Below are 72,089 nucleotides of genomic sequence, written 5' to 3'. Positions count from 1 at the left end.
TCTTTGACCCACCCGATGATGTCACTGCAAGGCATTTGACCTAATATCACAGGAAATTACATAACATGACTTTTGGACCCAATGAAATTAAAGTAAGCGATATTGCATGATCTTTGATTTGGTTCTATCACAAGAATTTATACATCTAACGTTTGGTTACTTACATCACATACAGAGGCTGGAAAGTCTCTAGATACAAAAGAAGTACCCTTTAAACAGACATACTTCAAGTCCTAATAAAAATGCAGCAAAATACATTGTTTCAGGTATTATCTGCAAAGTTAGAATGAGAGGTACTTTCAGTATTTCTGCATGAGACAGATTTAATTGAGGCTTTCGCATTCCTGTCATTGTTCGATCATATCCCATGGGGTAATGTAAACCCCTTTGTAAATTTATGGGGAAAAGTCTGCACCTATAATATTAGCCAGTAATGAGCAGGATGTGCTCAATGATGGTGAGTGAATATACTTACCCTTACTGTATGTGGAGTGCTCAAACTTTCTGGCCCTCCACTTTTTCGGTCCTGACAAAGGCCACAAGACCCATATGGGCAATTCACGCCCAGAATATGATGACCCGACCACTAGGTGATCTGGACCAGTAACTTATCCACTTAACACTGACTCTTCTTTTAACCGTATCTATATCCTGATTCTCTTTATTCAATAAACTTTTCATTACAGGATAGGAAATAATTTTAGCCACTCTACTGTCAACACCCGGACAGCCTCCTTCCTGGTGGAGGACGGTTGGTCACTTGGAGAATGGAACACTCAAGTGACAGACCCAATGATGACACTGTCCACCAAACCATAGGAGCAGAGATAATATACACCACAAACTGTGATAGTGTGGTTGAGGGTCTCCAAGACAATATCACAGAGACTCAGACACATCGACACAAGTGATTAATTCTCCCTCTTTTGATTAATAGATTATTGCCTCCAGAAGCTGAATGAATCTCTGCTTCTTTCTTCCTCCATTCCTATTTTGAGTATCTTCAGATACACAATTAAGATAATGTAGCATTGATTAAGAATCTATCAAATAGTGTAAGACAATGGAAATGTGCTAGTCAAGTTGAAAGCAGCCATTAGCAATATCAAATAACTTACAACATGAGAAGGTTGATGGGCCTATAATGTTCAAAACAAGTTCAATTTATCATTATTTTAGAAGCTAAGAGTACCATGTAATTAAATCTCAATCTTGGAACATAGATAACAGTTATATTTAATGCAAGTCAAGGGTCTTCCTGCGACATTCCTTTCCATGACATGCTATACATACTTCTAAACCTGTGGAGCCATTGAACCTTTCCAGGTTTACTATCATTCATTTCTTCTACAGAAAACATGCACATCACTGATACAGCACTTTTGTTTATCAATAAAATACTTATTCTGCATTAACATACCTTACCAGCAGCACACCACTTATTTAACAGCCAAAATGCCCAACGGCATGAATGCTTGCTTTAGAAATGCAGATGTTACAGTCCGCATTTATAAATGACTCCATTGATCACTGCTCCTAAAGCAAAACTTTCCACATTTTCGAAATCCCTCACACACGCATACAGAAACAATGAATCATATGTGTCTAAATCAGTTTATAGCAAATGTTACATAAGGCAAAGGAGACCTCAAGGTGTAGGATTCACATGTCATCCATACTGGTAGGCGCTTTTTAAGCCTGACCCCTGCAGTAGCGGTCGCTCCTCCCTGGTATCTCCTCTTGGTATCGTAGCGCTTTGCTCCCCACTGCTGCCAAAAACAATTCTGACCAGCCTGACTCACATTTAATTGTTGCCTGCTCAGTTTTGTAGCGCTTAATTGCCTGCTCAGTTTTGTAGCGCTTAATTTTGCTCAAGCGCTCGCATTGCCTATAATAATATTTGTGCTTAATTGTGAATTGTGCCTGTGTACTATCATAGCGCTCCACTGCTCGCATTGCCCGCATAGCTTCCTTAGTTTAATTTGTGCCTGATTGTGCCCATAGCTGCATTTTCACATTGTGCCCCAGTCTCGTCCTGTTTGCCTTGTTTTCGCTGCCATTTGGTGGTTGTGCCTCCAGCCCGTCCCCCCACCTCACACCCGCCTCCCAGCTGCTCCTCCCTCCCTCCGCCCCCTCCAATATCCATTTATGACAGATGGACCTACGCGCAGCGGACGCGCCCCATGCGCGCCGAAGGCGTGCCAAAGGTAAGCCCGTCTACGCCCGTCCGCGCCTGGACGCGCCCAGCGCCAGACCCCACAGTGCAAAACCCACTCCTCCCGCATAACATTTGACGCCGCTACCCTCTTTGCCCTTAACCACGGACGCACACCACAATGCTGCGAAGCTGCCCCAGGACACACCCATGGTCCTTTCGCCTGCCACTCCTGCAAGTTCGCCTGCACCAGGACCCACACCAAATCCACTACCTCAAAACACAGCTCCAACTCCAACCACCTGAAGTGCATCCTGCTGAACACCCGCTCGGTCCACAGAACTCTGGGACCTACTCGACACTGCATCGCCGGACGTCGCCTTCCTTACAGAAACCTGGATGAACGCTTCATCAGTGCCCGACATCGCCATAGCCATCCCGGATGCTTACAAGATCATCCGAAAAGACCACACCAACCAAACAGGAGGAGGCCTCGCCATCGTCCATAAGAACACCATCCGAATCACGACCTGCTCCGACGATAACCTAGCGACGGCCGAACACCTTCATTTCCAGATCCACACCGACCCCAGGACCACACTTAGAGGCACCCTCATCTACAGACCACCAGGAACCCACACACAATTCAACGAAGACATCACCAACTTCATCAGCCCACATGCCCTCACCTCCGAGAACTACATTCTACTGGGAGACCTCAACTTCCACCTGGAAAAGAAAAACGACAGCAACACCACCACCCTTCTGGACAACCTGACCAATCTCGGACTCAAACAACTTGTTGACACCCCCACACACGCTCGACCCTATATTCACCTCCAGCAAACACATCTCCTTCGATCACACCACAGTTCTCCATTGGACAGACCACAACTGTGTTCACTTCAGCTACAAAAAGACCACGACCCACAACCCCCCACAACCTATTCCTCGAAGAGACGGGAACAAAATCACCACCGACCAACTCTTCACATCGCTAAACCAAAACCCTCCTGCCATATCATCGGACCCAAACCAAGCTGCCACCAAACTCACACAATGGATCACCCACAGCGCTGACGTATTAGCACCCTTGAAAAACCATCAGGTCAAACAAGGTAGCAAAAAGGCCCCCTGGTTCAACGATGACCTTAAGAAATCCAAGAAGTTATGTCGTACCCTCAAGAAAACCTGGAGAAAAAACCCAACCTCTGACAACCTGACCACCTTCAAGGACGCCACCCGCAAACACCACCAATTGATCCGATCCACCAAAAAATCAGCATTCAAGGATCGACTCGACAACAACACCCAAAACAGCAAGGAACTATTCAAAATCGTCAAAGAATTTACCAACCCCACCGCCGGCACCAACGACATCACTCCCTCCCAAGACCTCTGCGACTCTTTATCCTCTTTCTTCCACAACAAAATTGCCGACATACATAACAGCTTTTAAAACCAGTCCGATGAACAGCCCACTCACCCCACCTCCGAACCAAAACAGCACTCTCACAACCTTTTCGCCTGGAACCCAATCACCACTGAAGACACCATCCGCCTGATGAACTCCACTCACTCAGGATCGCCAACCGACCCATGTCCCCACCACATCTTTAACAAAGCAGACTCCATCATCGCACCCCATCTCCGTGATGTCATCAACTGTTCCTTCAACTCCGCTACCTTCCCGGAAAGCTGGAAACATGCCGAACTCAGCACCCTTCTGAAGAAACCCACAGCAGACCCCTCTGAACTTAAGAACTACCGCCCCATCTCACTCCTCCCATTCCCTGCCAAAGTAATTGAGAAAGCCGTCAATAGTCAGCTCGCCGCCTTCCTTGAATCCAACAATTCCCTCGACCCTTCACAGTCCGGCCTCCGAGCCAAACACAGCACCGAAACCGCCCTCATCGCAGCTACAGACGACATCCGAACGCTACTGGACAACGGAGAAACAGTTGCCCTCATCCTACTTGACCTCTCCGCCGCCTTCGACACAGTATGTCATAGCACACTCATACAACGCCTCAACAACGTCGGAATACAAGGAAAAGCTTTGGATTGGATCATCTTGTTCCTCGCCGGAAGAACCCAGAGAGTCCACCTCCCCCCATTCAAATCAGAGGCCACCGAAGTCATCTGTGGTGTACCACAAGGATCTTCACTCAGCCCCACCCTCTTCAACGTATACATGAGTCCCCTCGCATCCATCGCGCGCCAACACAACCTCAACATCATCTCCTACGCAGATGACACCCAGCTGATCCTCTCCCTCACCAAAGACCCAAACACCGCCAAAACCAATCTACACGAAGGAATGAAAGAAGTAGCCGAATGGATGAAGAACAGCCGTTTAAAACTTAACTCGGACAAAACGGAAGTCCTCATCTTAGGATCATCCCCCTCTGCCTGGGACGACTCATGGTGGCCACCGGCCCTGGGTACAGCACCCATACCTACAGATCACGCACGTAACCTGGGCTTCATCCTAGACTCCTCCCTCTCGATGACCAAACAAGTCAACGCCGTCTAATCTTCATGCTTCAACATCCTACGCATGCTCAAAAAAATCTTCCGCTGGATCCCAACCGAAACAAGAAAGACAGTCACCCACGCACTGGTCACCAGCGACTGGATTATGGAAATACCCTTTACGCCGGGACCACAGCCAAACTACAGAAAAAACTCCAACGCATCCAAAACGCTTCAGCCAGACTCCTACTGGACATTCCCCGTCATGCTCACATTTCCGGTCACCTGAAGGATCTCCACTGGCTCCCCGTCAACAAGAGAATAACGTTCCGTCTCCTCACCCACGCACACAAGGCTCTTTACGACCTAGGACCCGAATGCCTCAACACACGACTGTCCTTCTACACACCCACCCGCCAACTACGATCATCCAATCAAGCCCTCGCCGCAATTCCGCGCATCCACAGATCCACCATGGGAGGAAGATCCTTCTCCTACTTAGCGGCCAAAACCAGGAATTCTCTCCCCACTCACCTCCGACTTACACAGAACCACCTCTCCTTCAGAAAGCAACTAAAAACCTGGCTATTCGATAAGTAATGCACCCACCGTCCCTCAAGCGCCTTGAGACCCTCTGGGTGAGTAGTGCGCTATACAAATTCCTGAACTTGAACTTGAACTTGAGAAGCACAAACTCAGGATTCAGAACTTAACAAAAGTGTTTGGGTTGAATCTCATAATAAGAATTTATTTCTAACCAAACAAACCTTTCTTAGCAACATCAGGATAGAAAGACTGAAGACAAACACATACATTTCTAACCTGTACCATGCAGCTTGCATGTAGCTTTTTAGATGGCAGTTCAAAGCTCACTGTGCTAGATTATGAATGTAATCTATGAACTGCACAGTAACAATAGAATCTCTGTGACAAAAACAGTAACCCGCTGGGCTATCCACATAAAATATTGTTCTTTAAAATGCATGATACATGCTCTTTGCAGCAGGCAAATTAATCCTCTGCGCTACCTTAAATAAGTGAAAACTGCCCCTAGACAAAACTCCCATCTGAAGCAGTTACATTATTAAATCATCAGTTACCTTGACACTTTTATTTTTGCCTGAAACTGCTGAATATACAAGGAACTTTGTAGTGCTTTTAAAACTGCTGCACTGTTACAAAATCAGCCGCACAAAACCTGCCCCCCCCCCACTCACACTTCCACCCTCCTGGGCAAATACCTGCCAGTCGCCCAATTCCCAGTACAGACATTTTAGCCTTGGTGATGTTCAAAACATACAATATCTTGTTGGCCAGTCCACCAGCACTGACTGGTGTGCGCATGCTGTGGCTACACAGATGCAGTCTTTGACATAGAACAATGCCAATTAATGTGTTATCCACATTACCTAAATGATGGCTAGATCACTAGAAGGGTTGAACCTGAAATTTCTGCCCTTTAACATAATTTCTGAGGTTTTGCAGCAGGGCATTTGAAAATGTTGTGTCGACTACAAAAAACTATGATCTTATCTTACTTTACTTGTTGCTACTGTTAAAGGTTTGCCCAAGGCCTGCAGATCACAGGAGTAACAATGACCGGCACCACCACAAGGAGAGTAAAAGAGTTGAGATTTTAGTCAAGCTGATGTGACGAATCAGTCAGTCTCACTCTCACACTACCTGCCCCGAGGCCCACCCGAGATACTACAATCCAACTCAGTCAGAGATTGACAGTTAAGTGAAGCAAGCCACCCATGGCCCGGTCAGGACTGGAAGTCTGTTCATGAATTTGCTTTAAAATCAGTCATTCACTCTAGAGATTAGTAACATCCAGCACCCATGCCACAAAGCAGGCATGAGTCTGATTTCAAGGCCATGCTGAATGTCACTCGTTCTTTTGCAGAAGGCATAATCACCTTCTGCACTACCTTAGATAAGTGAAAACTGGCACTAGATAAAACTCCCTTCTCTCTCCATGGGTACATAATTAAATCAGTAGAGCTAACTTGACACTTTTATCATTGCCCAAAAACTGCTGAATATGCAAGGAACTTTGTAGTCCTTTTAAACCTGATGCACTACTACAAAACCGTTCTCATTAACAAAATCTGCCCCCACCCTTCCAGTCACCCAGGGAAACGCCCGCCCGATGCCCGATACAGCCATTCTGGCCTTGGTGGTGTTCTAAACGGACAATGTCTTGTTGCCTAGAGCACCAGCAATCATTTACCTGTGTGTGCATTCAGTGGCTACATAGATGCAGTGTTTAATATAAAACAACGGCAATTAATGAACAAAGAAGAGCTGCTGGCTCGAGTACTGAAGCCCTGCTGCAGACTCATAGTGTGCTGTTTCGTCCTGCAACTGTGAGACCTCCAAGAACCCCAGAGACCCTCCAGACTTTGACAAATCACCAAAGAACTCTCTTGGAGAAGAAGTACTACTCTCCTGCAGTCCACAGGCAACAACCCCTAGAATCTGGTTTCTCAACTTGCTGCTCCCTGGTGACTCTGACACAGTACCCAAACCATAAGTGTTACAACAGCTGAGGAGGATCAAGTCTGTCTCCCATCTACGTTTGGAAACACTAGGATCTGTCAAAGCCCTGCCAAACCAATACCTGGGGTACCTGACCTCTGCAGCATTCACCGAGATGAAGAGTCAAATCCAGAAATAAGCATCCATCATAGGACATCTAGACCCATGAAACTCACTTTGTGAGTGGCCCAGTTACCCAAGAATCTCCTCTCCAAGCTACCTGCTCTTGACCATGAGAACATCTTGACGTGCGCCGCCCAGCTGACCTATCTGCTCTGCACCCAGCATACCCGGCCTGGGTACCAATAAACCAGCTGTGCTTCCATGGTCCTGAAACCCTTATTCAAACACAAGAAGATAATGGACACTCCCCCCTGTCACAAACCTTGGTTGAATCCATCATCGTTCTTTAACTTATTTTGCCACCCCAGTTCACACTCAGCCATATGCAAATCAGTCTTACGGCCTGCACCCTTCAAGTGGGACCACTCAGACTTACCTTTAAGTCCAGTGAGTTTTTTGGTGGCATCCTTCTTCGTAGAGCACCAGCTACCATCAATCTCAGAACCCTGCTCCAGGCCAAATCCAGGATGGTCCTGAGAATCCGCTTTTGGGACATTGGGCCTCGCCTTGCTACTTACCTAAATCCCAAAGGTGAACCTTGAAATCCAACGGTATGATTTTATATGCATTTTTATATTTTCTCCCTTTGACTTCAATGGTGTGTAATTGTGCACAAATTCTTTTGCAAACTTGAAAAATTCATTTCTCAGAAAGTACTTACAGTAGAACAAAGTTCTTGGTCTGAAAATGTACATACAAATCGGTGTTATATTTACAAATCAGTCTCTGATTTATTCTTGAGTGTGTGTATAATTTATTGCCTCTGTGAGTATAACAAATGCTTAGCACTACCCTCTGATAAGCCTAACCTCTCACCCACACTACCACAAATAGAGCATTAGTATTATCTACTTTTGCCTCTGTAAACCAGTCTGGGTCTCACTGGACTTTATGCACAGTGTTCTTTATTTTAGTGCACTATATAGTGAGCCAGTTTTCTACATTGTCGCTTGTGGCTAGTGGTGCTTTCTGTTTCCACTGCGAGGGCAGAATGGGAATAAACTCACAAATATGTCTCCCAGAGGGACAGGAAAACTACCTGAGCCCTACAAGTATGGTTCAGCCTGATTTAAGATGGGCTGGCACCCACAGCATTCCAGTTGTTATTGTTTTTCCAAATGTCTACTGTGCTTTTTGCCTGCCCTCTAGGGTACGGGTATGCTTGGGGTAAATACCTCAATCCACTCCTCAAAGTGGGCAGAAAGACTATGTAGGCACTGTGTTGAGGGTGGGAGTGTAGGCCCAGATCAGGGGATGCCCCATTGGAAAGTACCTTGGTAGTCTAATGTGCTGGATTACTATTCAAAGACCGCTCTATTAAGGTGATCCATGAGAAGGAATCCACTCAGGTGAGATACACTCGAAATCAGAAAGTCTCGTCTTTCTAAACAGTACTTCTCCCTTTCAGATTGGTTCTTTGCAGGCAAATCTGGGCCCTGAAGCAATGATCATACTGAAACAAGTCTGAGCTCATTGCTCTGGCTGCTTAAGTTTTACAGTTAATGGCATCAATGCATATGGCGTGCTGATTATCATTAAGATAATCAGGTTGCAGGTACACTGTTTTCCTGGCAGCCCTAGGTTGGTCTTCAAAGGAAAACTTTTCTGACACCATAAAGATTCCCTGTGTGGAGTGCTTTATCTTGACCTTCTCATCAACAGCACACAATGGGTTCTGCTCATGTTTCCTGGAAACACATAACATTAAATCATAATGTGAAATCTTTAGCACCCTACTTTTTTTTAAATGCTTTCTAAGCCTGCCACACGCCACAAAAGTACTTTGAATGTAGCTAAGTATCATTGCTGCAGTATCAAAGAAATGATCTAGCAAGGCTTCTTTGAAGAACTGTGTTAGGCCACTAAGGCTAGCATTTCTCAAATCTAGGGATATCACTTAAAAATCACATGATTCAGACCTTAGTAACCCAGTCTTTTTCACACAAAAGAGAAAACTATTTTACATTTCATTGCTGACTCATTCAGACTTTGGCAAAATGCTGGGAATCCAACCAACAAACAAGATTGACATTCAAACTTCAAGTGAGGGGCTGGATTTTCTAACTACCACTACATAATTAGATGGTGGGTATGCTGTGGCCCATGGGTACTCTCCCAACCTTCAAATAAACTTAGAAAAAAAGAATATTTTTCTTTTTAAATAAACCCAGTTTCCTTTGTAGAAAATTGGCTGTATTTTTAAAAAAACGTTACTTTACATTAACTTAATCACAAACATAGTGGCCTGCTGACACCAGGAGGCCACCATCCCTGATCTCTGACATCTACCCCAGCCCTAACATCTAATCATAGTGAGTCACAATTTGCGAACTGCCTTTTGAATATTGATGAGGTAGGTCCGACCCACTACTATTCAGTATTTTGTGAACTGACCTATTAGTACATAGGTCAGTTTGGAAATTTGTATCCATTTGGAAAACGTTAGTGTACAATTTGCCACCATTGTATTCAAATGGACATTTTGTAAATCTAGCCCCTAGTCTCAAGCTCAGCTATAGTTAACGGAAAGTAGAAAAACATAATAACTCCAGTGAAGGATACAAAGTATCATGATCTATTCATTGATAAACAAACTCTCTTCATCACTATTATCCCACAGATAGTACATCATGGCTCATTTGAAAATACTCTTTTCCCTCTGAAATTACATTGCTCCAGAATGTATTTGTTTCTGCAAAATAAAAAGGCTGAGGAGAGAGTACATGTGATGTTGTGATGGAGCAATGGATTCTACAATCCTTGACATTTAAAACGACAACCACATTAGGGTCTGTGCAAACAGCATTGCAGTCTCATTGTCTACTCATTTGATCCAAATATCATATTAGGAGTGTAATAGATCCCTTAAGAAATGTTTCCTAGTCAAAATGATGCTTAGGTGTGTGGAATCAATGATGCAAACACTTCCACATAAATTTAGGGGTTAATGTATGAAAATTATTTGTGGTTGCACGTCTTCTGAATGAATTTTAGTGATGGTGAAACACTTTTTCCTAATCCTTTCTAAATTCAAGGGGTATAGGAAATAGGTATTTCTCTCAGTTGCACAGAATGTCAGAATATAAGGGCTAAGGACCTGATTACTATCTTGGGGGACAGGGTTACTCCATCACAAACATGACAGATATCCCGTCTGTCAAATTACAATGGCATAATATCCTATGGAACTTGCAATATGGCGGACAGGATATCCATCACATTTGTGATGGAGTATCCCACCCGCCAAGATTGTAATCAGGCCCTGAGTCTCGCTACAACTTTAGTGACTATCGACCGAATCTTGGATAGCTCACATTGCCTCACCTGCATTCCTCCTGCAGTGTAATAGGTGATTTCAGCAACAACAAACATTACCCATTAGTCACCAAGGGAACTCTGGAAACAGCTCCTCCTCTTTAGTTACTTATGCACTCACTCATGCATGCCCATAGTAAACACAAAAATGAATTGAAGGAAGTTTACAATACATTTATAGAAACTATCATAGTCTATTATAAAGCAAATGTGCTGCCATCATTAGGCATCATTAGGCAGATCTAACTAAACAAGGTAATTGGCATTGCCAACAGACAGTATAGGACAAACATCCCAACCATGGCAATATATATTTGTCTATTTCGACAACTTTCTACGTGAGCAAAGGGATGTATTTGTAATCTCTGGGATTGGCCTATGACCTCATACCTAGTATATATAGCTAGGTGGTACGCGTCATGCATGTAAACGTATTTTATGCAGGGCTGCATGTCAGCCACTGCAGTCATTCTGGAAAAGTCTAATATGCTTCCAAGGGGACGGGACACAGTTTATATGATAAAACTATTGTGCTGGAGATGCAGATGTGGGACAGTGTTATGTCTACATGTTAGAAACTGTTGCTGAGATAGAAAATAAAACAGTACGCTATGTTGTTATGTACTGCCAAGAACCTTGTAGAAAATCTGTAGACTTAATCCCAATAAGAGTCCCTGGAAAACAAACAACCTGTAGCATATTCCCAAAATGCTATTGCACAAACAAATGTGTTATATGTGGCTTTGAAGAGTGAGTAGAGGCAGCCTAAAATGTCTAAAATGCAAAGCTACGGGAGAACCAAAGTGGGTTGAGAAAGAGAAATCACTACATCACCAGTTTGTGGGACTCAATTGCAGTGGAAAGAAAAAATAAATTGTTACCCCTGCAAGGTGAGGTGGTAACTGACTTCTAAAGGGGAAGCTGTTTCTGTGTGACAACTTTCAGAGTGGGCTTCATGTGGCATTCCTTTAGTATAAGCAGGCAGTGGTCTAGAGAACCATGGAATTCACCATCTGATATGATCTCAAAGGTTTTTGGAAACACTTTTTACATCACGTGGCACATGTTTTAATTACAGTATTTACATAGATATAGACCATGAGGGGGGCTCAAGGCAATCAAACATTTTTTAGAATGCAAACCAGAAAAATGTTATGAGCACAACAAGGTCATACTAAAATGCATTGAATGGTGTCTAAATAACAATTTTTTCATGTTTGGCTAACAGATGTATAAACAACTCTGTGGAGTGTCAATGGGATCCTGCTTCTCCCCCAGTTATGCCTGTTTAACAGTAGGCTGGTTGGAGGAGCAGATCCACAAACAGGTACACTATGAACAATACAAAACACATGTCAGGCATTGGCTCAGGTTCATCGATGATGTTTTATTGTATGGTATGGTAATGAAGAAAGTGCTAATGTTTTTATCAACAATCTCAAAGATAATATGGCCAATTTGAAATGTACTTCGCACATTAGTGACAGGGAGGTGGATTTCTTAGATGTGAACATCTATGTAGAGGCAGGGGAAATCAACAGCACAATACACAGAAAAGCAACAGCAGGCAATTCAACGCTTCATGCGTCAAGTGCCCACCCCAACACCTAATCAAAAGCATACCATATGGTGAACTACTGAGAATAAAGCGAATAGGTAGCACCACAGACCAACAGGAGGTATGCACATGGGAGGCACTCGAAAGATTCTGACAGAGAGGTTACAGCTTATCTACCCTCAACCAAGCCCTGACCAAAGTCACTATGAGGCCAAGAGAAACACTTTTAGAACCCACCAATACCACTGCAGATGACATCGCTGAAACCAACACACCTATGCTCATCCTTACTTTTAACAAACAGCATCGCCAAATTCGATCTATTATCAATCGTAATTGGCCGATAGTGCTGACGGATGCAGTCCTAGCCCCTGACCTACCCAGCATCCCAACCATCACATTCCGTAGAGGAATGTCAATAAGTTCTCAAATTGTGCGCAGCAATCCAGAAACCTTAAAAAGTAAAAAAAACTACCTGGCTACAGCCCAGGCAAGGTTTCTATAAAGGCTTTCTTGCAGGGCTTGTAAATTTGGCATTTCCACCACCAAATACAAAACCTCCTTCAGCCCTAAAGAGATCAAAATCCAAGGCAATTTTACATGCACTTGTGGCCTCAGATATGTAGGCAGTACCAAACTACAGGTGCATGTCAGAATCCTGCAACATCTCAGGGAAATAGTTAACAAAGATACAGCGTACTCGGTTGCCAGGCACTTTAAAGCAGTGCATGGCAACAATCTCAAAAGTCTCCATTATATAGTGATTGCAGCCATCCCAGAAAGTCCTAGAGGAGGCAATAGGGAAAAGGCTTTACGACAACTAGAGTCCAAAACCATTCTGGAACTTGACAGCAAGCACCCAAAAGGGCTGAATAACACAGAGGACCTTTGCAACATTTTATAAAGCCATTATCAAGTATAACACATGAATTTAAATTCTGCAGACTTGATTCCACAGTCATTATAACAAATATCCTCTTCCCTGCGCCCTTTTTTAATTTATATATTGCCTTTTTATTATATATATCTTTCAACCAAAAACATAAAAACCCTTCACGTTTATAGAATATTCGCACATTTGCACAATCACATTTTTTGCACTACTAAGGCACTTTTTTGAACCGGCATTACTTGATACGCATTTGATGAACCAATTATTTTGCATAATGCAATATTTTCCACATATTGAATTTATTCAGCTATCAATTAATCCAAGTACTGTAGCGAATCTTTTAATATTATTTTTAATATTTGTAAAAAATGATTTTTTTACAAAGATGGTATTTATGTATGTATTTATTAATATACAGCATATATGCACAACCTAAATATTTTATGATGAAATGTGACATTCTATTTTTATCATATATCATTCATTATTTATTGAAATGCGTGATTTTAAATTCGCAACAATATTGAACTATATGGATTCCAGCATTTACGCAGGCAAATTATGTTACCAAGTCCCCCTCGACAATTAGATCTATTTGGGATGACCAATATACACTTTTTGCATTCATTATTAGGTGTCTAATGTTTAAACAAAATAAGTGTGGCCAGTATATTTTCTATGTCTCTGGTATCACATGGCAGGTGTGTAAACGTCACCAAAAAAAAACCCAGTAAAAAATCCGAAATCCGAAATGCGTCTGACAAGGCTTTAATATTTCAATACCTGCTAAACCACGCAATTTGGTGTCCGTTTCCCTTCCTCTGAAGCATCGTCGGCTGGTGTGCAAGAGACGATTTGGGGAATTCCAAAGAAAGGCTCCTCCTGGACTCCACGAGACCCGTGGAGGGTGGCGCGTACACCGGTAGAGCCACCGGCAAATTCAATTGTTGCAACAATCCACAGAGATAGCGTGCTCTCAGAAAATAAGCAGACACTAAACCATGAAAGTTTCGAAGGTTTACTACACAACGCGTTTCACCTCAAAAAGCTTGATCTCGTGAGAGGAACAAACTGTGTTTGGTATAAAGTAACAACAAACAGAGGACTGTTCGCCGATATTGGCGGCCATGTTGAAATATTGGTATTGTCAAAATAACTGATTGTGGGTTATTGGCACAAAACACACAGTATATACAGTATAACTAATATATACATTAGTGATGAGCAATTCATTCTATTGAACAGCTCTAATCCAGCTAGAAAATAAAAGTGCCGTTGTGCTGTGTTTGTCACATAACATGGTCCCAAAAGGTCAAACTACACAATGTAAAGTGGATAAATAAAGTGAAATACATTGCCCCTGCATGCATGTGACACGGTAAACAGTGTGTATATATAGATACATTGATGACCTATTTATGATCTGGAGGGGGGAGGAGAACCTGGCACTTAAATTTTTTGAGGCATTTAATATCAACTCTTTGAATTTACGGTTTACATCAGAAGTCAGTGCCACCTCAGTGAATTTTCTGGATGTACAAATATTTATTGACAACAATACAATTCAGACAAGATTAAATTGCAAGGTAACCACAGGCAATACATTATTACACGCGGCCAGCCACCACCCCAAACATTTGATTCACAGCATCCCCTACGGGGAGATGCTGCGCATTAAAAGGATTTGTAGTCAACAACAAGATGTGGTGGAAGTAAGCATGGGCGAATTTTGCGAATCTCGCGTTCGCGAATTTTGCGGATTTGCGAACTCGCCATCCGCAAAATCCGCGAATTCTCGCGAATTTGCGGATTTTTTTTTTTTGCGTTTGCGCGGGTTTCTGCCAGTTCGCGAGGGTTTTGTACAATTTCGCAAACGCGAACTTACCTGTCGGGTCGCAAGTTTTGCGAACTTGTTGATTCTACGTGTCCAGCCTGTTTGGGACACTCTTCTTCATCACTGCCACTCTCTGTCACCACTGCCACTCTCTGACTACTCATGCCACCCTCTGGCCCACCCATGCCACCCTCTGTTTCATCACAGCACCCTCTGGTGTACATTATTGTGGCAAAGCAAAGCACACCTTTCCTGCCTCAAGTGACCTGAATTAATTTGGGGCTGATTAATGTGTCACAGAATATTTTTTTAGCTGGCACCTGCTTCCTTAGTGCTTCCTGATTAGTGATCTTTTGCACTTGCTAAGTGCTTTCATTGTTGCAAAATTAGTTACAACACCTGCCCTGCCCCAACTGACAATAATGAATTAGGGGCTGATTAATGTGTCACTGGATTTGAACTTCCAGCCTGGCTCCTGCTTGTCTGCCTTAGCTGTAATTCAGGACCTTTGTGTAACTATTCTGAGGGTCAGAGCAGGGTCACATAATAGTTGCAAGTAGGCAACTGAACTCTGGAGGGGCCCCTCAGGAAGTGGCTACTAATGATGAGCTTGAACTTTTGAACCTGGTAAGTAGTTTCAGTTTTGCTAAGATCGTATTTCTGCAATTTAGCGCATATTCGCGGGGCGCGAAGTTGAACTGGGAAGCCGCGAACTCACGCGAACAGTGCGAGCAAGCCATAAATCCGCTGCTCGCGGATTTGCGGATTTTGTGGGAAATTCGCGAATCTTGCGGATTGCGAATTTACCAAAAATCCGCAAAATCCGCGAGCGTAACGGATTTTCCGCCCATGCTTAGGTGGAAGCACAGGCGGCTTGCCGTTTGCTTTTCCTAGCGAGAGGCTACTCAAACAATACAATTGTAGCAGCTATCAAACGTACGGAGGCCTTATCCAGAGAGGAAGCACTGACCACCAAAGCCATGAGACAAAGACTTGAACCTGCAATAGAATCTGATACAATCAGACTTGTTGTTACCTACAACAAACAACATCAAGCAATACGTAGCATTATGGGGAAACACTGGGCATTGATCCAGAATGACCCCATCCTACGAATGGGCTCCTGTATTTCACCCACCATCACCTACAGAAAAGCAGGCAGCATGCAAGACAGCCTGGTGAGAAGCAGTCCAGAGGTCTTGGCTAAGACCAATTGGCTCAGCTCTCGCACAGGCTTTTTTAAATGCACGTCGTGCAAAGCCTGTAATACGGAGTCAACATGACATCGTACTCCACACCCTTTGTAGATAAACCAATTCCTATCTCTAAATATTTAACCTGCAAGACTGAGTATGCTGTATATGTGCTTGAATGCCCATGTTCTCTTAGATATGTTGGGAGCACCAAGCTCCCAGTGCATAAACGGGTGATACAGCACATGAGAGCGATTACCAACCATGACGAATCATATCCTGTCACAAGGCATATCAATGACCATCACAATAGAGACTTACAACGGTTAAAGTATTATGCAATTGATGCAGTCATGCCATTAAGAAGAGGGGGCAATAGGGAGGGGATCCTCAGAAAATTAGAAACGCATTGTATCCTCAACTTAGATAGCAAACATCCAGCAGGGCTCAATGCGAGTGAGGATTTCTACACATGCCTATGAAATGTTTGGTAAATGTATACAGTGATACCCCAAAGGGTACCCAGAACACTTGGTTTTGTCAGGACAGTAAAGGCCTACACACACTTATTTAAAGTGGTTTGTAAGTTAGTTGATAGGTATATCTGTGATGAATAGGGTTAATTTATATTATGTATATATTGACTGAGTAATAATACAATAATACATATTTTTGCACAATTAACTCATGAATTTTGCACTGGTTTTTAGCACTTTATATTTATTTCTTATTAGTTATTGCACACTTTGCACTTTTCTAGGAACAGCAACAAATAACATGACATTAAAATGTTGTCCTTGATTAGGCGCAGTAATCAGAGATTTGATAATAGAGTTTTTAGCTAGTCGCTTTGTATTTTACAGCGATTTCTTAGTATTATACTAGTATAATTGTGTATCATTGTCTACGCTACAAAAACAGTTTTAATTTGCTATTTTAGCAATGAGTGGTTTTATCTCTATTTTTATAATTTCTTGTGAATATATATATATTTATATGGTTTTTCACTTGTAAATAGGTATTAATCGTTTTTAAAAACAAACATTTGTTTTTTAAATATGCGACAATGAAATGAATACTTCTTCTATTTCTATGATGACGCTGTTCAAAGTCAATGTGCACTGTCACTTTAAATAGTTGAATTTCACTCCATAGCGTGTCATGTGATCAAGGGCCAAGAGGGCTCGAAACGGGTCATGGTGGCGGTGCGGGGAATTTGCACAATAAAAAATTAATGCACTGAAGATTTGGGTCCGCTGTCGTCCTTACAATGTTGTGGGGTCGACTTCTCTGCTATATATATAGGTATATATATATATATATTTCCAAACAACGTGCTCCTGCTGGCAACCCCTCGCCTTTAGTTGGGGTGGCTCGAACCGGCGGAGCAGCCGGATTTAAATATTCCTGAAAAACGGCGTTCCTCACGAGCACTCAGGCGCCAGACGGACAGATCACAATCCACTTATAAGTCCAAAAAAGTTGATTTATTTAATTCATAAATCTACAACGTAGATTTATGAATTAAATCAATCAACTTTTTTGGAATTATAAGTGGATTGTGGTCTGTCCGTCTGGCGCCTGAGTGCTCGTGAGGAACGCTGTTTTTCAGGAATATATATATATATATATATATATATATATATATATATATATATATATATATATATATATATATATATATATATATATATATGTGACCAAGAACAACTTGTGGTTCGAAACGCTTTATCCCTCGACTTTATAACTGCCAAATTAAAGACCTTTGGAACGAACTACGGGCTTGCCTTAATTCTTTGAACCTGGATTCTGTGTCCGTATATTACCTACTGGCGGTCGCCAGTAGGTAGTTATAGTTAGGATAATTTTCAATGTTAAATCTCAACATTCTATTTTGAATAACTTTGGCGCCGGTTGACGAATCTGCCTGAAATTTTCAGGAAAATGGTCTCATGGCGGTCCGGTCCTTCCCTGAAAGTTTGGGGGGGATTCGTCAAGCGGGGGCCGAGATAAAAGGGGGGTCCCAAAACGCGTTTTCCCCATGTTAATTTCCATAGGGCGGTCGATTTCACTTTTAGCCCGAACGGCTGAATGGATTTCCACCAAACTTGGCAAAATTGTAGGGACTGGTAGCCCGATGTGCCTTTGCTATGTCTCAAGATATGTGCTCCAGTGGATTTTGAGTAATTTAGGTTCAAAAAAATATATATATCTATAGGCGCTCTCCCGTGCGCGCACCGGAGTGCGCTCCAGGCGCGACACGCGACTTGCGCGCAGGAAGCTGATTGGATCTCAGTTGTCTGTAAACATTCTAAACAGTGCGGAGCGGCCGCCATCTTGTGTCTCGGTAAAATCGAGACACAAGGGGTTTGAAAAAAAAAGGGGCAAATGACCATAAGGGGGAAGAGTAGACCCCCTCTGACCCCCTAGGTTTGATGTAGGGACTAAAATAGGGTCCTGCAGGGCATTAAAAATTTTTTTTCGTTTTGCGCGGGGGAAGCGCATGGTACGCGCACCGGCGAAGCACGGGGAAAATCCAGGACCATATTTATGAAGGCCTTGCGCTGTTAGTTTTGCGCTTCCTGTGCGTCAATTTTTGTGACGCACCAGCGGTGTAAAAAAATGCGCATTGTTATGCAATATTTAAAAAGTGACGCATCTATCTAGATGCGTCACTTTTTAAATATAGTGCAACGAGGTACATTTTATTACACTGCTGGTGTTATGCGTCACTTTTCTGTGCGCACTCCTTATGACATTCCAGATGTGTCATATTTAATGTATGACGAATCATGTTGCAGATACAATATGGCGCAGAGTTTTAAAAAGTGACCCATGTACCTAGATGCGTCACTTTTTAAAAATAGCGTCAGGTATAATGCATGCAGAGGGGGTGTTCTCCCGCAAAAAGCTTTGTAATAGCGACGCAGTGAAATCTTTGAGATTTCACTGCGTCAGTTTTAGGATGCTGTTGCGTCAAAATCTTGTGCCTGCTTTACAGCAGGTGTTAGACTGAGGCAAGACCTTTCATATGCTGCTTTCCCCATTTGAAAGGACACATTACTGGAGTTGCGTCACTTTTGTGACGCACTCCAGCAATGCGTTACTTGGAATGTCATAAGGAGTGCGCACAGAAAAGTGACGCATTGCACCAGTAGTGTAAAAAAATGTGTTGCGTTGCGTTATATTTAAAAAGTGAGGTATCTAGGTAGATGGGTCACTTTTTAAAATCAAGCGCCACATTATATCTGCGTGAGGTATAATGCATGCAGAGGGGGTGTTCTCCCACTAAAAGCTTTGTAATAGCGACGCAGTGAAATGTTTGAGATTTCACTGCGTCACTTTTAGGATGCTGTTGCATCCTTTAAATATAGTGCAACGAGGCACATTTTATTACACTGCTGGTGTGATGCGTCACTTTTCTGTCCACAGTCCTTATGACATTCCAGATGTGTCATATTTAATGTATGACGAATCATGTTGCAAGGAGTTACAGATACGTCAGTATTTCTGACATATGTGTAAACATAAAAGTGATGCGAGGCCGGCGCAAAATTTTGACGCAATAGCATCCTAAAAGTGACGCAGGGAAATCTCATAGATTTCAGTACGTTGTTATTACCAAGCTTTTTGCGAGGGATTGCCCCCTCTGCATACATTATACCTGATGCAGATACAATATGGCGCAGAGTTTTAAAAAGTGACCCATGTACCTAGATGCGTCACTTTTTAAAAAATAGTGTCAGGTATAATGCATGCAGAGGGGGTGTTCCTTGCAAAAAGCTTGGTAATAATGACGCAGTGCGTCACTTTTAGGATGCAGTTGCGCCAAAATCTTGCGCCTGCTTCACAGCAAACCTTTCACATGGTGCTTTTTCCATGTGAAAGGACACATTATTGGAGTTGCGTCACTTTTGTGACGCACTCCTGCAATGCGTTACTTTTGTGTTTACAGATATGTCAGAAATACTGACATATCTGTAACTCCTTGCGAATTGATTAGTCATATATTAAATATGACATATCTGGAATGTCATAAGGAGTGCGTCCAGAAAAGTGACGCATCGCTATTTTCACGTAGCGATGCGTCACTTTTCAGAAATGAGGCCTCCAGTTTATTCACTGTGTCATAACTTTCTTTTCTAACACTCACCTTCTTTCAGTCCTCCTACTTCACTTCCTTTCACCTCTCATACCTTTCTGTTCTTTCTTACTCATTCTCCTTTCAATTATCAATGCACTATATTTCACTTACTCTTCATTTTTTAAGAATATAGCTCTTTGATGAGAATTGGAGGTAGTTCTGAAAAGAACTTTTGGTTTTCTTCTTTTAACTGAAGAGGAACAAAAACAGGGAATAGAAACTGCTCAACAGGAGCAAAAAGAAAAGAAAAAAATTAGGGGTGGGAAGGGCAGTGATGGTTCTCCAATGCCCGAACCATGAGCAGGACACTTTGCTCCCCATAGGTGAGGAGTTGATTGCAGTATCTGCATCTGACGACCCCATGGTTGAATGCAGGTTGAATGTTTGCTACCTGCCCCTGAGATTGTTCTCTTCCAGAAGAAGTTGCTCCTCCTGTTGATGTAGAGGCCCCATCTCTGGGAACCTCCTGTGCCAGAGCCCTGACACTTTCCCGGGCAAAATTCTGGGGGTGCCTCCTCTCCACATGGCGAATCATGGTGAAGTTGCCAAAAGAGTATTTTTTTTGGGGGTTACCCCGTGACAGGACCTGTTTGCAGATCCTGCACTCTACTTTTGGTGCATTCACCTTCTTCTGGCCTTCTGGAAACTTAAAAAATTTCCAGATGAAATGTTCCTTCACCTTTGGGGTAGGAGGCTCTTCATCAATGAAATCATCTTCACTGCTGGATAGTCTGGCAGCCATGATGAATCCAGGAATATGGAGCAGCAAAAAAGGCAGGTCTTTCAGTCACAAAAGTGAAAGAAGAAGTGAAGGAAATGGGTGGGGATTTCATTCATTGTAAAAAAAAACTGTTAGCAACCAATGAAAAGTGTTATTTTAGGGTCACATGACCCGATGCGTTTACGCTGCGCGCTCCGGAGCACTTCCGGGTGCGTTTACGCAGCGCGATCGTAGGCGCTTCCGGGTCGCAAACGTGGCGCGATCGTAGGCGCTTTTCCGTGCGTTTATGCGCCGCGCACGTATGCGCTTCCGAGGGCACTTACGTTGCGCGCCGAAGTGACGTCATCAATCTTTTATAGAAATGCATAATCATTTTCCATATTAAAAAAAACAAATTTTATTTGTATGGTACGAAATGTTTTGCATTATTATTAACTTTTCATTCATATTTTTTATCACGAACGACAGTTGCGCTCTGGGTGCGCTTTCAGATGAGCTCTCGGAGAAGCTTACAGGAGAGCTTAGCTGAAAGCTTCCCGGAGCGCGCACCCAGAGCGCAAAAGAAAAAAAATATAAAAAAAAATAAATACTTAAAAAAAAACAGCAAATTGTAAAAAAAAAAAAGGTTAGAAACTCGATATACAAAGGAATTAGCATTTAAAAAACTATGAAATTCACTGAAAAAACCATAGGTTTCACACCAGTTATAGTTAGGAATTAGCATTTAAAAAACCTATGAAATTCACTGAAAAAACCATAGGTTTCACACCAGTTATAGTTAGGAATTAGCATTTAAAAAACCTATTAAATTCACTGAAAAAACCATAGGTTTCACACCAGTTATAGTTAGCTGGAAATTTTACTGATATAAAACCATTGAAATTCCCACGTTATAGTTAGTTGGACTCACTATAACTTGCGCGCCTGCAATGCACTGCTGATGACGTCACATATTACATCACTCATGACATGGTCAGTGACATCACTCATGACATCACTGATGACACCATCCCTGTGACAGAGTGACTGACCTCCTTTCAGTGTAATGTAACCCCTGAAACACATATTCAAAAATAGAAACTAACATTTACAAAAAAGTGGCGATACCTATACCAGTTACAACAACCAATTCAGTAATTCAACCATTTATATACACATTTACTCATTCACCAACAGTTCTATATAGTCATTCATACATATACTCACTTATCATATGTAGTGAAACACCTTTACATCCGTTAACACACCGACAGTCTTCCAAAAGTTACTCACACATATACTCACACATGCAAAAAAACTATTGAACATCCATTTATTTGCATATACAGCTATACACACACTACCACCTTATTCCTAAGGAAACTTACACATACTTACTCTCTTAAACAATCACTTATAGAATCACATACTTATTTAAACAGGAACTCTTACAATCTCTCACTCTCACATTTACTCACTTATATAAATCAATACTCCATATACTAGAATAAAACATATGTATACACACTCATATATAAAACATATTTATTTTTTCAGAAAGACACACATTCTTTGGATGGTGTCATCAGTGATGTCATGAGTGATGTCACTGACCATGTCATGAGTGATGTAATATGTGACGTCATCAGCAGTGCATTGCAGGCGCGCAAGTTATAGTGAGTCCAACTAACTATAACGTGGGAATTTCAATGGTTTTATATCAGTAAAATTTCCAGCTAACTATAACTGGTGTGAAACCTATGGTTTTTTCAGTGAATTTAATAGGTTTTTTAAATGCTAATTCCTAACTATAACTGGTGTGAAACCTATGGTTTTTTCAGTGAATATATATATATATATACTACTATTATAAAGAGAGGAGAGAACTGTGTCCTTTGATCCAGGTAAACTCAAAAAGTACACCACCAATCGCAACACCCAATACAGCGTTGGAAAGGGGAGGTCCAGGAGATGGACATAGGCTATATAAAAATAAAAATAAAACGTAATTTAAAAAAAATTACCCTAAAAAAAAGTAGTCCCTTGATAGTAGCGCCGGCCGCGAGGTGCGTCATGACATCAGGAGCGAGGGGAGGAGCGGCGTATGCTGACGTCCGAGCATTGATTGCAAAGAGCGGAGACTGGAAGACTGGTGAGACGTGATTGGAGCAACGGACGCTGACGTCCGAGCATTGATTGCAAAGAGCGGAGACTGGAGGCCTGATGAGACGTGATTGGAGCAACCGAGAGGCGAAGAAAGGGGGACCCGATAAACGAGAGATATGTGGCGAGTAGCAGAGAGGGTCAGGAAAGGGGTCACTCACTTGTGTGATAGTCACAAGGCAACAGCGCTCGGAAGGGGCGGAGTGATGTGATGCTGAGGTGGCCAGGGAGCAGGTATTGAGGTACAAAGACCGAGCGGGAGACCGAGGGGTGCTGTGACAAGGTGTAGTAGATGCCGCATGGGAAGGGAACAGGTATGATATATACAGCCAGCTGGAGCGCAAGCGCAAGGGATATGGAGCGCAAGGGATATGGCAGAAGGCTTGAGAGGGCTGGTATGCGTAGAGAGAACCAAATAGCGGCTTTTGCAGTACGATCATACTTCAGCACAGTCAGAAAGTCAGTGAGCAAACTAACAAGAGTGGATATGATGCAGATGTGTCTACCGAAGTCGAAAGAATGCTGCCCTAGCATCTAAAAAGGTGCCCAGGAGGTGGAAAAGTGGGCTCTTATGCAAACCCAAAACATGGTCTGAAAGAAAAGGTTTAAATACACCCAGAGACTAACCGATCCCTTTTTCTACGTGCAGGCAGGGGCTCTGAAGACTAATTGCTCCCGGACAACGTCGGGACGGGCTGCTAGTGTATATATATATATATATATATATATATATATATATATATATATATATATATATATATATATATATATATATATATATATATATATATATAAATCCACTGAAAAAAACATAGGTTTCAGGCACGGTATAGTTAGAAATTAGCATTTAAAAAACCCTTGAAATGTACTGAAAAATTCACTGCTGATGACGTCACATATTACTTCATTCAAGACATGGTCAGTGACATCACTGACAACATCACTGGTGACATCTCAAATGTCATCACTGATGACATCATCCATTGAATGGGTTTTGTTTTAATCTTTAAATATGTTTAATATATATACACCAAGCTGTACTGAATTATCACTGAATGTATAAGTGTCTGGATGAAGGATTTAGTAGGTGCGTGACTGACTGTATAAGTGATTGATTAAATGTGTCTCACTGAATACGTAGGTTAGTGACTAAATTGTCTGAATGTCTGTATCAGTATGTCTGTTTTTCTGTAAGCTGCTGCATGTGTTGGTCAGGTGCTACATGAGTGTCTATATGGGTTACTGATTGGTTGCCTGAGTATTTGTATGGAAGACTGAGCGTGTTGGGTGGGTGGGAGGTGTGTGACTCTGTGTATACATATGTGAGTGGTTCATTCACTGGATGTATGAGTTTAAGGGTTCATGTGGAAACAGCTGTATGGGTGGGTGATTGTGTGTATGATGTGTTGGTGAAAGGTTGGATGTCTCAGAGGTACATGTCCAAGTAACTACATATGTAAAAGGCACTGCATGTGAAATTTGGAGTATATAAATGACTATATGTGAGAGTCAGTGATTGTGAGAGTGGCTGTATGGATGAGTGTATACTTGTATTTTGATTATATAAGAGAGTAAGTATGCGTTACTATATGTATGAATACATTAGGTGTAGTATGTATAACTGTGTGGTGAGTAAATGGAACTATGATTCATTTTTTCCATGTCTAACTACGATGAGTGCATGAGTGAGTAGGATGAATGGTGGTGTGTCAGTGTCTGTATAGCTGTATGACTGCATATGATAGTGTTGTATTGATCAGTGACTACATGTAGGAATGGTTGTATGGGTGAATGACTGCATGTGTCTGTAAACCTAGGAATTATTGAGTGCGTTTGTAGTCACTAGTATTGGTGTCTCGATAGTTTTGAAATTGGAGCTTTGTATTTTACAGGGGTTGTATCAAAGGTTATTTTAGGGAGTGAGGAGGTGCATCAGATTGTCACGTGAATGATGTCATCAGTGATGTCATCAGATATGTAATTTGAGATGTCATTAGTGATGTCATCTGTGATGTCACTGACCTTGTCATGAATGATGTAATATGTGACATCATCAGCAGTGCATTGCGGGGGCGTGAGTTATAGTTAGCTGAACTAACTATAACAGGGGTATTCCTATGGTTTAGTACAAGTGAAAAGTCCAAATAACTATAACATGTCTGAAACGTATGTTTTGTTCTGTGAATTTCCAAGGTATTTTAACTGCTAATTTCTAACTGTAACATGCCTCAAACCTATGGTGTTTTCAGTGAATTTCTATGGTTTTTTAAATGCTAATATCTAACTATAACTTGTCTGAATCCTATGTTTTTTTAAGTTAATTTCAATGTTCTTTTTAATGCTAACTTCTAATTATAATGTTAATTTAACCTATAGTTTTTTGCGACACCTAAGAAGGACACAACACCCACTGCCACAACCCCCAGGACCACCCCCTGTACCACTTCTCTCCCTACTACCACCAAGGCAGTGCAGAACAGGACAGTGAACCCTCCAAAAACAACATAGTCCCACAGCCATATAATAGCTCAATGTTGGGAAATGTGGAAATCGTATTTTCAGCAAATTTGAATTTTTTTAAATACTAATTTCTAACTTTAATGTTCATGACACCTATTTTTTGGTGAATTTAAAAGGTTATTTAAATACTAATCTCTAAATATTAAGTTAAAAAAGCCAGTTTTTTAAAATATTTGTAACTTTAATATCCCCAAAAATAGTTTTTGTAATTTATTATATTTATTATTTAAACCATATAATGTCTTCTTATTTTTAAAATATTAAACAACTAAATACAGTATGAAAGGGAGCCCAGTCCACAGCCACATTTCAAGACCAACACATGTCATAGACCTACTGATCAAGCAGCTCTAACACCCAAAAACAGCACAACACTCACTACCACCCCCAAGACCCCCCCTCCCTCTACCATGGAGGCAGCACAGAACAAGACAGCAAACCTTCCAAAAACAGCATGGCCCCTCAGCCACACAATAGCTGAATATTGGGACAGGTGTGAACAAACTATATGTGACGGAAGCAATTCATCCATGAATAACAATGAACATAATGCAAACTGTAGCAGTAAAGTACTGGGCACATCTCAGTATGCACAAAGCACACCTCTCCATGTGCACAAATACTACTGGTTCTTTTAGTATTGTGGACAGTGGACCCAACCATGTTACGTCAGACACTACGGAAGATCTCAGTCATGTAGCTGTGTCGTTTACCCTTGTAAGCATAAGCGTAACCGGAGTGGACTGGTCTGACGTACACCACTTCAGCGTAAGAGTGTGAAGAAATAGGCCGGAGCGCTGGGTGTGGTTCACTTGTGGGAAAGCCAAATCGTCTGCCAGTGCGGTGCCCCTCGCCCTACCATGTGGCTGCCATTGTGACCGCCAGCCTCCTCAGCCGATCGCTGGCTTCCACCACACAGGCCCCCAGCAGCACAGCACCGCGGACTTATGTCTATACAAACTACTGCCTTCCATATACACTGCGGACAGCAAGGCTCACACTTCACATCGAGTCACAATTGCAGATGACACAGTCCAGTAGGCAACATACATTGCTCAAGTCAACAACATGTGGCTGTGGGCTCTTCTTCACCGCTGCCTCTGGCCTACAGTGCGGTGAGTAGGGCTCACAATTCAGATCGAGTCGCAATTCTAGATGACGCAGTCCTGTAGGCAACAGACATTGCTTAAGTCAACACAATGTGCCTGTGTGTTCTTCCTGACCACTGCCTGCAGACTACACTGTGGTAAGTAGGGCTCACAATACAGATCGAGTCGTGATTGCAGATGACAGAGTCCAGTAGGCAACAGACATTGTTACCAGTACGGCCTGCCTGGATGACGGATCATCGGCACAGTAGATCCCACACGTGCAACGGTGTCTACTCAAAAATCGAATAAAGGAAGAATTAAATGGACAAAAGACATTGCTCCGAGTGCACCCCAACCGGACACACTGAGTACCAAAGGTACTACTAACTCACTGTACCATAAGTCATCACCACATGGCCGTATTGAAGCAGAATTCAATAGACAAAACATAGCTCTGAGTGCGGCCCCTCCGGACCACGCATCATCGCAGGATATGTACACGTTCAGTGCCAAAGGTACTACTAACTCACTACACCATAAGTCATTGCCACGTGGCTGTATTGAAGCAGAATTCAATAGGCAAAAGACATCGCTCCAAGTGCGCCTACCCCAGACTACGCATCATCACAGGGTACGTACACACTGAGCGCCAAAAGTACTACTAACCCAGTGCACCGTAAGTCATCACCACGTGGCCTTATTAACGCAGAATTCAATCGACAAAAAGACATTGATCCGAGTGCGCCCCTCCCTTGGACCACGCATTATCGCAGGGAACATACAGCCTTATTCATGAAGCCGAAATCGGCTCGCAAAGGGCCAGATTCTGAGAATCTGGCCCTTTGCGAGTGCGATTTTTGCATTTGGGATTCAGCATCCCAAATGCAAAAATCGCTAATTGCGATCTCGCAATTTTGCGAGGAATTACATTTAAGGAATCTCTATTTGAGATTCCTTAAATGCAATTCATCATCCAATTTTATTTTGCGAAATCGCAATTTCTGGCCGCAATTTACCGCGAGGTCAGACCTCGTGGTAAATTGCGAAAACCCAGAAAAATGCTTTTATATGCATTTTTCTGAGTTGCATGTTACACACACACATGTCCTTTGGACATGTGTGTGTGCAACACCTGTGTAAAATTTCATTTGAGGGGTGCTACAGGGTGTCCTTTGGACACCCCTGGCACCCTTCAAATCGCTATCTTATTTGCGATTAGCAAACTGCTAATCGCAAATAAGGAATACTCCCCATTCATTCCTATGGGCCTTTTGGCCCAAAGGAATGAATGGCGAGTTATTCCTTATTTGCGATTAGCAATTTGCTAATCGCAAATAAGGAATATGTAGGAATCGCATTTCTTTATGCAATTTCTACATGAATCCCGTTTTGCGAGTCCTTAATAGCGATTCGCTATGAATCAAAACGGGAGAATGATGAATCAGGTTGATACACACTGAGCGCCAAAGGCACTACTAACTCGGTGCACTATAAGTCATCACAAGGAAGAGTTAACAGTTTTATGTCAGCAGTGAGGCGTACTATCACTCGAAAATCACCCAAAAATACTTATATTATAAAAAGAAAAGAACAATCGAATTACATCAATAATTACAATACGGTGATTTAGAAGATGTGGAATGCAAATATGGATATACATATGTTACAGATAACTGAATTGCTGTTTCTCGCTATTTCACATCATATATTACCAAGTCTGAGAAGATAGAATTGAAAGAAATATGGGACACAATTTCACAGGAGAACACACTTAGCAAAAAATTGTACAGCTTCAGCTTAAAGATGCTTTCACAACAAGAAATTAGATCCTACGAATGTTCGCGTCGATATACATCTGCAAGTTTATATTCAAAGTCAAGAGGAATCATCTGGATAAGTCTAGGTCTTGCTGCAGCATGAAATGGAGTTTTAATATAAATGATATAAAAACATCTCTCTAGTAAGCATGGGCGGAAAATCCGTTATGCTCGCGGATTTTGCGGATTTTCGGTAAATTCGCAATCCGCGAGATTCGCGAATTTCCCGCAAAATCCGCAAATCCGCGAGCAGTGGATTTTATGGCTTGCTCGCACTGTTCGCGTGAGTTCGCGGCTTCCCAGTTCAACTTCGCACCCCGCGAATAAGCGCTAAATTGCAGAAATACGATCTTAGCAAAACTGAAACTACTTACCAGGTTCAAAAGTTCAAGCTCATCATTAGTAGCCATTTCCTGTAGTGCTTCCTGAGGGGCCCCTCCAGAGTTCAGTTGCCTACTTGCAACTATTATGTGACCCTGCTCTGACCCTCAGAATAGTTACACAAAGGTCCTGAATTACAGCTAAGGCAGACAAGCAGGAATCAGGCTGGAAGTTCAAATCCAGTGACACATTAATCAGCCCCTAATTCATTATTGTCAGTTGGGGCAGGGCAGGTGTTGTAAATAATTTTGCAACAATGAAAGCACTTAGCAAGTGCAAAAGATCACTAATCAGGAAGCACTAAGGAAGCAGGTGCCAGCTAAAAAAATATTCTGTGACACATTAATCAGCCCCAAATTAATTCAGGTCACTTGAGGCAGGGAAGGTGTGCTTTGCTTTGCCGAAAATAATGTACACTGGACAACCAGAGGGTGCGGTGATGAAACAGAGGGTGGCATGGGTGGGCCAGAGGGTGGCATGAGTAGTCAGAGAGTGGCAGTGGTGACAGAGAGTGGCAGTGATGAAGAAGAGTGTCCCAAACAGGCTGGACACGTAGAAACAACAAGTTCGCAAAACTTGCGACCCGACAGGTAAGTTCGCGTTTGCGAAATTGTACAAAACCCTCGCGAACTGGCAGAAACCCGCGCGAACACACAAAAAAAAATCCGCAAATTCGCGAGAATTCGCGGATTTTGCGGATTGCGAGTTCGCAAATCCGCAAAATTCGCGAACGCGAGATTCGCAAAATTCGCCCTTGCTTACTCTCTAGTGATATAGAGTGGCGTTTCTTTGGTGGTCAAGAGAAGTGTACAGAAAATAACAGTTTGATAAGTGTAGGTGTTGAAGAAGAGATGGAAGATAATAGTGGTGTAAAGTTTCAAAAAGAAATGACATAATTTAAACTAGTTTCTGGTGAAAATCGCAACAAAGTATAACGTCCCTCAAATCTATACAATATCCTTTTAGTATCCTTACTTCAAGAACTTGTTTTATATCACGTGGTGCCACTGAACCTGAACTACGTAAGATGATCCCACAAGTGTAACTGTGTCCTGAGTCCTGAATGACAGTGACCCCAAGTCCGTAGCAGCGAGCACAGCACCAGACTCTATCTGATCAGGGAGGCATATTTCCATATGCAAGACTGGTGACACGGGATGCCACTAACCATGAACAACACAAGCCGATCCCACATGTGTAACTGTGCCTTGAGTCCTGAATGGCAGTGACCCCAAGTCCATGGCAGCGACTACAGTACCAGACTCCCTTCGATCAGTGAAGCATATTTCCATATGCAAGGCTGGTGACAAGTGATGCCACTAACCCTGAACAACACAAGCCGATCTCTCAAGTGTAACTGTGTCCTGAGTCCTGAATGCCAGTGACCCCAAGTCCGTAGCAGCGAGCACAGCACCAGACTCTATCTGATCAGGGAGGCATATTTCCATATGCAAGACTGGTGACACGGGATGCCACTAACCATGAACAACACAAGCCGATCCCACATGTGTAACTGTGCCTTGAGTCCTGAATGGCAGTGACCCCAAGTCCATGGCAGCGACTACAGTACCAGACTCCCTTCGATCAGTGAAGCATATTTCCATATGCAAGACCGGCAACAAGTGATGCCGCTATCCCGGTACAACAAAAGCCGATCCCACATGTGTAACTGTGTCCTAAATCTTGAATAGCAGGGACCTCAAGTTTGTGGCAGCGACCACAGCACCAAACTCCCTTCAGTTTTATTTGTTGTTGTTTTCTTTAAATAAAATTTTTATATGTAAATCAATACATGAGTAAAATACGCGTTTGTCTAACTGCACAGGGACACCATGGTGTTAAATTTTGGGGCAGTTATCTACTGGTGATGTATGCAGTTTTCACCAGCTTCTGAATAGTTTGTTAGATTTATCTCAACTTTAGTTGCATTAAAGTGCTGATAATGAGATGCAGAGTAGGCGTTCCCATGCAAAAAGACATGACTTGCACCTTTACGATTTATTCTAAATACTAAAATCCTATATTGTATTGTACTGTGGTAGTGGGTGCATTTACTCACAAAATCAATGAAGACATCTCATTGTATTTATATTGATTATGAATAGTGACTCAGGTGCTGGATCTTGATGGGATACACTGCCCAGTTTGTTTATTTTTCTGTACACGAAAAAACCACATCACAACTTTCACAACGAAAGGCAAAAACTGCGATGCTCAACAAATTCCGGCGATAAGCCGCGTTAGCACAAGGGATTTTACACCTGCGTTCTGCTGGTGTTAAGCAGGACGACTAAAGCCAACATGAAAGGGAGCACAACCCAGAGCCACACCAGAACACCCACAGGTGCCATAGAGTCAATGAGCATGTACACGGATACCCATGAGGCCACAACACTTATCGCAACAACCCTAGGACTGCCAACGTCTCCCAAACCCACATCCGAGCAAGTGTGTCCGTGTGGTCATTGTGTTAGCATGATGGGCACAGGCCTTGCAACATCACAGTGTGCTGTCTTCAGCAGTTATTACCATGTCACCTCAGCGTTGGCAGTGAGCCTGGACATGTAGCTCCTGCATGCTCACGTGGCATGTGCTGGCCGCCGCTGTATGCAGGTCAGCACATGGGTGTGCCTATCCGGAAAGGGGAACGGGGTTTCTCAGAAATGTCAGTGTGCAGGAAGTGCGGTAAGAGTGTCTCTGTGTTCTGGTGCAGCCGCCACAAGGACCGCAGCAGTCGATGTTGTAAAGAGGCATGCACCACCTCCAAATGGCAATGTCACAGTGTGGTTGGAATGCAGCAGGAATGCGCTAATAAATAGGCATTACAATGGTGTGCCGTAGGAGTGCACGGGATACAACATCGCACCTCATAAATGTGTGGTGGCTCAGGGGAGGGAGAAGCAGCTGTTTGGCAATATAACACACAGTGAACACGCCTACGTGCCACATGCTGGGCATCTCATCCATGATGATCAGGGTCACAGACATCTCACAACATCCACGACCAGCCTTTGTACACATCCTGTATGAATGCAGTTAGAGAAGTTACTGTAGGGATGAAAGGTTCTTTGTCTGAGCTGTCCTGCGAGCATTTGTGTCCTTATTTGATTGTGCGAATGTTTGTGTTTGGACAACATTCTGTTGGATGTTGGTGTACTCTGCTTCCTATGTGTGTGGGCTGCATTGTGTGTGAGATGTCCCTTCATGTGAGGTTTTGTTCACCCTTCTCCCTTTCGGGCAGTGTGGTTTACACTTCTATGCTTGTTCAGTGGTGTGATGTTGGCGGGTTCTGTGACTTGTGCTCGCGGTCGCTCCCATGCTCCCTGGCTCCTGGTGGTATCGTTACTCACCCATTGACTTCAGACTGTCTGTACTTTTCAATTGTGCATTTGTTTGACCTCACTGCGCTCATAGCGCTTCTGGTGATTTGTAACTCTGCTTAGTCTGTGCCATTATAATAGCGCTTCAGAAAAGGGGGTGGTGATGAACAGAGTGTCTGAATTAAGCAGACCACTCTTACCCAGTCCAAAGATCAGGGCTTGATCCATCACCGTTATTTATCTCACTGCACCATCCCAGCTCAGAACCTGGCTATATGCAAATCAGTCTGTCCCTGGCCCAGTGCATCATGGGAACAGGGCAGACTAAACTACCAAGCCAATTCTTCACCAGAACAAGAATTGGCTTGGTAGTTTGGTTTGCCCTGTTCCCATCATGCACTGGGACAGGAACAGACTAATTTGCATGTAGCCAGGTTCTGAGCTGGGATGGTGCAGTGAGCTAAAAAACGGTGATGGATCAAGCCCTGATCTTTGGACTGGGTAAGAGTGGTCTGCTTAATTCAGACACTCTGTTCATCACCACCCCCTTTTCTGAATCATTATAATAGCGCGAAAGCGTTTCTGGTGATTTGTATTGCTGCATAGTTGGTGCCATTGAAACAGAGCGACGAAAACGGCACTGTGCTCTATCTCTGCACATTAACGCCGCCTGTTTAAAAGCGCTTGTGATTATAATATCAGTGCCCCCAGCCTCACTCGACTTTTCACCGCCTCCATTTTGTTTGTTGTTGTCTCCCAGAGCCCTTCCTCCTCGCCCCGCTCCCGCCTCCCTGCTGCCCCTCCCACGCCCCTCCCCCTCCACTCTCCATTTAATGACAGATGTCCCCACGCGCAGTGTCCACGCGCTGCGGCCGCGCCGAAGGTGCGACAAAGGTAAGCCCGTCTGCGCCCGTCCACGCCAAGACCGTGCCCAGCGCCAGACCCCCTGGTTCCCTTAAGTCCCAGCCCACCCGCATTACATACGATTCTTCCTCCCTCCTTGCACTAAACCCTGGCCGACTCCCCAACTGCGCCCAAGCCGCACCTGGACACTCCCATGGACCCTTCACATGCAACTCCTGCAAGTTTGACGGCACAAAAACTAATTCCTCATCCACTAACACCAAACATAGATCTGACGCCAACCACCTAAAATGCATCCTACTCAACACCCGATCGGTCCACAGCCACGCCATCAACCTTTGGAATCTACTAGACACCATCTCTCCAGACGTCGCCTTCCTAACAGAAACTTGGATGAACGCCTCTTCAGCCCCAGACATCACCATAGCCATCCCGGAAGGCTACAAGATCATCCGAAAAGATCGCACCATCCAAACAGGAGGAGGCATCGCCATCGTCCATAAGAACTCCATCCGCATCTCAACCAGCTCGGACGTCAACCTCTCTAGCGCCGAACACCTTCACTTCCAGATCCACACCAACCCCAAGACCACACTCAGAGGCACCCTCCTCTACAGGCCACCAGGACCCCGTGCACAATTCACTGAAGACATCACTGATTTTATCACCCAACCCGCCCTCTCCTCAGAGGACTACATCCTATTGGGAGACCTCAATTTTCACCTGGAAAAGAGCAACGACAACAACACCACCACCCTTCTGGACAATTTCGCCAACCTCGGACTCAAACAACTTGTTAATACCCCCACACACTACGCAGGACACACTCTCGACCCTATCTTCACCTCCAGCAAACATATTTCCTTCAGTCACACCACAGTTCTCCAATGGACGGACCACAGCTGCGTTCACTTTGTTTACAATAAGACCACAACCCACAACCATCCTCAACCTACCCTGCGAAGAAACTGGAACAAAATCACCATCGACCAGATCTCCACATCACTTCTTCAAAACCCCCCTGCCCACTCATCGAACCCCAACCAAGCAGCCATTAACCTCACTCAATGGCTAAGCAACACCGCCGACAACCTAGCACCTTTGAAAAAACGTCAAATCAAACTAGGCAGCAAAAACGCCCCCTGGTTCAACGAAGATCTTAAGAAATCCAAGAAACTCTGTTGCTCCCTTGAGAAGGCCTGGAAAAAAGACCCAAACACCAACACCAGGGATGCCTTCAAAAACGCCACACGCATACACCACCAATTGATCCGGACTGCCAAGAAAACCGCATTCAAAGACCGACTAGACAAAAATGCCCACAACATCAAGGAATTATTCAACATCGTCAAAGAGTTTACCAACCCCACTGCCAACTCCAACAACATCACCCCCTCTCAAACCCTTTGCGACTCCCTAGCTTCGTTCTTCCAGGACAAAATCGCAGACATCCACAACAGCTTCAACAACCAACCCGAAGACCAACCCACCCAACCCTCTGCCGTACCTTCACCCCCCTTGAACATCCTTAATGACTGGAACCCAATCTCCACTGAGGACACATCCCCCTGATGAACTCCATCCACTCAGGATCCCCCATAGACCCATGCCCTCACCACATCTTCAACAAAGCAGACTCCATCATAGCACCACACCTCCGAGACGTCATCAACTGCTCCATCAACTCCGGCACCTTCCCAGAAAGCTGGAAACACGCCGAACTCAGCGCCCTTCTGAAAAAACCCACAGCTGACCCCACCGAACTCAAAAACAACCGCCCCATCTCGCTCCTTCCGTTCCCGGCCAAAGTCATCGAGAAAGCTGTCAACAACCAGCTCGCCGCCTTCCTCGAAGCCAACAAATCCCTCGACTCCTCACAGTCCGGCTTCCGAGCCAAACACAGTACTGAGATCGCACTCATCGCAGCAACAGACGACATCCGAACTCTACTGGACAATGGAGACACAGTCGCCCTCATCCTCCTCGACCTCTCCGCAGCCTTCGACACAGTCTGTCATAACACCCTGTTACAACGACTCAGAAACATCGGAATCCAAGGAAAAGCACTGGAATGGATCACCTCATTCCTTGCCGGAAGAACTCAGAGAGTACGCCTCCCACCATTCAAGTAAGAGGCCACTGAAGTCATCTGCGGCGTGCCACAAGGATCTTCACTCAGCCCCACCCTCTTCAACGTATACATGAGCCCCCTCGCGACCATCGCACGCCAACACAACCTCAACATCATCTCCTACGCTGATGACACTCAACTGATCCTCTCACTCACCAAAGACCCAAACATCGCCAAAACCAACCTACATGAAGGAATGAAAGAGGTAGCCGAATGGATGAAGCATAGCCGTCTGAAACTGAATTCAGACAAAACAGAAGTCCTTATCTTAGGTACCTCCCCCTCCGCCTGGGACGACTATTGGTGGCCAGAGGCCCTTGGAAAAGCACCCATCCCGACGGATCACGCACGGATCCTAGGCGTCATCCTGGATTCCTCACTCTCGATGACCAGACAAGTCAACGCCGTCTCTTCATCTTGCTTCAACATTCTTCGCATGCTCAAAAAAACATTTCGCTGGATCCCCACCAAAACTAGAAAAATGGTCACCCACGCACTGGTTACAAGCCGCCTGGACTACGGAAACACCCTCTACGCCGGTACCACCGCAAAACTTCAGAAAAAACTCCAACACATCCAGAACGCATCAGCCAGACTCATATTAGACATCCCGCGTAAAGAACACATTTCTGGTCACCTGAAAAACCTCCACTGGCTCCCCGTCAATAAGAGGATAACTTTCTGCCTCCTCACCCACGCACACAAAGCTCTTTACGAACTTGGACCCGAATGCCTCAATACACGTCTTTCCTTCTACACCCCCCCCCCGCCAGCTGCGCTCTTCCAACCAAGCCCTCGCTGCTGTTCCCCGCATCAACAAAACCACCATGGGAGGAAGATCATTCTCCTACTTAGCGGCCAAAACCTGGAACTCACTTCCCATGCACCTTCGCCTCACTCAAAACCACCTAGCATTCAGAAAGCGACTTAAAACCTGGATATTCGAGAAGTAATTCCCCACCCCTCTTCAAGCGCCTTGAGACCCTCTGGGTATGTAGCGCGCTATATAAATTTATTGACTTGACTTGACTTGACTTGTTGGTGTGTTTCATTCTGGCCATGGTTTTTCTGTAGTTGTGCTGTAATTAATTGAACATGTGTGCCACTGTGCCCATCTCCCCCCGAACTCCCATTCCCTGATTGTTCCTCTTCCTGGTGCTGTTGTGTCTGTAATTCTATTCCTCCACACATAAATACATGGAAATAACAACTTAGAATAGTTCCTTGATTCTTTTAGATTGCAAAACTTCTCTCTATTGCTTTTTAAAATTTTCCATATAAACACTTTTTTTAATATTCAAGGACACATAGAAGTCAGAAGTGCAACGTATTCTATCAACACACTTTCTAGAACATTCTACAACACATGCAGATTAAAAGTTCATCAATTTTTTAAAACCTAACGATTTTTTTTGCAACATTTTCTCGAACATTTAACGGCATGTGCAGATCAAAAGTTCACGATTTTTTTAAGTTCGAACACTGCCTTCCAAATACAAGTAGCAGGTGTGGTTGAGTTGAGCAAATGTTATCGTATGATATGTACTCCACGATTAAACTGCTTTTTATTAGCCAATCACAAAGATGCTTTTCCACAAAACGAATGTGCACCCTACTTTTGAAAAACAATGATTTTCATCTCCCTATCAGTTATCGTTTTGGATATGGAAAAAAACAAGTTCCCCATCTTTAAACATATCTCTTATTCTACAAACGGACTGCGTGAGCTACAGACATCTATCTATACCTCCCAGCCATACCTTCAAAATGCTAGTATGAATCGTAGGACATAGCTAAGTTTTCTGGTGCAAAAGGTATGCAGAACAGAGACATATGGACTTAGACCGAGCTTTACAAAATCTGGAAATTAAATGGTTTGGACAGAGAGGATTAAAATGGCACCAATTGTTGCCTTTGGTTAAAACCTGTTTGTATCTCCAACACCCTGACCTTATGATTGTGCACTGTGGTGGAAACGACCTCAGCACATTGACTGGGGTAGGTATGGAAATGCTAATGATGTACACCTTTAGACAATTGATGTTGCTTTTGCCTCAAACTGTCTTTGTATATTCCAATATGTGCCAAAGACGGAAGTGGAAATGGTCAAAACAATTTTGTACTCAGATTGAAAAATGGAGGAAGAATGTCACCAAACCTGTATCTGCAACTATAGAATGGGGTTGATCTACAACAACAACATATGTTTTGATATGGCTGATATCCACTGAAGTGATGGAGTACACTTCACAGATCAGGGAAATCGAGTTTTTCTGAATAACCTAAACCTGTGCATGCGCACTTATATGTAGCTCCAACTAATAAACACAAGGGCTCTTTTTAGAACCGTCTTATATTCCAAATATTGGTTCCCAGAGTGGCAGCTGCGATCTGGCTAGCACAGGGAGACCTGCAGGCCACCAAGCAGGCTTACAGAGGGAGAGCTGTGGCCCGTTGGCTCGGCTTGCACAATGTGAGATATGGGCAGTCGGCTCGCAAATGCACACCAGCGAGCTGGCTCACAGAGGGAGAACTCGGGTCTAACTTGCAAAGGAACACAAATGGGTCATTGGCTCGGCTAGCAGAGACACAGCTATCACCTAACGGACTGAGTCGCACATATACAGCTAGGGACACCACGGCTTGCAGATGCACATCTGCAAGCTGAAGGACTCATACTGTTTTATGCTTTAGGGTAGTACAGTAGTGTTTGCGTACTGTAGAGGGTTTGTGCTAGACGTTGCGTTTTAGCATTTAAGGTGGTGCAGTGGTGTTTGGGTAGTGTAAGAATCATACTAGAGGTAGTGTTTCAGAGTTTACAACAATGCACTAATGTTTGGGGAGTGTAAAGGGTCATGCTGGGAGTACTGTTTCAGGGTTCAGGGTAGTGCAGTGGTGTTTGTGTAGTGTATGGGGTCATGCTGGGAGTAGTGTTAAAGGGTTTTCGGCAGTACAGTGGTATTTCTGTAGTGTAGGGGGTCATGCTCTGAGTAGTGTTTTAGGGTTTACGGCAGTGCAGTCGTGTTTATGTAGTGTAGGGGGTCGTGCTGAGAGTAGGGTTTTAAGATTTAGGATACTGCAGTGGTGTTTGGGTAGTGTAGGGGGTCCTGCTAGGAGTACTGTTTTAGGGTTAACGACAATGCAAAGGTGTTTGGGTAGTGTTTGTTTAGTTATGTTATGTTATTATGAATTTGTAGAGCGCACGTTCACCCCAGGGTTTCTTGATGCTGTGTACCGCTGTGGAACCCGTCCTGGCTTTCCCTGTGAGATGGTCCCTATTGGGCATCCCCAAGGTAAAGCCAGGCATCCCCAGCAGCGAGGGGGCCACTGTGGAGATTAAGCAAGCTATTGCCCAGAGTTGCAGCGTAGGACCAATGGTTAGAGAGGCACTGAGGCGAGATTTATCGAGCCCGCTGACATTGGTTCCGTACCCTGCCGCATCAGGAATTGAACCCTGGTCCCAGGCCGACCTCTGCTTCTGGGTCTACCGCCTCTAACCGGTGAGCCACACTTCTCCACTAGTGTAGTGTAGTTTAGTGTAGGGGATCGTACCGACAGACTGACTGACAGAGCTCCGAACCAACGGACGGGCTTCTAAAGGCATACCGCGACCCGCGACCCGCGACCCGGTGATATGAGGAGAGGCAGCATGAAAGGCATATCCCACACAGAAACAGAGAACGCACTGCTGACTCACACAGGTAAAACTGTGGACCCAATGGCTTCTACGCAGAGAAGTGCGAGCTGACAGAGTAAATCACAAAATGACTGCCAACACTTCCTAGTTTCAACCATTCACAGCCAATAAGCCACAAGCTGGTGCTCTTAACCCCTCAGCCAATCACATGTCAGAATTCTCTTGAAAAAAACGGGAGCCGACCCCACTAACCCTGCCAACTACCGGCCTATCTCCCTTCTGCCCTACACCTCTAAACTCCTGGAGGCTCATGTGACCACATGCCTGTTGGCATTTATAGAGAGCTCTGGTTTCTTGGAACCTAACCAAGCCGGCTTCAGGCCAGCGCACTCCACTGAAGCAGTCATCCTGAGAGTCCTGGATACTCTCCAGGAGAATGCTGACAGGGGGTCCCCACAGGCACTGGTTCTCCTGGATTTATCGGCCGCGTTCGACACGGTGGATCATGACATCCTTCTCCACCGTGTCGGACAGGCGGGCATCCAGGTCCCCGCCCGGGAATGGATTAAGTCCTTCCTCTCGGGCAGAGTGCAAACAGTCCACCTAGGCCCCTTCACAGCAACTCAGGTGCCCACTACTTGTGGAGTACAGCAGGGATCCTCCCTTTCACCATTATTTTTTAATTTATACCTTCGGCCGTTAATCCACTCATTGAGAAACTGGAAATGCATTGTCCTCAATTATGCAGATGACATGCAGATCATCTTCCTCTTGGACACCCCTGATGCCGCATCTGATTTTCAGGCAGCGATGCTCCACATCCAACAATGGATGATTTTTAACCAGCTCTAATTAAATCCGGAGAAAACAGAACTAATCCTGCCTGGTAACAGTGCGGCACACTGGGGCCCACAGTTCTGGCCAAAAGAGCTAGGTACGCCTCCCAGCCCGTCAAGCTTGGTAAAAAGCTTGGGTGTCACCATTGATACCGACCTCTCTCTTAAAACCCATGTCGGAGCCATCATCTCAGCCAGCATGTTCCAGTTACAAAAAATCCGTAAAATCTCTCACCTACTCTCGCACGATTCATTGGTGCAAATTGTAATTTCCCTTGTTCTCTCCCGTCGTGACAATTCTAACTCTCTTCCCTGGGGCCTACCCAAGTCCCTGCTTCATCGTCTCCAGATGGTGCAGAACCAGGTAGAAAAGGCTCATTTATAAAGTCCCAAAATGGCAGTCAGCAAGACCCCTTTTGTCCAAATTGCACTGGCTGGCTATTGAACAAAGGGCCGCTTAAGATCGGCTGCCTAATTTACAAGGCCCGGCAGTGCAAGTGTCCGGCCGTTCTGAAATCTCTTATCACCTCGCACTGTCCGGCCCATAATCTTCTATCAGCCCATCTTCACCTCCTATCCACCCCGGGGGTTAAACTAAAAAAACTGGGTGGCCGCAGATTCAGCTATCTGGCACCCAAACTGTGGAACTCCCTCTCCCTAGGAATCAAGACCTCTGACACCCTGCTGAGATTCAGGAAGAGTTTAAAAACCTGGCTCTTCTCGAATTCCAACTAGTCCTCTGCCATCACCTATAATCATTATCTTTGCTATTTCTCAAAAACTACTGAATGAATTTACACCCTTTAATCAAAAGTGTGCTTTCGGGACCAACAGCTTTCTCCCTGGAAAATTTGGTGTAATTCTGTTCAGCACTTTCACCTGTAGTACTCCTTAAAGATTTGTATTTAAATTTCATGGAGAAAATATGTTTTAGGACCCTGATTTTCTCAGCCCCTCCTACACCATTCACCCCCAAACTTTTAATATAGGACTTAATAAAAAAAAGAGAAACTTTTTGGATAATTTCATAAAGATTCGTCAATGACGCCAAGGTTACAAGTACATAGAAGACTCCAGAAGGGGGGCAGCCCAACCCCCCTCCCAACATGAGTGAAACCCGGGGCTGCGAGGACCCACTCAATCCTTAGGAGCCCCTGCTATGATTTTTTAACAAATACCCCCAGGAACCTAGCCCACACAAGGACCTCATTAAAATAAAACGCGAGATCCCACGACCCCAGCGTGAACTTTTGCTGATTTGTTATTTATTTTTTTAATAATTTTTTGGTCCATGGGGGTCCTTCTCGGACCCCCCTAGCAGACCTAAGGTCAGGGTTTTTCTACCCTGCCCCGTTCTCTTGTTTTATACCTTTGTTTCTCAGTTTTTAGAAGACTCCCTTCTACCGAGCCGCAAGATGGCTGCCAACACTTCCTGGTTTGGAGTTCTAGCAGCCAATCACAGTGAAGCTCGCGCACGCAACTTAGGCTCCACCCAGATATTGAAACACTTATTTTTCTAATTTCTCAGCAACTACTGAATGGATTTACACCATTTATAAAAAGGTCGGTTTCTGACCAAAGCACTGCCTTTCTGCCAAATTTTGAGTAATTCTTTTTAGTAGTTTTGGCTGTAGCCTTGCACAAAGTTTCCTATGGGAAAATTAATTTTTCACTCTTTTATTTTTTTTAATTTCCTAAAAACTACTGAATGGATTTACACCATTTCAAAAAAGGTTGCTTTCTGAATCTAGCTCTACCTTTCTGCCAAATTTGGGGTAATTCAGTTCAGCAGTTCGAGCTGTAGCTCTTCGCACAATTTTATATGGAAATTAACATGGAGAAAATTACTTTTGGGACCCCCCTTTTTTCTCGGCCCCTGCTTGACAAATCATCCCCAAACTTTCATGATAGGAGCTTACCTGGAAAGACTTTTTTGGGGGGAATTTCAGGAAGATTTGTCAAACGACGCCAAAGTTATTAGCAAATCAAAAAATGCTTTTTCTATGAAAACTAGATTCTAACTATAACTACCTACTGTGGTGACGACCAGTAGGTAATATATAAATATCATTTTTTTTTTAAACAATGATGATGAAAGGAATGCAGATATCGCATGCAACCGTATGTTTGGCAGACACTAGCACCTTCACTAAAACAACATATTGAACTCCAGCTTTGGGACTATTATTTCATCTCTTATCACTTCTGCTTTATCACATCCAGTAGTTTACGTACAATGAAGTTAGTGATGTTGGGTATGCTGATACCTTGTACAGTGATATGTATTTTTGTTCATCAATATGTAATTTTGGTTAATCCAGGGTTGGTAACACAACTTCCTTTCGTGCTTCACTTTCTCAGAATTTGAACAGTTCCCCCTGGCGATGGGCTCATCCAGCCCCAAATGCATTGTATTTGACCAATTAGGCCACTAACTTCTTTGCATATAATGCACAACATGTTTGCTTTATGGAACTTACAAGAAATTGACCTGTTTAGAAAAGAATTTATGAGGATCAAAGAATACATTCTTACTGATTGACCACACAGATTTCAATTGTTTTTGAATCGGATCACTGCACCTCTTTGGAGACAAAAAGCTGTGCACGGAGGGGACGTCTCCTCACGGGGGATGCTTTTCTTCATCGGCTTACACGCTCGTGTACAAGTGGGCGATACCCGAACTGCATGCAGAACTTCGTAACCTATTGAAATTTACTTTCAGGAACATTTTGATGGGCAAGTACCACTCTCTTTATTATGCAAATATTTACCCCAAGTTCAGTCTGGGATTAAATCCTTAGTTTGTTTGCTTGCCACACCATTCCAGTTTGGACCTAGCTAAATCAGTCTTGATCCAACTCCACATGGGAGCAGTCCAGCCTGAACTGCTTGGCCAGGTCCTCCCTGGACCAGAAAATAGGCATCCTAAGACTTGTTTCAGGGCAATGCAAATGACTTAAAAATCTCGTAAATAACTAGCATATAACACGAGGTGCGGTTTTGTTTTCACAGTAAACCGCGCAGAATACCCCTTGCCTGCAAACTCATGGGGCTCTAAACAATACTGACAAAAGTATGTATTGATCCCCTTGACATGGTTGTGAGTTGAGTGTAACGCTTATTGGTTTTTAACATGTAGACAATGCGAAGGAGGGTCCTCCTTTCCCCTTTTAATTGCTGGTTTGTTGGTAATGCATGGAGTTATGAGTGTTGGTGTGTATGATGAGATGATAGTGTACCCATATTTTGAGGTCACTATACGATTCCTATCGACACAAACTTTAGCGAAAGACAGCTGAACCCGATAGATGTAAAGCTCTCACTTGTTTGATTTTATACAGGTACATTATCGCTTCCAGAGATTTAAAGCGATTTCTCCACTATTGTGGGATACGATTATCTGGTTGTATTTTCATTCAGATTGTGATGCTAATTTACGCATACATGTTGGTTTCTCTCTTTCTCTTTTCCTTTACAGAGACCACAACGGGTCCATTTTTCATTGAATTATTTTTTGCTTCACCTGGGCCTACTCATGCCCCGAAGCTCAAACAGCCAGCTGACTTTTGCTGTATTGTTTGTAGGACAGTAGGCATATCTTCTTAGAAATGAGTACTTACAGGTAGGGATCACTATTTTGGTCCTGATGAGTAAGCAGTAGGGGACTGCTTACGAAACATGTCGACTCGGTAGCTAGCTATTGCTCTACCTCACAACCCCTTCTTAATGTTCCCAGCTAGAGAAGTTAATAAAGTGTATTTTTTTCTACTATGCCAGGGAATTTTTAACCTTTTTTCGATTTTTTCACACTCACTAGTGTTAGGTCCCTACACTTTCACTGATACCCATACACCCACACATTGGGCCCGATTCACAGAATGAACTTAAGACTCAATCCTAAATTTACTACTATTTTGGTATTCACAGAATGCACTTACTACTTTTGGCATTCACAGAATGCACTTACTACTTTTGGCATTCACAGAATGAACTTACTACTTTTGGTATTCACAAAAGTTAGGATTTTGTCCTAAGTTTGTCTTAAGACAAACTTAAGACAGACTTAAGACAAACTTAAGACAGACTTAAGACAGACTTAAGACAAAATCCTAACTTCTGTGAATACCAAAAGTAGTAAGTTCATTCTGTGAATACCAAAAGTAGTAGGTGCATTCTGTGAATGCCAAAAGTAGTAAGTGCATTCTGTGAATACCAAAATAGTAGTAAGTTTAGGATTGAGTCTTAAGTTCATTCTGTGAATCAGGCCCATAGCCTCTGTCACAACTTGAGTGCTCCCGCGTAGTCGTCTGGTCGTAGCACGCCCCGTCCCGTTATAGGGGCGGGAAGACCCCTATGATGAAGCATGACACTAACGGTTTTTTAGTGTGTGAGGGGTATTTTAACAAGCACTTTGTGCTCTCATCTTTCCACTCCTAAGAGAGAGCCTAGTACCACTTCCACTAGTAAAAATTAAAATAAAAATCATCACTTCACTTTTTCTTTGATAGAATCTCTTTGGTTATGTAAAGTCCTGCTTGGAGGGTGATCCTATCAATACCTCTACGCTCCTCTGTTTGGTTTGGATTTACTGGCAGCGCACAGCTGCGGAGGCTCACAGAAGAATTCACGAACTCTTCCTCTCCACCACCACACAAGTGATTCTGCATTCCACAACAAGCTTTTGAAAGACAAGGGGGACCCCTCTTTACCACTGCTTCCAACGATGGCCGACTTGGGCCTAGCATTCACTGAAGACGAGATCTCAAACTTGATGGCATCCTTGGGAACATTTGAGGGTCTGAACACTGCGGGCCCTTCCAATAAAAACAATGACTGGGATGAACTTGAAGAGCTAAGAAGAACTCAGATAAAAACAGCCATCCATGGCTTATTAATGTCCGAATACCTCAAGGTAAACACTGCACCATCTGGCCTTGTTGTTCGCAACGAACCCTTCATCTTTCTACAAGACAAGACCTTCAAAATTGACTGGTCAAAAATCTTGTGGCGATGTACCAGAGATTGGATTGTTCTCATTATAAAGACTGCGAGTAGACTGGCCAGTGAACTCAAGATAGAGATACAAACCATAGAAGTTTGCATCAAAAGCTATGAATCTCCTGCCGGTATCAACAGGTATCTAGATGAGATGAATAAATCTCTCAATGAGTTCGAGACCACTCTCAAAGAAAGCAAATATGAGAAGTTGAAAAAAGATAACAGCCGATGGACAAAAGAAAGAATCTATCCTTATATCAAGGATGATTATAAATCAGCCAACGACAATGCTACAGATGATGAGACATCTGATTCAGGCTCCAATAGTTCAAACTCCAGCAGGAATAGAAGTCCGAGATATCGGGGAAACAGGAGAAACTTTCGTAGACCGAACTTTCGAGGCTCGAGAGGATGGAACAATTTCAACCCTCCCATGATGTACCCGCCACAACAACAATATGGACCACCCCCCTTCCAACACCCACAGGGACCATTCCCAACTTGGGGATACCAAAAACAAGACTATGGATATTTTGACCCCTCCACTCCTTTTTTAGGGGCGCGCCAAGGACGAATGAAGGGGAGGAACCGGAGAGGCACCACGGTCCATTGGAACACCGAGGAAGAGGAAACTCCTCGAGTATCAACAAGGAGCATGACAGGCGCCACGAGGACACAGAAGTAAGTCTGGTTGTGAACCTGTCTGATATTGAATTGACAGCTCCACAGAAAAGAGTCCTGGAAAAAGACCTAGGATACGTGCCCACAGCCAGCATGGATAAATTCCATCTTTGCCAAGAGGTACAGGAATTTATGCGACGCCTGAAGCTGCAGGTCTTCTTTAAAGACAAAGATGATGATACAGACCAGGGAGACACTAATTTAAGACCAAAATCATAGTTCACTCCCATGGATAACACCCTGCCTGTGGAACTACTAACGTTTGAAAAGGCAGTAATGATGGAGTTGGAAAACATCAACCCTCTGGAAAAACGTGTCTTCCACAACACTACCAACGAGGAAAGGCAAGCATTACGAGACCTCAGTAACAACAAACGAGTAGTAATCAAGCCTGCCGACAAAGGCGGTGCCACGGTCATACAGAACCTTGAGAACTATGACAATGAGTGCATGAGGCTGCTACAGGACAGAAGGAACTATGAAGTTCTCCCAACGGATCCCACAGCAAATATACAAATAAAGATTGGCACCATGGTAGAGGAAGCAATAGCACATGATTGGATCACCAAGAAAGAAGGAGAATTCCTCTGTCAAAAGGATCCGAGAATCCCCTATCTATACACTCTACCCAAGATCCACAAAAGCCTTGAGAACCCCCCAGGAACGACCCATAGTTTCCGGCATTGGATCTATCCTGGAACCTGTTTCCAGGTTTGCAGATGCCTTTCTTAGACCCATGGTCCAAAGAACATCTACATACCTCAGAGACACTAAAGATGTTCTGAATCTGTTGGAAGAAGTCAGTTTTGATCCCAATACCCAGTTATTGATTAGCTGTGATGTAGAGAGCCTCTATACCAGTTTGCCGCACCAAGCAACTTTAGAAATCATTGAGGATGTCCTTTTTGAAGATTTTTGGGAATACCAGACACCACCGAATGTGGTGATGAACTGTTGCTCTCTTGCATTAAAAGAGAACTTTTTTGAATACAATGGCACCCTATATCTACAAAAGCACGGCACCAGCATGGGAAGCACATTTGCCCCTAGTATAGCTGGGCTGTACGTACATCACCTAGAGGTGACCAAAATATTGAATCCCAACAACCCGTTCAGATCTAACATCAAGCTATGGAAACGCTACATCGATGATATCCTGATCATCTGGGATGGAGATGAAAAGGACTCCGAAAGATTTCTAACATGGCTCAATCTACAAGATGACTTCTTAAAATTCACCAGCACAACCTCTAGAGAGAACCTGGTTTTCCTTGACCTGAACATATTTCCCAAAAATGGGAGATTGATGACCACGACCCACTTTAAGAGCACCTCAAAGAACTGTCTCTTAATGTACAACAGTTTCCATCCAAAACACCTACGGGATAACCTCCCTTATGGACAGTTTCTGTGCTTAAGCAGGAACTGTACAGAGATTGGAAACTTTAAAACACAATCGGATGATCTCAAAAAGAAACTAAAGGCACAAATGTACCCTGATCGGATCATAAACCAGGCTTACACACGGGCTAAAAACAACTGCCGCGAAAGCCTTTTGGAAGCAAAATCACCGAAGGAGGAAGAAAAACGACCAATTTGTGTGACTACATATAACACCAGTTCAAATCTAGTGACCAAAATTATCAACAGGAATTGGAAGATCTTGAACAGTGGTCGGACGCAAATACCAAAACCCATGTTTGCACACAAAAGAGCAAAAAGCCTGAGAGATGTCTTAGTCCATACCAGACCAAAACTGAACAACACCAGTGTACACAGAGATCCGAATTTTGTCCAGGGACATTATCCTTGTGGAGGGTGCAGGGTCTGTGGTCTAACTAAGAAAAGCAAGAATATAACCTTTAACAACGGTACCGTCTGGGAACAGAGAAGTTTCAGTAACTGCAATAGCGCCAATGTCATATACCTGATCACTTGCCCCTGCAAACTTGAATATGTAGGAATGACCAGCAGGGCAGTAAAAATCAGGATAGGGGAACATAAGAGCACTATAAAATGCAGGAAATCAAGCACTAAACTCACAAACCATTTCCTGGAAAGAAATCACAAACCAGAGGAAATCACATGGACCGTAATAGAACTGGTCAGTAATGAACGATTCCTATTGGAAAAAGAGCAGAGATGGGTGTTTCGCATTCAGTCACACAAAACCGGGCTGAATGACGACATACCCTGGAGCCAGCTATGATGAGCTCCTCCGATTATCCAGACTAAGACCCACTCAATCCTTATTGAACCCCGCTGCTCCCGAGGACGTACACTGTTATTAGACCATTTACAAAAGAAATGTAGCCCTTGAAAAACACATTTTGTTCACCATCTGTGAATTTACAACTATCATCGCTCATGAAAAACCGATTCATTACAAGAATTGACACCATAGAAAGACTTCCGTTTCACTCTTCGATTGTGCCACCAGGTGGCAGCCATCTTGAGAGGTTAGCGCACTAGCATCAGCGCGGGAAGCCGTACCCACCAGAACGACAACGCTGAAATGCAGGGTTCTTAAACAACAGCGGACACACGAATTGGGCAATCCTTGGAGTAGCACGGGGGTAGGAATAATGATTTCTAGACCTGCCGGACATGTGAGTAATAGACTCTGACCTCGAGTCTTTAATAAACGGGTCAACGGGGGCAATGCAAACGACTTAAAAATCTCGTAAATAACTAGCATATAACACAAGGTGCGGTTTTTTTTTCACAGTAAACCGCGCAGAATACCCCTCGCCTGCAAACTCATGGGGCTCTGAACAATACTGACAAAAGTATGTATTGATCCCCTTGACATGGTTGTGAGTTGAGTGTAACGCTTATTGGTTTTTAACATGTAGACAATGCGAAGGAGGGTCCTCCTTTCCCCTTTTAATTGCTGGTTTGTTGGTAATGCATGGAGTTATGAGTGTTGGTGTGTATGATGAGATGATAGTGTACCCACATTTTGAGGTCACTATACGATTCCTATCGAGACAAACTTTAGCGAAAGACAGCTGAACCCGATAGATGTAAAGCTCTCACTTGTTTGATTTTATACAGGTACATGATCGCTTCCAGAGATTTAAAGCGATTTCACCACTATTGTGGGATACGATTATCTGGTTGTATTTTCATTCAGATTGTGATGCTAATTTACGCATACATGTTGGTTTCTCTCTTTCTCTTTTCCTTTACAGAGACCACAACGGGTCCATTTTTCATTGAATTATTTTTTGCTTCACCTGGGCCTACTCATGCCCCGAAGCTCAAACAGCCAGCTGATTTTTGCTGTATTGTTTGTAGGACAGTAGGCATATCTTCTTAGAAATGAGTACTTACAGGTAGGGATCACTATTTTGGTCCTGATGAGTAAGCAGTAGGGGACTGCTTACGAAACATGTCGACTCGGTAGCTAGCTATTGCTCTACCTCACAACCCCTTCTTAATGTTCCCAGCTAGAGAAGTTAATAAAGTGTATTTTTTTCTACTATGCCAGGGAATTTTTAACCTTTTTTCGATTTTTTCACACTCACTAGTGTTAGGTCCCTACACTTTCACTGATACCCATACACCCACACATAGCCTCTGTCACAACTTGAGTGCTCCCGCGTAGTCGTCTGGTCGTAGCACGCCCCGTCCCGTTATAGGGGCGGGAAGACCCCTATGATGAAGCATGACACTAACGGTTTTTTAGTGTGTGAGGGGTATTTTAACAAGCACATTGTGCTCTCATCTTTCCACTCCTAAGAGAGAGCCTAGTACCACTTCCAGTAGTAAAAATTAAAATAAAAATCATCACTTCACTTTTTCTTTGATAGAATCTCTTTGGTTATGTAATATCACCCCCATCGGCCAGGCTAGAATGAACCTTTTGGCGTAGTGGACCTGGGCCAACAAGGATGATAGATGAAATGCTAAACAATGTCAAGCATTCAAGCCAAGTCCAGTCTAGACTAAATCCATCTTTTTTTTAGTACTAAACCATAGTTTGTTTGCTTGCAACAACATTCCAGTTTGGACCTAACTATATGCAAATCCTTCTTGATCCAGCGCCTCATTGGAGTAGTCCAACCCAAACAGCCAAGCATTATCCTCCTTAAACTGGAAAACAAGCATTCTGGGACCAGTTTCAGGATGTCACCCCTTATCAGTCAGGATAGCTTAAATCTGGTGGCTAGTGCGCATGGGGCCCAAGTCTGGGCATACCCTTGCCACGCAGGGGGTACATTAAAAAACAAAGATGATGGACGGAATGCTGAACAGTATCAAACATTCACCCCAGTTCAGTCTTGGACTAAATCAATTGTTTTTTTGCTCGCCACATGATTCCAGTTTGGACCTAGCCTTACGCAAAAAAGTCTTGACTCTGCTCCTCATGGGAATAGTCCAGCCGAACTGCCAGGCCAAGTCCTTCCTGGACCAGAAAACAGGCATCTTGGAACCTGTTTTGGGTTATCTCCCCTCATCAGCAAGGCTACCTCAAATCTGGTGGTGTAGAGAGCATAGGACCTAAGTCACATATATGTGTGTGTGTGCTTTTTTACCTTGCCCTGTCTCTTACCACAACCCTCACCTTACATTTTTTTAAACATAATTTTATTGATTTTATAATAGAGGACAACGCCCAAATACAGTCATGTTAATCATTGGAAACTGTGCATTGTAAATGCCTGCAGTGTTAACCAATACATCATATTCGTAGAAGATATGTCCGTACAGTTTACATGGAATAAAGATGTAGCCATATATTAAACAGTGCAGATAGTAGGCAATGTTGGATAAACACAAAGCACAGGATAACAGAACCCCCACCTTTCATAATGCAGTTTCCATTCCTCTTCCTGATTTGAAGATCGTTCTCTCAAGCCCAATGTGGTCTTTATGCGATCATTGTTTCCTTCAATGTATATATGTGTGTGTTTCAAAATTGCTAGATAAATGTCCTTTTGGCCGAAGTGTGACGAGTACAGTCTTGTAAAGCTACTATATACTAATCAACCTGGAGAGGGAAACGAAAGAAAATTATTCTGTTCTTGATTATCCATCCACTGTGCCCTACAAATGTTACACAGGGGTTTTTTCTTCTCTTCTCACTCTTGGAAATGCAGCTTTATGCAGTTTCACGATGGATGTATATTTTTTTTAATGAAATGTTACCTCTGCATGGGATAGACATGGGCTCACTCTCCTTGTCTTGCTATCCTGAGTGGTAATTGTGCTGTCAGTAATTGCCAATACGCAAGGGGTGGTATTTACCAGGTTGCCAATTACTGCACCATTCTGAATTTCCAACGGCTATTGCTTTTGTTTTATGAGGTTTGTGAATTTTGAACGCGCATGCTTTTCTGCCCCAATTATGCCACACTTCACCTGCCGCAATAACTAGGGCGAAAAACGGCAGGGTGTATTATTAATGCACCACTCATGCCTGGTTTGGAGGGCCAACCTTTTCTATGCCCAAACTGGCATTGCTAGGAAGCCCATAATGAGCTTTTCAGAATAAGACGTGCGGTGCGGGTAGCATGAACAAGCTTGACATTCAAAATAAAGAATTACTGTTCATAAATCAGGTTATTTTTTTACATAGATTACTTATTTTGATTTGCAGGTGCTTGATCTATTTCACTCCAATTTTAACTTATCTTTTTCTGTTTAGATTAAATCTCCACTCAGTTTTTTTTCTTTATTACTGAAATCTAACAGTGTTTATGTCTCACAAGGTGATGTGTGTTACACAACATGCTACAAATACAGTGTGAAAGATGTTAGGCACGGTGCATAAGAACTTTTATTTTAAGCAATCTCACCACCCTCAGATGTAGCTTTCAACTCATTTTGCATACAGAGCATTTAAGACTTTGAAGTAAAATATGCCTAATGCGTTTTGAATTTAAATATCTTTCTCACTAACAAGCTTAACTATTCAACCTATCCCTTAATACCAGAAGATCAATTTGGCTTTCATCTTGGAACGGTAATGTCATTAGTGACAGAGAAAGCCTTGCTTTTGCATAGTAAGTTAGACGAGTCCCATCCGTACCTATTGTCAAAGGAAAATAACCGGATCTGCTAAAGCCTTAAAAGAACCACTCTCACCGCAGTACAATTAATGCACGTCAGGAGTTGGCGAAGGTCCTGGGAAGTGCATGCAGCAATACAAGGAAAATGTTAATTATTTTCTCGAAACATTATATTAATGAACTTGGCCGTTGCTCTGATCAGCCCTTTAGGACTGCAGTATGTGGTTAAGGTAGAGGCCATGGAACAGGGGAAGAAGGAAACTGCTGGCAGGCTAGAAGACCGGCATAACTCTTGCAAGACATTGGCTGATAGACAGGGGCTGAAAGTTGGGGAGAGGATGTGGTCTAAGGGCTAGGGCGTCCACCTCAAATCTGGAGAACCGGTGGAGGTAAAGCGCTTGACTTACAAAGCCATTTTGTGATTTTCTAATGTATTATACCCATTTCGCAATACTGTTACAGGTCACCGAATCCGGATAACAAATTGTTCTTTGGAAGGGACATGCCTAAGGCATCCCTCCCAAAAAGCAGTTTGTTAAAGTGTATGTTGATTTGTGACCGAAATGTATTAGCAAAACATTGATATTTTACAGCAACTGGAAAGGAACTCTTCACACTTTAGTCAGGGGCGGATGCTTTATTAGGACAAAAGGGCTGCACCCGCGACCCCATGTCTCAATTCTTATTTCTTACTTACTTTAAAAACAAGTGAACGTCCTGATTGTTTGGAGCTTCTGACAGGATTTATGAGGCTTACCTCATTTCAGCCGTGGTCCTCTGTGCCCTGCAAGACAGCAAGGCCACTGTATCATGTGACGCAGTGCAGCCTCGCTTATTGAAAACAGCCTGGGTGCTGTAAGCTTAAGCCCTTGGTTCCCCGAATCCGTTTGTCAATCAGTGAGGCTGCAGTGTGTTCCAAAGCAACCCCACCTATTTCCGAGCTCGTCACAGGGTGGGGTTGGAACAAGCCTCCATGTCCTCACCTTGTCCTGGAAGGAGTTGGGAAATGTGTGAGGTGCACACAAGGCTGTGGACGAAGGATATTCAAGCCTACAGCTGCTGCAAGTTGATGTTTGAGACAAGTGTGGGCAAATACAAAATAATTAACGGGCCTTTCAAACATGTCCCTAATGGTCCCCAGTGGACGACTTTCGAAGTTGGTAGCATTCTTGTATGATTTCCGCAACTCTTGGATGCACTGTTGCACCATGTTCACTCACCACAAAGATAAACAGTTTAAAAAACTGTTACATAAAAATGATGACACTGGACAAATGTGCTTCAGCTTCAACAGACGTTTGTACAGGTTGATAGGTGTAATTGTCTGCGTACCATTTGTAAAATTATTTAACTTTGTGATGGGTGAACATCAGAGCTGGCTTTAACGCACCTGTTGTTGAGCTCTGGTGCTGTTCTTCGAAATAAGTAAGTGGTTTACACAGAACCAATGCAGAGTTCCTTAAGGGTCCAGCCATTTTCAAGCAACAATAAAAATGTCATTATCACGCTGGTAAATATGTTCCTGCTGGAGGGAGATGGAGTTTTGTCTAGCGGCAGTTTTGACCCATCATAAAGTAGCGCAAAGAGTTAATGTGTCTGCTGAAAAGAACCTGAGCCACGAAGCTGACAGAACTATATTTTATGTGGCTAGCTCAGTAGGTTATTGCTTTTAATAATAATAATAATAATAATAAACTTTATTCGGATTTTTCAGAGATTAGAAATCCATAAAAGCAGTACATAGTAAAATTTGCAGTGAAAAATAATTAAAAATAACGAGGAAGTTATAAATCGAGTAATTTGTACAGTGCAGTTTTTAGAGGTTTTTCCTGTGTCTGTATATACATTTCAAAAAGTTAAGAACATGGTAGCATGTGGCTTCTGTGTCCAAAAGCTGCAGACTAAACATGGCAGGTCAGCATTGTCTAAGACCCCAAGTTTTTAGGAGAGTCAATAACCAAAGTTTACGGTGTTCCTGGTAAAATTTACAGAACAAGACGGTGTGGAGGGTGGTTTGTGTTGATCTTCCGTCACAAGGACAAAGAGGTGGATTTGGATCCCAGACGTTTGGGGTTGGAAAAGCTACCAACTTGTGGAATATGTTTAGTCTGAATCTTATCAGGAGGTAGCGATCAAAAGTACCGATGCTGAGAGTTAAGTAGGGCTGAATTAAAAAGGTGGTTTGGACCGTTATTGCATGTTGAACGGACTGTTTCCCTACTTCTGATTGTAATCTCAGGTTTTCCAGATGTTCCAAGGCTCTTGTTTTTAGGTTATTTTTTGTTAGTTCTCCAATTTTTTCAGGATTAAAGTAGTATTGTTCTACTCCGAGGTCGATGAAGAAATTCCGGATATAGGCTAGCCATTTAATTTTTAGGGCATAGTCCAGGGACATTGCATCTGCCAGTATCGTCTTTGTGAGGTCATTTTTTTCTGAAGCCCAAATGCGGCGCCATAGGAGTAGTGGTTGTATTTTCGCAAGATCTTCAATATGTGGAACGCCTAGTTCTGTGTGGCAGGCATAGATCGAAGCTCGCTTTGGGGCTGATAGGAGAAATCTAAAAAAGTTATTTTCTGCAATTTGCAGACAAGTGACATCCGTATGACCCCATAATCCTGCGCCATATAGGGCTGTCGATTGACATTTGGCTTTATATATAGTCAGCAGTTCCATGGGCGGTCGTTTTCCCAATTTTTGTGTGAACGTCACCAATGCTGCTAATGCTCTTTTAAAACAGTGTTTCCTGGCTTCCACTGCCTTTTTCCAGGAGAGTTTGTTATCTATTGTGACTCCCAGGTAACAATATTCGGTTGTGGAGTCTATTTTTTGGGTATCAAGTGTAATGGTTTTTTGATGTTTTCTCCCGACCCCAGCCGTCATCACGAAAATCTTTTTCACATTTATGTGAAGATCTAGGGTTCTCATAAATTGAGAATATCTGTTGAGGGATTTTTGGAGTTCGCAGGGGGTTCGTGCCAGGAGGACAGCGTCATCCGCGTAGAGCAGAGCGGGGATCGGGCGATGTTTAGCCTGCGGGAGATCCCGGGCACCCTTCAAAAGCTCTGCCTCCAAGTTGTTAGTGTAGAGGGAGAAAAGGAAAGGCGCCAGGACACATCCTTGTCTGACCCCACGCTCCACTCTAAATGACGCTGTCAGTTCCCCCTTTGTGCCAAAACGAACTCTTGCAGAAGGATTGGAATAGAGTTCCCTTAAAAAGTTCAGTAGTGGTTGATCTACCCCCATTTGGGCTAAAAGGGACCATAGTTTAGTATGAGAGACACAGTCAAAAGCCGCGGACAAGTCCACGTAGATCATGTAAAGTTTCTCTTTTTTGGCTTGCACATATTTTCCAAAAATGACCGAAAGGTTTAGGGCTTGTTCCACGGTTCCTAGTCCTTCTCTAAAACCGAATTGTAGGTCAGATAGTATACCTCTCTCCTCCACCCAGTCCTGAAGTCTTTCTAGGATCACTCTACCTGCCATCTTCCCCAATGAATCCAACAAAGAAATTGGGCGGTAGCAAGCAGGGTCCTGGCGGTTACCTTTCTTGAATATCGGTACCATAATGGACCTTGTCCATGACTCCAAGATGCCTTTTTTTGCCGTTGCGGTGCACACTCTTGTTATAATCGGTGCCCAAAGATCTATTTTGTATTTGAAGAAGTCAGCCGGGACTCCATCTGGGCCTGGAGCTTTTCCTTTTTTGGTTGAATTCAGTGCCAGAAGGATCTCAGAGAGTTCGAAATTTATATCTATAGGGTATGTTGGAGATATTTCTTTTTCCTCTTCTGTTTCTTGATCAGAAGATGATTTTTGAAAGATTTTGGTGAAATGAGATACCCATTCTGCTGCGTCTATTGCGACTTCAATTTTTGGGAGCATGTCATCCGCCAGAAAAGGAGTTCTTATAATTCTCCAGAAGGCTTGGGTGTTTTTATCCTGTGCACTGGTATGGAGTTCGTTCCAAAGTGCTTGCTTAAGTTCCTCTTTTCTCTTTTTTCTGATTTTGTGGTATTCGCTTCTTAGGATGGCTATGTCGCGAGGATCCCTTTCGTCTTTGTTTAGAGCTAGTTTAAGTTTTGTATGGGCCTTGGTACACTCTTGGTTGAACCAGCCTTTTGGTCGGGATGGTCCAGCTTTGTGTTTAGCTGTAAGTAGAACCTTTAATTTGTCCATGATTTGGGCGAAGTTGTTAAGAAGTTCCTCGTCTTCTGTTGATATATCCAGGCATTTTTTAATTTGGGGATAAACTGTCTTTATCAGCTCTCTAGTAAGTTCCTCTGGGTTTATCTTCCCCCACTTTATTGAGTACCCATTTAGTTTGTCCATACTTATATTTTCCTGGGTCAGTGAGTTGGCTGTTATCATAGGAGGGCATTGTTGGTCGTTCATTGTCACTTCTATTTTTAATATTGCGTGATCACTTTGGGAATTCGGTTTGACTTCAAAGTTTTTTACTCTTGGTTGTAAGGTTGCTGATATTATTATGAAGTCAACCGTAGTACTGTAGCCTCTTCCTATGTAGGTCGGTGCTAGTAAGTTGGGTCCATAATCCAAAGTATTTGCTACTTGGAGGTCCATATCTGATAGGAGATCATTCATTAATCTGCCCATGTTGTTGTGCGAGAAATGGATAAGGGAAAGACCTTCCTCTGTCACCATGCCAGGACATTTTTGCTTTGGTTGAGTACAAACGTGGAGGTTAAAGTCGCCTACCCATATGATAGATACCGCACCTCTTTCTCCTTGTTTTGTTCTAAGGGTAGTTAATTTTTTGTAGAGGTGAGTCAGGACTTTCTGTAACTCTGTGTCGTCCAGATTGTTGTAGAAGTTAATGATGACTAAGAACTCTTTTTTCGGTAGGGAGAGACCAAGGATCTGGAAATTAGGGTCTAGTTCGATGACCTTTGTTTTGATGTTTTGAATAGTATTAGCTAAGTAGATGTTTAGTCCTCCCTTTGGTCTACCCTTCTGTCCCGACGACGCGGGGGAGAAGTATGTCTTGTACCCCTGTAAATGCTGTTCTTGTTGTGACCACGTCTCCTGTAAGCAGATTATTTGATGACTGTGCACATGGTACATGATTGTCCCATCCTCCACTTTTGTCCTTAACCCTGCAACATTCCAGGAGATCAGGCTTAGGGTTGTTGGATTATTTTTAGAGGTTTTAACTGTTTGTGATTCACTAGGGATCTCTGGGTCTGGAGGGGCTAAGGGAGAGTCCGGAGATACCAGTGAGTATGTGCTATTTAGAGACTGTTCTTCTGTCTGTGGTAGTCAGTCGACGCACTCTAGGGCACTATACTTATTTGCTAGGGGAAGTCCATTCCAGCCATCCCAACGTGGGGGATCACTGTAATTTCTCCACTGTTCTTGTCCTCTCCATTCATCCCTTTCTCTGCCTCGGTAGTTGGAACCTAGTGGGTTGAAAGGGGGGGGCCGTCCTTGCCACGGTTGCTGCCACTGGTGAATGATGTGTTGTGTAGGTTGAGGAGGTTGCTGCCACTGTTGAGAAACGTGATGTAAAGGTTGAGGGGGTTGAGGGGGTTGTTGCCACTGAAATGTTGTGTGTTGTGGTATTTGTTGGAATCGTGGAGTCTGTGGAGGCTGCTGCCATTGGTACGTAATGTATTCTGGGGGGTGTATGAACCCTCTATTTGCTGGGAAAGTAGAGCGGGGAAAGTTTTGTCGTGAGGGTGTGGGTAGGAAATAGCACAAGGGAAGAGGGTTTATTTGTGTGGCAGGTCCGCTACTGGGTGTGTTGCAGATATAGTTTGCTGCCCCTATCTCCCTAAATTTGATGGTAATAACGTCACCCGCTATGGTCTTCATGTTCCTGCCCACCCAGTCTCCTCTACGTACAGAAAAGATCTCACCCCTGATGTGGGCAGGTAAGGGTTTGTGCAGTTGGAGCCATTGGGCACATTTATTCCTTAGTTCTGCGAAAGTTTCTCTTGCACCCTCCTTCAGTGGAGGTACAGCTGTTAAAACCACCACGAAGGGGGGAAGCTTCCGGTGGCAAATTAATTGTTTTAGGGCGAGACTGCTTTGTCTTGGGTTCTTGGGGTTTCTCTAAGGGGGGAGACACTGCTGGAGTGGTAATGTTCCCATTAGTGCCTTTAACTTGATGGTTAACTGTATTGGTTGGACCTATGGGAGCTTTCAGGGCTGCTTGAGTTGCTGAGGCAGAACCTGCGGCAATAGGGGTGACTGGGGGAGCATCTGATTTACTCCCTTTTTGGGTTAGAAACTGTATAGCTGATACCTTGCTAGGTAGAGGGGTATTAGGCTTAATCGATGTGCCTGTTGCATGTTTGGTACTGGGTGATTTTTTGGGAAGTGTTTCTTTTACCCCGTGCGTTTGTAAGAGGCCGTTCCCGCTTATCTTGCTACCACACTTCGAATTAATTAGTGACGTGAGTCTGTCTAGCTTCGATATTAAAGGTTTGATTTGTGCCGCTATGGTGGCTTCGAAATCTGATTTAAGGTCTATTACCATGTTTTGCACCCAGCAGGGTATGCCTGACGCAGAGTTAGGGGTAGGTGAGATCAAGTTATGATTCCTGACTTTTGCTTTAGGTTTTTCCTTAGTGTTGGGCGGAGCCTTGATGGAAGTGGAGGTGTCTCTCCCTGTTTCTATCGGTTCTAAAGTTATTTCTGTGTCAGGTATAATGGAGTGACTAGCTACACTCTGCTCTGGTTTGTCAGGTGATTGGCATGCTTCTAGATCTGGGGTAGCCTCAAGATCAACATATGACAAATCGGAGTCTGATTGAGTCACGGATAAGTCTACTGCATTCGGGACAGTCAGCATGGGGAGAGTAGTTACGGATAAGGGTAAGGAACAATTGTTAACGACCTGGTGAGCAGGGGAGCTTACAGTTGCTAGTGAACCCAGAGAAGAGCGTTTAGCGTGCATAAGGTCCAGGGAGACTCTTTTTTCTAGGAGGATGATGCTTTTATCAATGGTTTCGTTGACCCGGGAGATAAAATGATCTATGGGGCCGGTCACTTGTGCCACGGCCGTGGCCTTTTTTGTGTTGCTTCTAGTTCTGGGACGCATGGTGGTCGTGTGTGATATGAATCAGGAGCTTCGAAATGGGCCTCACAGGAGATAAGTGGTGAGTCCTGTGGCTGGTCACTCTATATTGAAAGGTAAGGTGAGTGTCACTGGGCTGCCTTCCTTACATGTGATTGAGGGACAAAATGCTGGGGGACTGGGCCAGGGCCGTCCTCTGCCGTCCTCGAACGGCCTCAAACGGCCCGCTCTTTGCCCGGTCTTCGCCCCGGCCGTTGCCCCGCGCGCGTCCCGCGTGCGCGTTACTGCCACAGGTTATCTAGGAAGGTCAGGTGGAGGGGGCGGGAAGAGGACCAGCTGCGGCCAATCAGCGCCGCGCTGCACGCTGGTCCTCGCAGTCCCGCCTCAAGCCTTGGGGTCCAGATGTCGGCTCGCCGAGGTCGCGTTGGTGCTCCTATGCACTTCTAAGAGCCCAGGGACAGGTGACAAGCAAAGTCCTTAGCCTACGAGCGGCCCCCGCGGAGCGGGGGCCGCGAGGGGCTGCTCTGCAATCAGGAAAGGCAGGACACGAAGGGAACAGCACTCTCAGCTATTCTGCGGCAGTACCCAGGCTGCTCACACACCACAATGTTTTTGATGGGTGGAGGGGCGGGAAGAGGGCCAGCTGTGGCCAATCAGCGCCGCGCTGCACGCTGGTCCTCGCAGTCCCGCCTCAAGCCTTGGGGTCCAGATGTCGGCTCGCCGAGGTCGCGTTGGTGCTCCTATGCACTTCTAAGAGCCCAGGGACAGGTGACAAGCAAAGTCCTTAGCCTACGAGCGGCTCCCGCGGAGCGGGGGCTGCGAGGCGCTGCTCTGCAATCAGGAAAGGCAGGACACGAAGGGAACAGCACTCTTAGCTATTCTGCGGCAGTACCCAGGCTGCTCACACACCACGATGTTTTTGATGGGTGGAGGGGCGGGAAGAGGGCCAGCTGCGGCCAATCAGCGCCGCGCTGCACGCTGGTCCTCGCAGTCCCGCCTCAAGCCTTGGGGTCCAGATGTCGGCTCGCCGAGGTCGCGTTGGTGCTCCTATGCACTTCTAAGAGCCCAGGGACAGGTGACAAGCAAAGTCCTTAGCCTACGAGCGGCTCCCGCGGAGCGGGGGCCGCGAGGCGCTGCTCTGCAATCAGGAAAGGCAGGACACGAAGGGAACAGCACTCTCAGCTATTCTGCGGCAGTACCCAGGCTGCTCACACACCACGATGTTTTTGATGGGTGGAGGGGCGGGAAGAGGGCCAGCTGCGGCCAATCAGCTCCGCGCTGCACGCTGGTCCTCGCAGTCCCGCCTCAAGCCTTGGGGTCCAGATGTCGGCTCGCCGAGGTCGCGTTGGTGCTCCTATGCACTTCTAAGAGCCCAGGGACAGGTGACAAGCAAAGTCCTTAGCCTACGAGCGGCTCCCGCGGAGCGGGGGCCGCGAGGCGCTGCTCTGCAATCAGGAAAGGCAGGACACGAAGGGAACAGCACTCTCAGCTATTCTGCGGCAGTACCCAGGCTGCTCACACACCACGATGTTTTTGATGGGTGGAGGGGCGGGAAGAGGGCCAGCTGCGGCCAATCAGCGCCGCGCTGCACGCTGGTCCTCGCAGTCCCGCCTCAAGCCTTGAGGTCCAGATGTCGGCTCGCCGAGGTCGCGTTGGTGCTCCTATGCACTTCTAAGAGCCCAGGGACAGGTGACAAGCAAAGTCCTTAGCCTACGAGCGGCTCCCGCGGAGCGGGGGCCGCGAGGCGCTGCTCTGCAATCAGGAAAGGCAGGACACGAAGGGAACAGCACTCTCAGCTATTCTGCGGCAGTACCCAGGCTGCTCACACACCACAATGTTTTTGATGGGTGGAGGGGCGGGAAGAGGGCCAGCTGCGGCCAATCAGCGCCGCGCTGCACGCTGGTCCTCGCAGTCCCGCCTCAAGCCTTGGGGTCCAGATGTCGGCTCGCCGAGGTCGCGTTGGTGCTCCTATGCACTTCTAAGAGCCCAGGGACAGGTGACAAGCAAAGTCCTTAGCCTACGAGCGGCTCCCGCGGAGCGGGGGCCGCGAGGCGCTGCTCTGCAATCAGGAAAGGCAGGACACGAAGGGAACAGCACTCTCAGCTATTCTGCGGCAGTACCCAGGCTGCTCACACACCACGATGTTTTTGATGGGTGGAGGGGCGGGAAGAGGGCCAGCTGCGGCCAATCAGCGCCGCGCTGCACGCTGGTCCTCGCAGTCCCGCCTCAAGCCTTGGGGTCCAGATGTCGGCTCGCCGAGGTCGCGTTGGTGCTCCTATGCACTTCTAAGAGCCCAGGGACAGGTGACAAGCAAAGTCCTTAGCCTACGAGCGGCTCCCGCGGAGCGGGGGCCGCGAGGCGCTGCTCTGCAATCAGGAAAGGCAGGACACGAAGGGAACAGCACTCTCAGCTATTCTGCGGCACTGGACAAATGTGCTTCAGCTTCAACAGACGTTTGTACAGGTTGATAGGTGTAATTGTCTGCGTACCATTTGTAAAATTATTTAACTTTGTGATGGGTGAACATCAGAGCTGGCTTTAACGCACCTGTTGTTGAGCTCTGGAGCTGTTCTTCGAAATAAGTAAGTGGTTTACACAGAACCAATGCAGAGTTCCTTAAGGGTCCAGCCATTTTCAAGCAACAATAAAAATGTCATTATCATGCTGGTAAATATGTTCCTGCTGGAGGGAGATGGAGTTTTGTCTAGTGGCAGTTTTGACCCATCATAAAGTAGCGCAAAGAGTTAATGTGTCTGCTGAAAAGAACCTGAGCCACGAAGCTGACAGAACTATATTTTATGTGGCTAGCTCAGTAGGTTATTGCTTTTGCCTCATAGATCCTTTTCTCACTTGCATTTCATAGTTTACAATCCTAATATAGTTCAGGGACCTATAAGTTGTCATCATAGATCTGCATGCAAACTGCAAGGAATAGGTTAGAACGTTATGCTTTACACAGTTTTTCATTATCGTATTGTTGCATGAAGGGGTTAGTTTAGGTAGAAATACATTCTTATTATTAAAGCCAAGCCCAACCACTGTGGTACGTTATAAATCCCAAATGTGTGCTTCTCCATACCAAACACTCTTAATATATACTGCCTACCAGTACTTATGTCATGTGACTCCTACACCTTGTAGTCCTCGTTGTCTTATGAAACATTTCCTATTTACTGATTTACAGCCGTATGGTTCATTGTCTCTATATAATGTGTGTGATGCAAAGTGTTTTGACACCTTAACCAGGTATGAGAAGCGCTGTAAAACAAATTAAATGCATGTGAGAGAGGTTCTATGGAGAGAGGATGGCAGTGAGGGAATCCATGGAGCAGGAGGTCACAGTCGAGGGGGGTACCAAAAAAGATTGTTTCAACGGGTTGTGAACAGAGGTTCTTTTCACCAAACTCCCTTGCAGTCTGCAGTTTGTTGCTCAGCTGGAATAGGGAGAAGAGGTTGACATTCCCTCCCACCTTTTCCTCCCCGATGCAGTTTAGAGATATGCACAATGCATTGCCCCATGACTGTGTACCACACTGCAGTGTTAGTAGGGGCTGTGATTCTATTGCACCTCTGAGGCTGACAGGTGACGCTGAAGTGAGGGAGAGGGAGGGGAACAATATGTATAAAGGAAAGGGGCCACAGTTCCAGCCAAGAGCATATCTTTATGTCTGCGTGGTCCTGCACATGGTATACTCCCTTCAATTGCATCTGCAAGCAGCCATAAGGATACGACCGAATGCAAAACTCTCAAGTTTCCAAGGCCCATGCCTGAGCAGCTCATCCAGTTCAGGATTTTTACTTGGATTCTTAAACTTGTAGTCTTATAAGTTAATATCTGTTCTCAATAAGCAGCTCATGCACAGGGCCGGACTGGCTACCGGGCGTCTTGGTGTGCTGCCAAGCTGGGGGCTGATTTCGTTGATGGTTTTAAAGTGTGCTTCAAAACCATTTGTTTTGCTTTGTTTATGCCAAAGCAAATACAGGTCCCTATCAACGAAATCAGCCCCCACGGCAGTGAATTTGGCAGCACACCAAAACGCCCAGTAGCCATTCCGGCCCTGCTCATGCATAGGGCAGCTGGGATCCCTTGTGGAGGAACATTTAGTACTTCGTTGTATGCCTCACTAACTGCTAAGTTCACCAGCCGCCACCGGCTGGTAGTGGCATTGAACTTGTCTAATGCTCCCCTGTAAGAATGAATTGCCCCTATCTTATGGGTGCAGTGTCACAGTCTAGACAAGGAATGTTTCGAGATTAAAGCAGCCTGTCCTGTAATAGGCAAATGTGCCCCAGCCTCCATTTGACTGTCAAAATGATTTGTTTAATAACATCAAAATATTTTCCTCATTATTGCATCTTTGAAGCTGCTTCTCTGTCAGAAAAATGTTAGAAGCTTCATTTTGTCCCGGGGTCAGCTCAACATCCTGCGATTCTGAGAAAATAACTTTGGGCCAGATGTAGGAGCCCTAATACCGGTCGGAAACGGCCGATTTTGGCCGTTTCCGACCGGTATTAGGCTTTTCAGATGTAGGGTCCCTACTGAATCGGTAATTTTACCGATTCGGTAATTTTACCGATTCAGTAAATATACCGATTCGGTAAAATACCGAATCGGTATATTTACCGAATCGGTAAATCCATATGTAGCTGACACTCCTAAGAGTGCCACAGGCCCTTAAGAGTCGGTATTTTACCACACAATACTATTGTGTGGTAAAATACCGAATTCAGGTGTGCATGCACATCTGTGCATGCACACCTGTGCCATGTGACACACAGATATGCCCTTAGGGCATGTATGTGTGCCACATGTCACACAAGCCTGTACTTGGGGTGCTAGAGGGTGTCAAAGTAACATCCCCTGCACCCTTGCAGGATTCGGTATTTCCCATTGATTCCTATGGGCTTCAAAGCCCAGAGGAATCAATGGGCAATCAATGGGCAATACCGATTCGGTATTTACCGAATCGGTAAATACCGAATCTTACAGATTCGGTATTCCTAAATTCGGAATTACCTAAATCGGCCCCCTTCCCATTTACAGACTCTTAAATACCGATTTGGTAAAATTCGGTATTTAAGAGTCTGTAAATGGGAATTACCTACATCTAGCCCTTTATCTCCCCAAGCCTAACATAATGAAGATGGCCTTGTGCAAAGTAATGGTCCTCATGTAAAGCCCTCCAATATCGTTAAATACAGTTTGCATGATTTAAAACTGTAAAAAAAGGGCTGGCAAATATTTACACTGATTAAAAACACACATTTACTAACAGAAGATCCTGTTTTGCTGAAGAAGGCTTCAGAAAAGAGCTGTGTCAACTAGTATAAAATGTATTTACAGCAAACATGTTCAGTGATTTCACGTTCCAAGTTGTATTTTATTTGTATGTTTGACAATTCATTTCGTGTTAGGTGTATGAAGCAATAAATGGTAACTGCACCAAGAATTTGGAACTCCCTGCCACGTGAAATAAGACTGAATAATTTCAGGGCTTCCTTCAAAAGGGAAGTTAAAGAGATTCTGATGAAGACCTTTCTGGGCTAGATCCCCAGTGCACCCTAGGACTCGCTATCGTATTGTTGTCTTTATTAAACTATTGAAAAATAGTTAACTCTTGCAGCTGCAGGAGTTAATCTCTGATGATTTCCAGCATAGGAAAGTGATGAAGTTAAGTTGACTAAACCCATACACTCCAGAGTTTCTTCAGGTTTCCAAAGTTTACGGAGAAGCCCTGACTCCCAATGTTCATCTGCCACCGTTCGACTGGCATTTATCACACATAATACTACACTTTGTTGTAATATTGAAGATTTTGCGACTAGCTTGCACTTGTAACTCCAGCCACTTGCATTCAGATTTATGCATGCACTCTTTCTGTATCTAAATATATTCGTACATCAAATTAACCAGGTTTTGAAGCAAGTGCAGTAAAAGGCACCAATCTATGTGGAGAGGTGTGGGTGTTTTCAAAAAACTTTGGGGAAATGAATGTGAGCAGGAAATACGTGGCTAGACCAAACACGCATTTTTGAATGGCACTAATTCATGTCCTTTCATGGTAATTTAAGGCAGTGTTTGGTGCAGACACCTTTTTATCATATTATGGAAGCAGGTTTCTTGAGGTGGAAATGTGTGGAAGGAACGTTTCTGCACATATGTGTGTGGAAGGTAGCTATGGTAGTGATGTGTTTCTGTTGTTTTTTGTGTGGCTGTGTTTTTTGCTGTATTATTGTGATACAATGTGTTACTATGGTTGTTGTGTTGCCTTCTGTTTTGACTGTTTTTTGTGTGGTGCCCTGTTATGTTTTATTTATTTATAAAGTGTTATATAGCGCAAATAAGATCCCAAAGGATATCAGAGCACATTACAAAAATGATGGAAGAAAGCACATAAGAGTAATGGAGACATCGAGTAAGAATAAAAAAAAACAAGGAATGATCACATAATTATAAAGCAAATAAGACAGGATGAGTAACACAATAAACAGGTATACAGCAGGCTACATAGGAAGGTACACTATGCGGTAAGGAAGAACAGCATCAAATATTTGTACAATGAATGTAGGATCACTAGCTTCGAGCAGGGGAAACCTAGCCCAATTATGGTAAAAATGTATTCATTAGGACTCCTTTGGCTTCCATTTTGAAAGCAGCAATTGATGAAATTCTGCGAAGTTCCATATCTTTGGGGCCACGCTGGAGAAGGCCCAGTGACAAGTTCTCTTTTTGCTAAGGATGAAGGGTTTCAGGAGGAAAGTGTTAGCGCTTCTTGAGGCTCTACCACCACATGATATTTCAAGCTTTTGCGCTAGGTATCTGGGAGCATTGAGATGCAGAGCTTTGTGCACCAGACCGGCAATCTTTAACTGAATTCTAGCTTCATAGTGCAACCATTTAAGGGATTTTAGGACTGGAGATATGTGCTCAAATGTGCTTTAATTGAGTTATTATATTGCATTGTGTATGTTAATGTGTTAAGCTCTGTTGTTTACATTAGATTGTTAACAGACTATCACACTTCAATGAATAATCACAAGAACTCACAGCCACAAAAGCAACAGGGTTTGGATCAAAAAGCATTCTTTACTGCCGCTATTTCATGTTTGGGTGTTTAGTACTAGCCCATTTACCACTGTGTTATGAAGTCACATTTCTAGAGTTGGTATTGACCTACAGTCCTTTCTACGCATGTTTGAGGAGTTAAATTGTGTTGTCACAGTTTGTAAATTTGTTTGTGATTTAGACAAAACTATTTTAGACATATTTTATACAACCTAGACAGATGCATTTTATTTTAGAGAATGGTATACATTTCTAAATTATTCTCAAATAAGAAATAAGTTACAAATTGAAATGGAAGCGTTTGTGAACAATGTTTGCCTTAGTTTTCAAAAGTTTAAATCACCAGGAATAGCTTTCCATGAATTTAGAACACATGCGTCAAATTAATTAATACTAGAATGTGCCCACATTCAATGATAAAATTAGACAAAGTAACTGAGGTCCTTTAAATAGCTCTTCAGTATAATAGTGTAAGAGTGGGAGAATAGGTTAAACAGAATGGGAGAACTACATTATAAGTAAATGATAAAAAATTATCAAATAGGTTTTTACTTTATGATTTCAATTTAAGTCTGTTTTAGCACTTCCTATTTGTATTAATATATTCAATCTTCAAAACATTCACAGGAAATAAAATATGAAAATGAGATTCAATTTATTTAGCAGAAATATGCTTCTTCTTACATTCTTTTCAAATAGCAAAAAATCTTTTTCTTTCGTTCTGTTTTTGTGTGTTACTATGTGTTCATGATTTGTTGTCAGGTATTTAAATATTTTGACATTATAAACACTACATTTTGCGTGCAATTCATGGGTTGCATGGTGGGTGCATATTTAAGGTGAATATATAAACATATGTATTCACTGAAAACACCAAAGATTAAAGTAACGTTCAAAGTGCGCTGACTACGAGCGCCTTACTTAAACATTGGAACCTCCTGAGGCACAGCCGGGAGTAGGAGCGATTTTACTTGTATAATTTTAAAGCATTGATTGTGATAACGTGTTTTTAAACACTTACTTGCCCTTCCCTACTCCGAAGCGTCTTGGCACAGAGGTCCTCGCACAGAGGATTCAGCGCTGGCGAGGGGAGTTTCCCTCAATCTTTCTTGCCACCATCACCCACGCCCAGCCACGGGACACGCCCATGCTGAGGACACGCCCCCTCCCTCTCCTCTACTATAAACATGTGCATTTACCGGAGGCCCAGCGGGCGAGCGCTGAAGGCGCGCTTAAGGCAAGCTCGTCTGCGCTCGTCCGCGCCCGGCCGGGCCCAGGGGCCATGTCCCCTGGTTCTTTTGGGGGAGACAGGCATGTATATAGCTCAAGCCTCTTACATCAGCTGCGCCCACCGGTTATATCCAGATGTGGCCCTCCTAGTCATCCCCTGGAGATCCCTGGCTGCTGTACGCACTGCAAAACCGAGCTAATTACCACCACCACGGCCAGATCTGAGGTAAAGGATTACTCCATGTTCTTGCTTAACTGCAGGTCTCTAGTGTAACATCGACTAGAAATCTCCCTGCTCTTAGATGAACACACACCAGACGTGATCTTTTTGACCGAGACTTGGTTAAATCAAGATTCTCAGCCGGATCTGGCACAGGCTATTTCTCCGGGATATCAGATAGCGAGGGTTGATCGACCGCTGGGTAGAGGCGGTGGCCTTGCGATTATTTATAAGGAGAGCTATGTCTGCCGCTGTTTGACGGAGGAGATTGAGGATTGCGAAAGTCTTTTCTTTGCGATCGAGTTCTCCCCTAATTCCAGTTTTACTGGTATTCTCATCTACCGTCCCCCTGGATCTATCGGACAATTTAACACCTCTCTCTTATCGGTGGCATCCCAACTGGTCGTCTCTCCCTCTAACTTTACCCTACTGGGAGATTTTAATATTCATTTTGACAACCTGCTGGACCCCACGGCACTAGAGATGGTGTCAAGTCTAGCTGCCATCCAACTAGAGCAATTAGTCCCCTCCGCCACGCATGGAAAAGGTCATCGTTTAGATCCGATTTGTAGTAATAGTGGCCAGCTTAAAGTGGGCACCATTAGCAGCCTCCCATGGTCGGATCATTTCCTGATAGCCTTCACCTGGACCACCAGCAAACCTCCTCCATCCTCTTTTACATCTCGGAAAACCCGAAATTGGTCCAAACTGTCTATCGACAATTGGACGAAGGCTCTTAGCACCACTAGACCCATACTTGGACATGACCCGATGGCAAATAATAATAAATACAATGAGTGGATCACCACCTCTCTTGACTTAGTTCTTCCCTCACACCTAACTAAGTCAAAGATGCAGAGTAAATCAGCCCCATGGTACACAGAAGACCTCAGAAACCAAAAGCGCCTCAGAAAGAGACAAGAGAGGAAATGGCGCATGACCTACAATCCTGCTGATAAAGCCACGTACAGGGAAGCTATTAGGAACTATAAATTGGCAATAAAAACTTCGCATGCAGCCTACTATAATGATAAAATAATAACGGCTAAATCTAAGCCGAAAGAAATATATCGTATAGTAAGCTCCCTGATAAAACCCCCCGCTTGCCATAGATAATAGTAATTCCCCTTCTAAATGCAACAAGTTGGTGGACTTCTTTTTTCAAAAAGTGATTAAAATCTACCGCTCCTTCCCTGATCCAGCCATTGATTCACTCTCACAACGCTTGGACTCAGTTCTGGACACGGACAATAAGCTGGAGTCTTTTCCTCTGTTGAATCTGGAAACACTAGAGTCTCTAGCACAACAAATAAAATCCGGCTCTCCGTGTGACCCTGCTCCACCTGGCTCGCTGGGGTTGGCCAGTAAAACCATTCTCCCTACTCTTCTGGAATTGTTGAACTCTTCCATATTAAGTAGGATGGTACCTCTGACATGGAAGCATGCAATGGTACGGGCTTTATTAAAAAAAACTTCGCTCGATTTAGCTAACCCTAGCAACTACCGCCCGATTTCTCTTCTCCCATGGGCATCTAAGATCCCGGAGAAGCACGTCAACACCATTCTAACGAAATTCCTCGAGGAAAACCACCTCCTCGATGCTTCTCAGACGGGGTTCCGCCCAAAACATGGGACAGAGACTGCTCTACTGGCTGTGACTGAGGAGGCGAGACGGATCTTGGATCGGGGGGGGTCAGTGGCAGTGATCCTCCTCGATCTGAGTGCCGTGTTTGACACGGTACATCATAAAATTCTGATGAACCGTCTCGCCGACCTAGGAGTGTCCGGAGAAGCCCTGGTCTGGTTCGAGTCTTTTTTATCGGACAGAACCTTCCAGGTCTTTGACGGCACATCTGTGTCATCGAGCAGGCCTTTGGGGTGCGGAGTCCCGCATGGTTCATCCTTGAGCCCTATGCTCTTCAGCGCATACATGAGGCCGCTGGCTGGGATTGTTGGTCCGCATGGTATCAACATAATTTCCTATGCAGACGACACCCAGCTGGTGGTCTCCCTTGCACAGAAGAGTGGCCTCCAATAACAACCCAATCAAGCGGCGTGCCTGGAGGATGTAAGGAGTTGGATGATGAGCTCATTTCTGAAGCTCAACGACGACAAGACCGAGCTCATGCTCCTGGGCCTGGCGGCCCCCTCTAGTTTGGAGCTGTTATGGCTCGCGAGCATGGGTGCGGCTCCCGCCCCCAGAGATAACATCAAAAGTCTGGGGGTATGGTTAGATAAGTTGCTGAGCCTCAATACACAGGCCACCGAGGTGTCGGCCACCTGCTTTGGCCTCCTTAGGGTGATCAAAAATATTCTTCCCCTTCTTCCATTTGAGGCCAGACAAATAATCATACAGTGCCTTGTCCAATCCCGCCTGGACTTTAATAACGCTCTCTATCTCCGAGCGCCAGACTACACCCTGCAAAAACTCCAGCACACTCAAAACTGTACTGCCCGTGTGCTATTGGGAGTCCCACGAAGGACTTCAATAAAAACTGGCCTAAGAACTCTACACTGGTTGCCTGTTAGGGACAGAGTGAAGTTCAAAGCTCTGTGCATTGCTCACCAGACCCTCTGGAAAATAGGTCCAGAAATTAACCGCTCCCTGATTTCTCCTTGCCTGCCCAACAAGGTGCTTCGATCCTCAACTGCATCACTAGCCAAGATTCCGAGAATCTTTAGAGCCAGAGCAGGAGGACGTTGGTTCTTGTACAATGTGTCTAAATTGTGGAACACCCTCCCTTTGCAGATGCGAGATAACTCCAACCTAACTAGTTTCCGGAGACAGCTTAAAACCTTCTTGTTTCAGTAACCAGTAACTTCTTGTTCCTCTGAGGGCATCCTCTGTTTAGCTTCAGTGCCTGGACACCTCAGGGCAACTGTAGCGCTTTACAAATCTTATTTTCATTTCATTTCATTTCATTTCATAGTTAGGTGAAAATTTCAGTGACAACGTATCATTTTAAACCATAAAAATACTGAAATTCACCAGTTCAACTTATCTCTAGTAACTATAACACATGCCCTAAGGTAACTAACACACGTGACCTACAATTACATTTGCACTGAAATTTTCTCATAACTAAAAGGTCATTTTAACCTTTGTTTTGTTCAGTGAAATTCTAGGGACATTTTAATGTAATACATAAAGTCAAGCCTTTGGCCAGGTGTTGTGTGGAGATTCCTACAGGACCTGCAGCCAGCCTCCTGCAGGCAGCCAACTGCCCAAAGCCTTTAACCGTGCCCTGCATGGTACTAGCCGCAAAGCATGATCTGTGGTCAGGTCCTGCATCCAACCCATTGTGGACAGCCAACCCTACATGACACATGGACTTCCGGCGTGCACAGTGTGTTGTCTGTCTTACAGGGCCTGGCCACACTGATTCAGACCTCATCCCTCAAGGACAATTCATCAAAAACCCTCCCTGAGCATTTGCAGGCCCTGGGTGACCTACCCTCGGGCTGTATTTTTTTATTTAGGGGAGGACGTACAGCCATCCCTCATTGAGCCTTTACAGGCCCTGTGAACCCCAGTCCTTAGGTCCTTTTTATTAAAGGGGAACATCCTTTCAGCCCTCCTTCCCAAGCCTTTATGGCCCCAGTCACCCCATCCCCAGGGGCCTTTTACTTTTTTAACCAAAGTGTGGTGCGCAGCTCGCTCCCAACCTTCTTGTGGCCCCAGGGACTGCATTCCCCTGGTGCAGTTGTCAGGGGAGAGGGCACTCAGCCCCCCTCCTCCGGACTTTACAGCCCAGAGACCACATCTCCTGGTGCCTAAACATATATATATAGAGTAGAGGTGGCTGTGCTGCACACATGCTGAAGCCCCTGTGGGTGCCAGGGTTCTATCCCGGGAGAATATTTTTGATTAGGGGAGAAGTCATGCGCCCTCCTCTTGGAGCCACTGTGAACTGGTGGCCCCACCCCTGGGAACCTTTTTTTAATGCAGCCCCCTACCTGAGCCAATAGTGGTCCTGGAGACCTCATCCCCAGTTGCCAAAACATACTTGTAAAGGGGAGGGGGCATGCATCCCCCCTACCCACGCAACAAGGGGCCCCATGCACCCCAAATATGGCACCTTTAATGGGAGGGGTGCATGGCCCTACTTTCCGAGTCAATAGTGACCCTGGGACCTTATGTGGGTACCCCGGCGAGAGAATAATACGGGGTCCCATAATGCATTTTCTCCATGCTTTGATGTGCAAAATTACACCAAATTTGACAGACAGCTAGATCGTAATCACAAAGTGTACTTTTAGTCATTTGGTGTAAATGTATTCAATAAGTTTAGAGAAATTAGGGTGTGAAGTACTTCAAACTCAAAACTGGAAATCTGGGTGGTTGGCCACCATTTTATGATTTGGGTATTTTGTCCCTGTATTGTAGGAAATAATTAAAAATAAGATATAAGGGCCAGGGTACAGGTATCCTGAGATCCTGGGCCCTTATTATTGGGATAAAATTAAATCATATTTATAAAAATGCATGTGTGGTGTGTGTAATACAGAGGTTTTGTATGAAAACAATGTCTGCATTCTTTAAGCCCCAAGTCACAATCAAAGGTGTAAGCAAAGCAACATCTATAGTGATCATGGGGTAAGTACTTTCCCATTGGATATGCAGATTTTTCTCTAGGGAATCAGTGGTGACCCTACAGTAGAAGGGTAAACATTTCATTATAGGTGATAAGAAACAAATCCAAATAGCTGTATTTTCTAGAAGTCCTTGTTTTGTGGACACTATGGAGTTTCCTGGAAGGTTGATGTAGTTCATGAGTATTTTAAGTATTGAATGCTAACATGGGATTATTTGATCATTAATTTTAAAAACAGATATTCATCATAACTGAGTAATCCCAATACCCTCCAATCCCTCAGCAGATCATGATATAACACTTTAGTATTTCTGAACACAGTAATGGGAACCTGCTCATAACCACCTGACAGTTTTGTTTGTTTGATGGCCTCTGCTTTGAATCTAATAATGTCCCTTAATGTGACAATGTCTTAATTATCTGAGAGCATTATTGTGCTGCGTAAACAATGACTTTGGTGTACTTTTAGAAGCTGTGCTTTCCCACCCAAGAGCAACACGGGTGAACTTTGTTTAATGCACCAGCTTTGAATGTGAAAGACAGATTGAT

This window comes from Lissotriton vulgaris, chromosome 4_1, assembly GCF_964263255.1.
Source record: "Lissotriton vulgaris chromosome 4_1, aLisVul1.2, whole genome shotgun sequence".
Taxonomy (NCBI): domain Eukaryota; kingdom Metazoa; phylum Chordata; class Amphibia; order Caudata; family Salamandridae; genus Lissotriton; species Lissotriton vulgaris.
The sequence above is the reverse complement of the archived record's forward strand: the minus strand, read 5'-3'. Positions refer to the sequence as shown.